Source organism: Hyperoodon ampullatus (assembly GCF_949752795.1).
Source record: "Hyperoodon ampullatus genome assembly, chromosome: 9".
In the NCBI taxonomy this organism is placed as follows: Eukaryota; Metazoa; Chordata; class Mammalia; order Artiodactyla; family Ziphiidae; genus Hyperoodon; species Hyperoodon ampullatus.
In genome coordinates this window covers 81,766,658-81,838,746 of record NC_136922.1, presented here as the reverse complement: position 1 = coordinate 81,838,746, position 72,089 = coordinate 81,766,658, and the positions used below count along the sequence as shown (strand labels likewise).

Sequence of the window (72,089 nt, the reverse complement as noted above, 5' to 3'; positions counted from 1 at the left end):
AACTGAATTCCGAAAGAAACTTCTCACTTAGCACTCTTCTAGAGAGACTATTAACTTATATTACTTAAGAAAAATATCCTGAACAATAGTTTTATCAATATAAAAGTGAATTCATAATACTTTTTCTTACAACAATCTTCTATTAAAATCAAGTGTTTTTACACTATAACTTAGTGCACTCGATTCTATAAGAGGCTTAAGTTAATGCAGGACAACCATGCGGCCTCCCAGGGATTGAATTTAATGCAAAAATAAGAGTTAGGTTACCTAGGGGTTTTGATGGAGAGCATTTCCATTGAAAACTTTTCAAAATCCCACATTTCTCACTGGGTTTTGAGAGTAGCTGAATAGCAAAAAATTATGGTTTATGCTGTCTGAGGTGGTTTTGAAGGACTGGTGTTCTACATTTCTACTTGAGGACAGACTCTGATATTTTCAAAATCAGGAAAAGAAAAGGCAACTATTATTGATGACCAAAAGAAAAGGCTTTTTGTAATTCAAAGAGTTCTGTAGCAACTACAATTAGGAACCTTGTCATAATAGGTAAGATATCAACATAATGTCCCTCAGAAGAGAAAATAAGCTATTAGAAATACAAATTTGGCAGGCCTCTTCAGTTAGGAACTATAGGAATAGAAGTTGGAGAGTGGGAAACCTAACAATTTATTTGTTGAAGAAAGAATAAGTATTATAATGGAACAACAGCAACAGGCAAATGAGAGAAACATCAGGAATTGGCCTTGGAAAGCTTATCTTCAGAAGGAAATTAAAACAGCTTTAGGAAGAGTAAAGCGATAAAAAATGAAACCTGACCTAACAGAAGAGAGTGATAGAACATATCGACAGAATAAAGCTCCTTGGGACAATGTTTTTCTATACTAAGGAAGCAAGAAGAGTACATTGCTTTCTATTTTTAGGTATGAAAATAGTTTTAATCATAGCCTTAGTTTAAATAAATATGAAGACTAGGATGAAGACCTGAACTGTTTTTGTAGTGAATTAGTTGAAGAAATGATGACTCTAGAAAGATGGACTACAAAAGTAGTTATTCCTTTAAGTCTTTGTTTCTGGTAATTTAAACATGTAAGTTATTTTTTCTTTTACTTGCATAAATATTTGCAGGAAAAACTACTTCATTAGCATGTACTACTTCTCAGAAATTTATGGAAACGAAGAAGGGAATTAAAGGCAAAATATTAGAATAAGAGACCGTAAGTCCCTTTCTTACCATATTTCCCATAGAATTAACAGATACCCAATAGTCTCTTAAGAGCAGTGATTTCTCCACCTAATGATTACATTTTAAACCCTTGACTTGCAAAAACCCCTAATATACTGTATCCTCAACAATTGTACACTGTCAATTTCTCTGTTTACTTATACTGACATGGTCCCTCTTTCCTACTCCTGCCCAACTTGCTTAGAAAACAAGATTGTTCTATACAGGTAATATCAGTGTGACAATTCATTTTCTTTATTTATCACTTGTAGCTTTGTTAATTCAAAAGAAATACAAGGCAAGAGCTTCCAGAAAAAAGTATGTTCAATTTTCCATGAGAAACTGACAAGTTTTTTGATTAAAATATACTTTGAATGGTGAATAAAATGTCCACAATGATTAGCTTCTAAGTCTTTAATGTTGCATTTTTTCAGTAGAAATATATTTAGACAGATTATTTAAATATAATATATAATTCCTGGGCAATCCAGTACTACTATTGAATGTATTTCTAGTATTCAGAGTCATTGTCACCTCCAAAATAAATTCTTGTTTTCTTTGCTTATGAGAGTGTTATGTATCAAGAGTGTCAAAGAAAAGCAAGTAAGATTAGAGAGGAAGCTGGTACCTGGCAAAAGATCTCCCAGCGAAAATTGGAGAATTTTGAAGGCTTACCTGGCTGCAGAGGGTAGCTTCAGCATTTATATCCTGATGGGTGAGAACGGAAGTCTCGGCCGTGATTCAAAAATTTTGCATTGGGAGAGCCAGGATTATTTAGAAGAAAAGGATATTGAGAACTACAAGGATCTGAAGCAGTTTCTTAGAACTCTGAACAGTCCTCCTTTAGTTCTTCCCTCCCTTCCTTTCTTTCCTCCCTTCCCTTTCATGTTTCTCTAATTCTCAGTCAACAAATATTTATTGAGAATCTGTGCTAGGCAGTGGGGGATCATGTAACTGAAAAATACACATATATGGGGTCGTATGCACATAAAAATACAGGATCCATCACCTTAGAGTCAAATGAGGAAACAAATAAATACACATCAGTTTAATTCATTTTAAGCTGTAGCGGAATTGCACGCAAGTTTCGATGTGGGAACCAAGGAGACAAGGGCACCTTACCTGGGAAATTCAGAAAAGCCTTCACAAAAGTGGTAGATACTTGACCTGGTTGTTGAAGGAGGGCTTGCCACACAGACAACCTTAGGGAAACAGGAGACAGGACACTCCAAACAGAGGGAATAAGGTGTGAGAAATGTGGCCTGTTGAAGCAACTCTAAGCACTGACGGAGTGTGAAGTGTGAGGGGTTGGGCGCAGGGGGACGAGTTACCAGAGCATGAGGCTGAATAAGGTGGGAGGGATAGATATTGAAGGGCCTTATATATCTGAGTGAGGAGCTTAAATCGTACCCTGTTAAGTAATGAGGAATCTCTGAAGAATTTTTTAGGGAGGCTAACATGATTGGCTTCTCACTTGCTTGCTGGCAAAAATGTACAGGATGAACTGGGGGCACAGCAGTGAGACTTAAAACAGGGAGACCAAGAAGGCAGTCAAGGATGGTCTGATTTGGGGCACAGGCAGAAGAGACGAAAAAGAGGTGACGATAGAGAGTGAATAGGAGGTAAAATTGACAGGCTATAGCGACTGGAGATAAGAGGACAGGGACAGTGTGAGGGATAGGAGGACAGGATGGTTTTGAGGTTTCTGACTGGAAAAGAGTACACAGCTGTGTTATTCACTAAGACAAGAAAACAGCTTAAGAAGAGAGATTTGCAACAAAGATCAATGAGTTCGAATTTTTGCACCATGCCTTTAAGGAGCTTATCAGTCGGAGCTATAGATCTAGATTAAATCCAGTGGTGCTTGGAGACCCTGAGGAAGATAAGATTGGGACTTGTATGAACCTGCATGAAAACAGGAAATTGTGAAAGGATGACACATTCTCCTTATGTGTGTCAGAACACTATAATGTGCATGCACATAGACACCATCATCATGTAGGAGCTGAGTCATCACATACCAAGTCAGTTGTGATGCTTATTAGAACTTCCCTCTTTCATCAATTCAGAGTCCTAGTCTAATTGAATATAGCGTAAACATACAAGAATTTCAGTATGAAGAGTATCCAGGTAAAAAAGAAGTACCAGTATTCTACTGTCTTTATCTTCCTACAAATCTTAAAGGAGGAAAATGGAAATGTGAGAAAGAAAATATGAAACTTAATTTTTAAACAACTTGTTCAAATTAGTTTAAAATGTTATCTTGGTCAAGGATCTTTTAGGTGCAGGTAATAGAAATGAGACAGGAGAGAAGGGGGCAGGGCACAACCATTAAAAGAATGACACAGCCACTGAGGATAAGACATAAACTGGTTGGAACCAACTAAGCCCAAGATGGTGGAAGATTAGACTTTCAGTAGACCTTGAGCCTCATTATACACTCATTGTAATACACTAGCATGCTAAATGACACACCCACAGGTGTTATGACAGTTCTGAGGCCAACCATCAAAGGCCAAAACGTGGACAGTAGCCCAGTTCATGGAAATCCCCACCCACACCCCCAAAAGAGTTGGAATTATCTTCCTACTCCTTAGCCTATGAAATTACGCAGCCCATAAAAACTAACCACTCCTTCAGCCTGGGGGCTCTCTCACCTTCTGGGATGGTCCACACTCTTATCTATGGAGTGTGTATCTCCCAGGGCTGTCTCACTTTCTGAGACGGACCCCATTCTGCCTATGGAATGAGTATCTAAGTAAACCTGCTTTCACTTTATTCTGGCTCATTCTTGAATTCTTTCCTGCACGAAGCCAAGGACTCTCATTTGGTGGCCTGTCCCAGGGACTCAGCTGAGACCCGGGATATGACCATCCTCTCGTGCCCCATTTTCTTGCAACATCTTTTGAGGAAGGTGGTCTTCTCCCCCTCCCCACTTTTCGTTTGATTATAAAAATATAGCCCACTTAGTTCTTGGGGCAGAGCCCTCTTGCCTGCCCGCCTGAATCCTTCACAAGCGTCCTATTCTAATAAATCGACTTCTTACCTATCACTTTGCCTCTCACTGAATTCCTTCTGTGCCGAGACATAAAGAACCTGAGCTTCATTAAGTCCTGAGATGAGTTGTGGTTTTCAGTTGGAAGATTGTGGGTTCAAGTTCCATCTGAGGTACAACTGGGTTCTAGTCCCACCTGAGGTGCACTTGCAGAGAGCTCTGGAATAAACCAAAAAAGAGGAACTTACATAGGACAATGGAGAATCCAGGAACAAGAACTGATACTGGGCCTCAACTAGGAAATGGAAAGCTAGCAGGGATGGAGACTTCTCTTCCTTTTATCTCCCTCTCTAGAGATCACATGATCTCACATCTTTGCTTCTTTCTTTAAGTCCGCTTCATTCCAATTTCTCTCTGTAAATTGCTTTGTTCTTCTTTCATGAACACAGCAGAAAATGGCCACCCCACATTCCTTGAATTTATATGTCCTTAGTTCATGCAATTAGCATATTTTAACATCTACAATACATGATCCCCAGATCTCAGGAAACAAATTTGTTGGCCCAGAGATTATTTAGCCCTGGTCCAACCTTCTATGGCCAGAAGGGCCTTAAACCTTAGATGTGACCTTCTAAGGGCAAGGTCACAAAATATAAATGTGGCTACCACTACTCAGGATCATGAACATCAGCTTTTGAAAAAGAATAGGTATCTATTACAGGAAAATATAGAAGAGTAAAGATGACATATGGATTCCAGTGATCAGTAAGTGATTTGAAAGCTAGCAATGAGCAGAAACTGAATGGGAAAAGTACAGCCTAAAGGAAATGATTTGAAAACATATATATATATATATATATATATATATATATATATACATACATATACTGCTACGCCCAAAGGAGATACAGGGACTGGGAACTTAGACGGCCAAATACAACCTTCTAAGGTTATTTTAGCAAATAACGGTACTTGTCCTTGAGAAATTGCTATCGAACCAATTTCTCACCCGGTCTCTGCTCGGTTCTGTATTGTAGCGGGGGGTCACCCTTACAAGATACAATTCCCAGCTTCCAAATCAGCTGATTTCCAGCTGGGTTCACTCAGTGAGAGTGCTGACCAAGCAGAGAAAAACAATTATTGGACTTTGATGAAAAGATAACTTATATCCAAGTACTATTTTACTTTAAACATGTCAGTATTGCTTTCCTTGCCCTGCTTAGGACTAGTTACTGAGGCCCTTCATTTGCAGCTTATGCTTTAGAGTTGTCACTGGTCTATTCAATGCTTTTGTAGGAATTAGCAAAAGATGTCTCCTCCGGGTGCCAGGGCACACGACTTGGCTAACAGAGTGTGAGCCAGATTTCACCTCATACAGATATAGAAATTATCATTTGGCATCCTGTGAGTGCAATGGAAAATCATGGATTTAGAAACCTTCCACTTAAAGGAACTACACTGTTGACAGTTTCTCTTGACCAGTCCGTGCACCCAGCTCCCAGCTGCTGCGAGTGCTGCCTGCTAACAGCTCACAGTTGCTCCCTTCTCCAGGGATTTGGCATTTCTTCTGGCTAATGGGAGTCAGCGCCCAAATCCCAAAGCTCCCTCTTCCCAAAGCCAATGGCTGAGTGTATAATAAGTGACACACAAAAGGCTGATCCTCTTGCCTCAACGTGACATTTCTGTGAAGTGAAATTTCATTTATGATCCAGTGCTTCATTGTCTTGGATCAGGCTAAGGCTAGAATTCATCTGACATGTCAATTGTGCAGTGATTTCCCCTTCCCTATGCAACTTCCTTCATTCCCTTGTGTTTCCTGAAGAACGTTCCTTCAATAAAGCATGTGTGCCTGAACCCGTCTCAGGTTTGGTTTCTAGGGAACCTGCTCTAATACAAGCACTAATGATGATTTTTAAAAAAAAAATCTCTAGAGGACAAATAGATTCTGGAGAAACACAGAAATAATTTAAGCAATAAGATGGGTACTCTAGGGGCTTCCCTGGTGGCACAGTGGTTGAGAGTCCGCCTGCCGATGCAGGGGACACGGGTTCGTGCCCCAGTCCGGGAAGATCCCACATGCTGCGGAGCGGCTGGGCCCGTGAGCCATGGCCACTGAGCCTGTGCGTCTGGAGCCTGTGCTCCGCAACGGGAGAGGCCACAGCAGTGAGAGGTCCGCGTACAGCAAAAAAAAAAAAAAAAAAAAAAAAAAAAAGATGGGTACTCTAATACTAAGATTTAGGGATTCGATCCTTAAATAATATGCAAAATTGTAATTATTGATGAGATGGCAAAATATTTTGTTTGGTATTGGAAACTTAAGAACTGAGAAAACAGAAGGGAAATAAGTTTTAAAACTTGTTCTACACTCTATAGGGTGTTCAGGTTACAAGTTTATGGCTGAGTAAAAAAAAGGATTCTTGAAAATCTTTTTTTGTGGGAGATCCTTTAACTTTAGTTCTATTTAGTAGCAATAGCTACCATTCAGTGAGCTACCATTAACTGCCAGGTTTTGTAGCAGGTGCTGTTATATACATTATTTTAATTTTATTCCCTACAACCACGAGATAGGTATTATCTCTATTTTACAGATGAGAAAACTGAGCTACAGTGAAGTAAGCTGACCGCTGTAGAGCTAGTCTTCACCCTAGGTCTGTCTGACTATAAGGACTGCATTATTTTCATTATATTATGCTGCCTCTCAGTGAAATTTTTAGACACATTTAATCGACAGCTGTTGCTAAATAACAAACCATATACATCAACATATTCTCTTATACTTTTCTGCCTTTTCCATTTTTAGACATGGGTGAACAAGGAGTTTGAACTAATAATTGCTAAGGTCCCTTGATTCCCAAACAAGGAATAAGGAACTTATTCTAACATGACCGCTGACTTTGGCTAAATTATTTGAGTGTTCAATGTTTTTCCTCAACTACTTAAAAAAAAAAAAAGCAACCCAATAATATTAACTTCCAGCCATGGGGAATTGAGAGGCATGACTGATTTAACAATGATCAAGTATTACGCAATCTAGTTTTGAATATAAATGATACATATTAGAGCGATAATTCCATGAAACCACAGTCACAGTCACCCATTCCTTTCTACTGAGGTAATTAAAAGTAGGATATTTATGCTCACGGGATTGTAATTCTTATCACCCCCTCTTAGAGGTAGGCTTATAATAAGGCTTACATATTCATTTTTATATCACCAAAAGGTTGTTTGTAATAATAAAAAAAATATTGTTTATATTCTCTTTTGCGCTGCCTTTTTACCCATTACTTTTTAAAAAGCTGGATGTCTTTTCCCATGGGATTGATTATATAATTTTAAGCTGGAAAGGACCTTAGCAGTCAGTAATTCATTCCTTTCATTTCACAAAGCAGTAAATGGAAGCATACAGGAGCTGAGTAACTTTACTAAGATTACATGGCTAGTTAATATCAGAACTCAGATTAGAACAGCTAATCCCTGTTTGCCCTAGCAGCTGTTTTGCCAGATGTGAACAATGAAGACATTGTCCCTACATCGTCTACACTATCTAGGCCTCAAACTGACATGAATATATCCCAGGGGGTTTTATAGTTCCCTCCCAAAAAAGCAATGGGATTCAGATACAGCCTGACATACACTACTGAGTGTCAAATGTTGGGGGAGGAAAGGGAAGGTGCTTGTTGGTGGAGGTAACTTGAATCCCCTGGACGCCCTCATGGAGGCCCGGCCATCGTAATCACCCAGAAGGCTCTTTTAAACATGAACTGATGAGGCCTACCCCCAACATTTCTGATTCAGTTTCTGATTCAACGTGGTGCCTGAGATTTTGCATTGCTGACGAGTTCCCAAGTGATGCTACTGGTCGGGGGAACCACATTTTCAGAACTACTGGTCTATCCCCGCAAGATCCTAGGGATGGCCAGTCTACTATATCTTGTTCTGGTTCTTTCTTACTCCAGTATTTGTTTCCAGAGTTGCTCTCCCAAACCAAGTCAACCTTGATTTACTGTTCTGGCAATTGCACCAAGCTAAAAACTATTATTCCCAGAAACCCATAAAACATACCCTGTATTTCTCCTCTCAGACTGGGACCCTGGACATCTACGCCTGCTCAGGAAAAAAAAAAAAAAAAATCACTTCATGCTCTGGACTTGCATTAGTTTGCTGGTCATCCAAGGTGGAGGCCACTCCTGTCTACTGCTGTTAGCCATGACCCCTCTCCCTGCTCCCCTTAGGTTGTGTGCTGATTTCTGCAGATGGCATTTTCTCTCCCAGGGCTCGCAGAATATCACATGTTTAGTACTCTGTGGCAGAGTTTGGACAAGAATCTAAGTTTCTTGACCTGATTTCAGACCATGTATAGCTATCTTTGTACCTCATGAAAAACATTCACATATTGTGCCTTGGATCAGATGTGATCACTTGATTTATAAGTATACATTTAATATTGTATAGGTTCAACATTAAGAAGATATCAAGATGAATAAGACATGCTCCCAGCTCTCAGACAGCCTTAAGACTAACAATGGAGACAGACATTTAAAAAGTAATGATAATTTCCAAATGGAAAATCTGTATATCACTGGCTCTGACAATATATTATATTAAAATGATATCACAGTTTTCATTAATGGACTAGCTAGGTAGCTATTCATAGATAAATGACATCAAAATGTATTATCTTATGGTACCAATCCATTCAACCATTACAAGCTTTCCAAGGGCAAATAGCCTAATTAATGTGGAGGGGAAAAAAAATTGTTAGTTCATATAAAAGACAAAAAATGGAATAAAAAGGACTGCTTACTTCAAAGAGACAAAGTTTTATAATTCTTTCAGGTATGTATGTTATATGCATGTAATGCAGTACACAAAATGCTATCGTATCACTTTCATAAAATTGGAAAGCAAGTACTATTTATGTTTAATATTTTATATTCTTGCTTTGTCTAAAAAGACCTCCTCTCCAGTCATCCAGTGTCCTAAAGTTCCTACTGTCTCTTGCTAACTTCTCCCCAACTAAATTAACTAGTTGCTGAGTACCTATAAAAACTCCTCCAATGTTCAGGGAGTTTCTGACCTTATGAATCTGCAGATCCCTAAAGTTGAACCTGAAATCTCAGGCTCTCTTCCAGCTAGGGCACAGCTTTGTGACTTTTCTCTAAACAGACAACTCATGGGCAACTGTGACTTCAAAGCACATAAAGAAGCAGGTGGCACAAGGAATTCATTCTGGCAAAGGTGGCAGCAGAAATATACAGCTTTTAGAAACCCGGAAGAGTTCTAGTTTCTAGTTCTCAACTTTAGCATTGGATTTATGGTGTCTCTCCAGAGATGACAACAGATCACAGTTCACTGCAGCAGTTCCAGAGTGAAACTTGGGTGTAGTTCCTAGTTGCATAGAGAATGAATCAGGAGGCCTAACATATGACCAACAGGTATTTCAGAAAGAGAAGAAAAAAACTTCAAAAAGAGAAGAAAAAGAGTGGAGAAAATGATGAGAAAGTGACACAAGAAAACTTTCCAGTACTAAAGGACATGAGTTTTTAGATAGAAAGGGCATTTGAAATACCCATTTAATACAATAAATGTTAAAAGATCCCACTGTTGGTATATCATCAAGTTTCAGAATTCCATGAGCAAACAGAAGATCCTAAAAACTTCTAGAGACAATATCCACACACAAAGGACCAGCATCAGAATAACATCATATTTGAACAGCAATGTTAAAATTAGAAATCAATGGAATAACACATTCAAATTCTGAAGGATAGTGATTTTCAATCTGAAATTCTAGACCCTGTTAAACTAACAGCCACTTGTGAGATTAGAATAAGACATCTGATGTGCAAGTTCTCAAAAATTTTACTTTTTACATATATTTGTCTAGGGAAGTCACTAATGAATACATGCTATCCAAACAAGGGAAAAACCAAGATAGTTAACATAGGATCCAAGAATCAGAGAGCCCAACACAAAAGAGGTGAAAGGAAATCCCAGACAACAGCCATGCAGTCAAGAGAGCAACAGTCTAGATTAAGTGCAGGGCCCTGGGAGACAGGTCTCTGATTAAAACAAACAAACAAAAACAACATAAGTACATCTAATAGATTCCCGATACATTTGATTATGTGGAAAAGAGTATGAGGAGGGATTTTACAGTTGTTAAAGAATACGGAAGAAATTTAACAATTAAACAAAAGAAAATTTGAAGAAATCGAGGGGAAAATAAACCCAACAAAGTAAAAGCCCTACAGGAATGTAAATATTGTAATGTAAATACCAAAAGAAACAGTTCAGAGTGGAAGATGACTCTGGGGTGTAGTAAATGGGGGTAGAGAAGGAAGCATGGAGCTTCTGGGTTATGCTGTTGTTATAAGCTTTGTAGTATCATTTTATTTTTTAAATCATGTGAATGTATCATTTTTAATAAAGCTAAAAATTGATTTTTAAAAAGTTATATGTATTTTGCAATATGTACAAATATTGAATTATGTTGTACAACTGAAATATTATATGTTAATTATATCTCAATTAAAAAAAAAAGAAAATACATAAGCCTAGATTTCAACTCTGAAATGGAAAACGAACTACTAATAAACCTGAAGAAAAGAGTAATAAAAATGAACACAAAAATTACTGAAATAGAAATAACAAACTTGATCAAAATTACAACAAAAAAGTTATATGGTAGAAGAGTCCATATCCTTCATCTCAATACTTTCAGTGAAGTAATCCATGGAGACTCATGTCATCGTCAAAACACCGTAAGTATCCAAACTGCCTACTCATCCGTAAGGTAGATTGACCTTGAGCACACTAAAATAAAGAAGCCAATGTTTGCCCTCTCTCATCTGGAAAAATCCAACTGAGAACCACTGAGTATTCATTAAAGTTAAAGAGCAGTGGAAAAGAAAAAAAAACAGTAAGCAGCATCCTGGGAACTATAACATACATATTTCAAATACTTTCTTAAATAAAGGTATGTATTAGGTATGTGGAGACCAGTGGTACTGGCCATATAGTGGTAGTAAGTATCACTGGTAATTCACTAGCACAATTAAGAATTCAGTTTTCCACTAAGACCAATAAGAAATCAGAATGGGTTGTAAATAAGCTGTCTATTTCTAAAAAAGTAAGCCCCAGAGAGGCTTGTACTCAAAATGAATTTAAAAGGGAGAGGGAGTGGAATATCGTTTGCTAGCCTACTTTTCAAGATTTTAGTTGATGAAAAATAAAACATTTAACTTGGGAGGACAAGGACAAATTCTCTTAAACATTTCTATATGCAACATTCATATAAACGTGCAGAGGTATTTTACAAGGCGAATATTCTAAACCCATGGCACTTGTAGGTTGCGTGTGGGAAGCGACATTCACCACTCCTGCAGCAGCCAGGTTTGCTGTTGTTCTGTCTCTACAACTCAGCTCCGCCATGGGAAAGCAGCAGGTCAGGAGTGGTAATTATGACTACAATGGCTGTTGAATGTCACAGATCCCCGTGTGCAGCTACCTCTACATTCCCCTACAAGGAAGGGTGTCACTCCATTTTTAAATGATTAACATTAGCAAGGGGAACAGGGTGTTTCAGAGGACTTGTAACAGTACATAAACAATGATATTTGTAAAGGAGAAAACTGGATTAACAGAGCACCAGGACAGGAGAAATTGGCAAAGTATAACAATAACGGCAGGGAATGCATCTGAAAAAAATGCCTTCGTTTCCATAAATAAGCTACCCTAATGTTTTCTGTTAAAATGAGGACTTTACCTTAAAGGATTATAGCAAAGAAAGAAGAAAATAAAAGACCTAAAATAGATTCTAAGTGAGTCAAGGAAAGTCAAATAGGAAAAATTAAACATGAATTGCCTTATTCTGAGTGATATCCATAGACATTTTAAGACAGCTTATGCATTTTATACCTACAGGAAGATAGAATCCCTACAGTCTTCTTCACCTAGCTTACAAACTTCAAGATACTTAGTTGAAGGGAAATAGAATCCCTCTTATTTCCTGGATCAAATCCAGTCTCTCAAACTGGGTAAAAAGAATTTGAGATAAGAAAATAACTTGCCAAAGAAAACAGAGAGAAAGATGTCTTGTGTTCTGCCAAATAAAGGATATGCTCTCAAGAATCAAAGGACGAAGGGGACTTGCTAAAACGTTTCAAACAAATACAGCTGGTACTGCTTGGTCTCAGGATGATCGTGGAAAAATAGAATCCTTGTATGCGTGGTAAGGCAGGAAAATCCAAATATCGCTTGTTCACATGTTCATGAGAGTAAGGAAGTCCTATTGCCAATGCAATGTCCACGCTTACATCTCCCACATTTTAAGAACAAAAAGTTGGAAAAAGCCTAAAGCAAAAACGACAATGAAGGGGTAGAAAATAAGAACTTAAGTTGCAATTTTGTGGACAAAACCGTATTTAAAATTTTGAGGAAAAGTTAAAGACATGTTTTGGGCTTGAGACAAAAGCCTATCGTCATTATAATTTCCCATCCTCATTTCTAAAGAAAAAAGAACAAGGGCAAAAGAGACAGAAAATTGCATTTAGAAATAGATAAGTTGTTGAAAATTTCCTGAAAGAAAAAAAGTCAATTAAAACATAAATAGTCTAGACTAACAACAGGTTGTGAAAGGATTGGAACCCAATAGTTGTCAGCACGGGACAGATTCTTCAACTCATAGCTACTGTCCATTCAACTATCCTCCTATAGCTTCTGTTTTCACAGTCCTTTTCCACATCTCTCTCTCGTCCATCTTCAAAATAGTTTGGTAGTCTGCAACGTTTAAAAGCTGGCATTCTGGCACAAAAATTGCTATCTTTCAGTTTTTATTAGAAATTAATATGATTCTGTCTCTAGATTGATAGTTTCAAAAAGTTTTGTAATTTCAGCATACTGGGACACATAAACCTATGTGACATAACATATAGCCTAACTAGAAATTCTGCTAACAAAGAAATTATGCTCCAAATTCACCACTATCTATCTGAAGAACTATATAGAGTCCCAAATACGAAGGACAATTTTCAAAGTAGCATGCTTAGATAAGACCAAGGTAAAAGTACACATTTCAGCTCAACGCTTGTTCCCTTAGCTAAGGGAAGGCAGAGCAGACCACAGGCAAGGATGGTCAATGACAGGACAAATAGTATTTGAGTAACCACTCTGTATCAGGTATTCTACACGTTATCTTGGTAAATTTTGTAACTTTGAAGTATGTTTAACTATGTTTATGCTACACCTTTATTAAACAGAAATTATTTTCACTTTATGGATGAGGAAACAAACTCAGAACAGCAACTTGGCCAAAGTCCATAAGGTTAGAATGACAGAATAAGAACTCCAACTTAGGCCTATCTGAAGCCTATACTTCTGCTACTATCCTGGTTCATAGGTTTGAAAATATTACGGATCTAATCTCTACTTCTCAAGAATTGGTAATGCTTTCCACTATCACTGTGGCTTTGATATATAGGAACCTCACTTTTGATACAAGAGACAAACTGATTCAGCTTCTAAGTTTATTGTTAGCTCTGAAATTCAGGGGCAACTCCTGGTTTATATTTTTACTACTGTCTTTCTAAACCTAATTATTTTACAAAAAGTCTGCCTGCTTTTTAAAAATCACTTTTTTCCCTAACATTATTAATCAAGGTTAACCTTGAAATGTCCATATTTTAAGTGAGGACTCCTAGGACTATATCATCTCATTTTCCTTTTAGATTTATTACTACTTAACTAATTTCATTAAAGGAGCTTTCATTTAAATTTTTTATATTTTTTAAGTGTATTGATAATGGTTTAGCAATCTGTTTAGTACATCCAAGATTTGTACTGGGAGCGTTCAGAAACATTAAAATCAAAGGATAGATGTCCTAAGTTTAATATAGGTAACTCTTTTGTTTTAACCGAATAGCAAGCAAACATGATGGTAAAGTTTATGCAATAAATGCTAATTCGTTTAAAGTGGAGATGCTTATTTATAATTCACAACAGTGGGTATTACTTATCATTTACATATTCCAAAACTTGGTTTTAATATAGCTGTCTAGTATTTAATTTACTGATCAAAGGGGGTTATTCTAGGTGGCTTTCAGTATTCTGAGGCATACAAAAAAAAAAAAAAAACTCCTGAGATCTATTAGTTCTAAGGATTAAATCACAATATGTATTTCCCTGGGTGACACCCCAAAATGGGCACATTCATTTTGGATAAAAAGAAAACAAAGTCTTTGGGGTTTGAGAGAAAGAAAAAGTCGAGAGGGGGGAAAAAAGAAATATTTTTCAATTCACAAAACGGGGGGGGGGGGAATGTGTGGAGGACCCTTCGAGAAAAGAGGCTGAACTGAAATGTTACAAATACATTTGTCCTACGAGACACACCAGCGGGCGGTAGAAATCTTTTCTAAGTGCATCTGCTTTCTTGGAACATCCATCAGCAAGATTTCTGTTTCAGAATTCTGGGAGAGACCTGGTCCTCCACTCCCACTCCCACTGCTGAAGTCTGGACAAACTTTGAGAAACCGTAGGCACCTGCGGCTCTGACGGAACCAGCGAGGAGCACGGGAGAGCGCGTCCCTTCTCCCATTTTCCGTCTGCAGATTCCAGACCTTTCTGACAAGCGGTGTGAATGTCCGGCTGTCGCGCCCCAGAAATGCGACCTCGTCCGCGGAGGATGACCTGGGTCTGCACTGAAGCTCCGCAAAGGTGTGCGTCCGCAGAAGAGAGACGGGCAGCTCGGCCACGGAGACCAAACACCTCCTCCCTCCAGGGCTCTACCGGCGGAAAACACCCGAAAAAGGACCCCACACACGGGAGCACACGCCTGACCCGCAGCCCCGCATCCGGCCGCCCCTCGGCCGGAAGGGGGCGTGGCCTCGATCCGGCGCGGCGAAGCCAGCCTCGGCGTGGGGGGGGGGGGTCCTCCCGGGGCCGCAGATGCGCGTTTCCGGCGCGCTCCCCCGCGTCTTGCGTCCTGTGGTCTCGCCCGTCCCCGCTGCCATGTTGGATTGTGCGGCCGCCGCCGCCGCCGCCGCTGCCGCCGCTGCCGCGGAAGGAGGGTTGGAGGAGGAGTTGGGAGTTTAGCGCAGTCGCCGGAGTGCGAAGACAACGAGCCTCCGGCCAGATCCTGGCCCGGCCGGAGCTGAGAGCTTCCTTTTCTCAGCGCGGCCCGCCGTCGACTCCTCCTTCCCGTGGCCTCCTCCCCGCGCCGGCGGAGCTGCGAGATGCTGCGCCTCTGATTACCCTCCTCCCGCCCCTGTCACCGAGAAAGGGGACGAGCGCTCGCCCACTCGCTGTAGGAGACGGCCCTGGCCTCCCTACCCCGCCGGCGAAACCATGAGCTCCGGCCAGCAACAGCCGCCGCCGCCGCGGAGGGTCACCAACGTGGGGTCCCTGCTGCTCACCCCGCAGGAGAACGAGTCCCTCTTCACCTTCCTGGGCAAGAAATGTGTGGTCAGTGGCCGAGACCCGCGTCGCCGCCCCCGACCTTATCTCACGGGCCCGGGCTGGAGGGCCGGGAAGTGGGAGTGGGGAAGGAGGCGGGAGCGGCGCGGGGGGGCGGTGGTACTGCCGGCCAGGCCTCCTGTCGGCCCCGGCCCCGCGTCGGCCCTCCGGCCCGGCTTCCTGGGTGCGGGCCGGCGCGGCCGGACGCCGCTTCCCGGACCTGCCCGGGGAGCACGCAGGGAAGTGTCACCTCCACAGGCCTGCCCTGGAGCCCTGCTCGGTCGGACCCGGGTCCGTGCCTTTGCTGCTGACTCAGACTTTACTGTCAGGCCTCACGGGGATTTTCTTCTTGCCCGAGCTGCTTGATCTTAGTAACTGGGCCCCTGGACTGGCCCTCGCTTCTCCTTCTACAGCCGATCTGGGGGCGCCTTTCTTCACAATGCCAGAGGTTTCAGGAGTGGGTCGGTCGGGGATCGAGGCCCAAATATGAATGAATCGGACCATAAGGTGGTTTTTTAACCTCCTTTGAGGCTCTCAGGAGGGAATGAAGTCGAGTGCGTCTGTTCAGAACGAGGGCAGGAAATGCTACTGCTCCCCATTGCAGAGAAACGAGGTTTATTTCTCCAGCGGTCTCGCCCGGGCCTGGTTTTTCTCTCCTCTCCACTGTTTTTTGGTTTTGGGGTTTTTTGTTTTGTTTTGTTTTCTTTCTTTCTTTCCATTGGTGGGAGATGTTGCTCTCCCACCCCAAGCGCAGAGGAACCGCAGTCTCCAGCAGTTCTTGGCCTTTGGGGGTCTGAGAATGGTTCTTAGGTTGGTGCAGTGCGGCCTGGTCCAAGCCCCGATGGCCGGTTGGGAGCGAGCAGCTCTGCTGTGGGAAGGGGAATGTGTGTTGTTGACGGAAGCGTTCATTACACGGGCTGCTGGCACTTCTGCGGGTGGGGAGGTTCTGCTCTGCGGGGTAGGCCTCGTTAGGCTGCATCTTACTGCGCTGGCTGGGTTGAACTGTGGTTGAGTTTGTTGGAACGCTGTTTGGGTCCCTTCCTCCCCCCTTTACTGCTTAACACCTGCGGAGTATATGCCACTGGAACCCGGGAAGCACCGAGGGAAATGCCAACAGGGCTGTACCTTTTACAGCTTTTCTTAGTAGTGCTAAGTGTGTCAAACCAGACTCCACCTGCCTGTTTGAGAAGTTAGGATTAGACAGGTTCTGGGAAGTTACCAGATTGTTAACTTTCTAGGAGTTTACCCTTTGTATCCTGTGCCATCCAGTAGGAGATTGAATCATTACATTCAGTTCAGATGTGTTTCAGATTTCAGAAGTTAGACCTGATTAGAAGAATAAAATGAGGGGGGTGGCTTAAAATGAGAACGGGGGGAAACAACGGTAAGGGCACTCAGGTCCTTTACTCCCCACACACACTTTTTAAACCAATGAGAAAACTGAGCCAGTGAGCCCGAAGTCACCCAGCAATTTAGTAATGTAACCAGAACTAGAAAACCAGGACTCCTGATGCCTACTCCGTTGTAGTTTCCACTACATCATGTTGTTTTAGAAGAGTTTTTTTCTTACTTGTTATTGACTTATTTAAAAGTGGTATGAAAGGAATAATAACTTCTGTTTTTCATCAGAAACTGGTATAATTAAAGTGTAAGACTTAAAGCAGCACTAATTTTTGAATATTTTCAACTTGGGAAAATCTTCAGTACTTTAAAAGTGACATTATTTAAAGTTTGCGGGTTTACCACTTTTGTTGTGTAATCTGTATCAGAAAGCAAGTAGTTGTACCGTGTGTTACCTACCAGACACATTAACTTTAAGCAGGAAGGACATGACATTTATACCCAAGTATACTGACTAATTGCTCTGTGCTTACCTGTCATGTTTACTGGTTTCAAAAAAATGACTGATGTGGAAGAATACAGCGATAGATAGAGAATGAATTTCTGTCATTTAAAACCACACTGTTGTAGTTACCTGCTCTTGTGGTGTGAAATGGTTGCGGAGATTAACTTTAATATTTGACGTCTCCAATTATTACAGAGTAAAGAATGATATGTTAAATTTCTGGAACAATCTTTTTTTTCTTCCTTTGCTGACTATGCAGTTTTTTGTACAATACTGAAATACATTGTCTCATTAAAAAAAAAAATGAAGCAATGAGATATATAGGTCAGACCAAATTTGTTTAGCAAGATGTATTCAGAACTCTATCTAAGAATTCAGGAAATGAAACAGGAGTAGTTGTAGTCCCAGCTTTCAAGGAGTTTCATTCCTTCTTTCACTCAACAAATATGTATTGAGTAACTAAATGTTGAGGTCAAAATCAGGGTTGATGCCTACACTAAGGGAGCTTACTATATCTAAAAAGAGAAACAAATGTGTAAACTGATGACTATGTCAATACTTCAGAGCGATGTGCAAGAGGCTGCATGTCACAATGGAAAATCCTGTATCCTGGCTTTGTAATCAGCAGATCAGGGTTTAAACTCATATGGTCACTTTGGACAAGTTTCTTAAGTCCCCTGTCCTAGCATTGGTTTTCTCTTTTCTAAAATAGGAATACTGTCTCTTGGGGTGGTTGTGTGGGTTAGAAGGACTGTATGTGTGGATGCTATTATTTGCGGTACGCGGGCCTCTCACTGTTGTGGCCTCTCCCATTGCGGAGCACAGGCTCTGGATTCGCAGGCTCAGCAGCCATGGCTCACGGGTCCAGCCGCTCTGCAGCATGTGGGATCCTCCCGGACCGGGGCACGAACCCGTGTCCCCTGCATCGGCAGGCGGACTCTCAACCACTGCGCCACCAGGGAAGCCCGATGCTATTATTTTTATAAAGGTTTAGGAGATCAGAAGAGAGGATGAGTAAATGCTTTTTAGAATGGTCAGTAGCTGAACATTTAAGATTAGTAGGTATAGTCGTCATCGGGTGCTCAAGTCCCTTGCAGTCAGCCCTCCATGTCCAGAGATTTGGAGGGCCGACTACCCCCCAGGTTGATGAGAGGTATGAAACAGCTTGGGAAGTCAGGGGACCTCCTAATAGCATGTTATGGAGCAAGAAGGGGTCTCAAGTTTAGGTATGCATTGGAATCATTGGGGAGATTATTACAAATGCATATGGCTAGGCCAAATTCCTAGATAATATTCAAATTCATTGGGTCTGAGGCATAACTTGGACGTTTCTATTTTTAGCAACAATAATAGAAGTCTTCAACTTATATCACAGTTTGAGAACCACTGCAAAAATCCACTGTTTTCTAATAGGGTAATCCTGAAGCACATTGGAAATGTTAATAGGTTTTCCCTCAATCTTTGGTCCATAAACTCTTTCAGGACAGCATTTCTCTAACCCCTTCAGGTAACAATGTGTATTTCATAGGTGTAAGAGATGCAGTTGAGGAAGTATTGCACTAGTTAGTGGGGTACCACAAGATCAGATTTGACTTTTAGAAAGTTTGGGGAGAAAGGTGGAGGCACTCTATTATAGAAGGTGGATTGAGGGTTGTGAGATTGGAGGCAAAGGAGATCAGATACATGTTTACAATCATCTGCATGAAATATGATGAGGGTGTGAATTAAAGCAGTGCTAGTGGGATAAAGGAGCAAAAGACCCCAATAGGATTTCATCCCCCTTAGGTAGAGGGCATGAAGGAAGGGAACTGGGGAAAAGGCAGGTATAAAACCACCAGCAGAAAAAGTATGGAGAAACATGCATGTGTCACTAGATGTAAATATGCCTAGATGTTAATGAAACTCTAGGTTACTGATTGTTTTCATGGAGGAGGTGAATTTTCAGTAAAGCTATAGTTTTACCACAGTTTTTTTTTTTTTTTTTTTGCATACGCGGGCCTCTCACTGTTGTGGCCTTTCCCGTTGTGGAGCACAGGCTCTGGACGCGCAGGCTCAGCGGCCATGGCTCACGGGCCTAGCCGCTCCGCGGCATGTGGGATCTTCCTGGACCGGGGCACGAACCCGTGTCCCCTGCATCAGCAGGCGGACTCTCAACCACTGCGCCACCAGGGAAGCCCTTACCACAGTTTTTAAAAATAGATTTTGAAAAAGTTGAGGGTTCATTTAAAGTTATATGTAAATATGGAAATATATGTTATGTAATTTTGCATAAAGTTAATAGTTCTGTTGCAATTTATTAGCTGGTGGTATTTTCTTAGAACAATAATTAAGAAGGGTTAAAAACAAGATTACTAGGTCTAGTTTTGTAGCTAGTTCTGTTGCCTTTCATGTGTGTGATTTAACTTATTTTCTGTAAAGAGTATATCCATCTTGCCAAGAAAAGAGTATATCCATCTTGCCAAAAAATATATATATACGTTCCTGAACAAGTAAGAAATTAAGGATTGGGAGAAAACAAAACCTTATACTATCCCTCTGGTCCAGATGGATTGGGGTTAGAAATGTTGAGTATTACCATTCCCTGCATACTCACTTGGTTTGTTTCAGGATTTAGTGATATTTAAGAAGGCATTTTTATTAACTAAGTTTAATTTTTATTTTCTTTAGTTCTTCAGCACTTGTTTTAACTTGCTTAAAGTCTTTAGTTTTTTGTTTGTTTTCTCACCCTATATATAATTCTGGGAGATTAGACCTTATGCCTACATAGTCTTCTATAATTTTTATAATAACCAGCATACAGATCACTGAATACTTACTGATTGCATAATCATAATAGCTAACTTGTTTACTCCTTAGGAGTTCATTCAGCATTTCTCATTGCTTGATCAGGTTGTTAAAACCTTCAGTTTCTAATACAGATGTTATCTGGACTTCAGTCTTCATTTATTAGGAGAATGAAGTGGTTTAATTCTTCTGCTGAACTAATGTAGTTGGTAGCAGTAGCTGTCCAACATTTGTTTCTGTTCTAAATTCTTAAATAGGTTTAGGGAGAGAGGTGCCTAAGAGGGATCATTGTCTTGATGAAGCCCTAAATTGAGGCAGTCCGAAAGGGAAGTTAGTGCTGGGAATGTATTCCACCTTGGGTGACATGTAAGGAGAAAAAAAGGTAAAAATTCACAGGATTTGGAATAGACAAAGACATGAAGGCAACCTAGGCTAGTGAAGAGGAAAAAGGTGAGTACAAAAGTGAGTGTCATATGGGGTGAACTATAAGCACAGGAGATTTAGAAGAATCCAGCAGATCTGGGTTTATATATCCTTTTTTTTATTATTCTTAGCTCTATAGTATAGTCATATTTCTTAACAAGTGTGAGCCTTAGTGCCTAGATTTGTAAAATGGACTTAGTCAAGGATTTCAGAGAATAATGCAATTATGTGTGTAAAGCAGTTAGAACGCTGGCCACTTACAAAGTGTTCTGGGAGTTGGAGAAGCACGTGAAAGAATGTTGTCATTAATACTATTCACTACTTGGTTTAGATTTCTTGTTACTGGCAGGGAGGTTTTAAAGTAAAATCTTGAACTGTATATTGTATTTGTTTTGATTTAGGTAAATTCTAACATTTTGGCTTAAAGTCAGTACATTATAGAGTATGTAAATTAAGAGTTAAGCAGCAGCTGGAACAGACCTCTTTGGGGAATTTCTGGGCAGCCTAAGCCCCTCTGGCTGCTGACTGGAAAGGAAAAAAGGGGTACTGGTATAAGAGTTAGGAGTTCCTGGATTTTAGTCCATGCTCGCCACCAATTAATTGTGAATGTGAACAAGTATCCACCTTCCTGAACCTCACTTTCCTGGTCTGAAAAGGAGTGGTTGGACAGATAACACCACAGTCTCTCCACCTTTAATGCTCTACCACTCTAAATGTTCTAGTTGCCAGGGGCTCTAGCAGGGAAAGAACAGAGCTTCTGTTAACCTTGGCATATGTGTGTTTTGCTCAGTGGAGACAAAGATAGTATATATCTAAGTGCAAGGTAAATAATCTACAGTCATTTCACTGCAGATTCCCATTTCTAACTCACCTTTTTCTTAGCATCATAATTTGATAGATATCTTACTGTAGAAAGACCAGGGTAAACAATTAAAAAGCATTAGTAATAGAATAATCAGCTCTCAACTAACTTTGAATTATTATTATTAATTATTCTAATTACAAGGAATTTTTGGCTTATTATAAGTATGCCTTTTAATTAAGATGGAGTTATTTTAAAGAGTTCCTCTTTTGTTAACCAGTTCCATCTAGAACCTCATTTCTTACATGAAACTTTATTAGTGATATGATAGTTTGGTGTTACCTTTTATTGCTTATTATCTAAGGTTAAAAATAAGGTTGTTGGGTTTTTTTAAAGTTTTTAGTTTTAAGTGTTAGACTCAGTAGTTATAGTGAACTGACTTCATTATTTTAGAATGATTAAAAGTTGAGGTTTAGAAGAGCAGATGGAGTTCAGCTCCATTATAAATTATTCTGTCTGAGAGTCATAGCTTTGATCCAATAGATAAGAACTCAGCATTATTAATAGAGTTCACTTTCATTGTAAAGGTCTGGAAGCAAAACAAGTTTATACACTCTTCTCCAGAGTAATATAATATATATTGTTAACTGTAAATAAAATTCTTATTGGTGTATAACTGAACAATCTAGTATTTTTTAAAGTATTGTTTACTAATTAGAAGACATTTGGCATATTTAACTATATTCATAAATGTAGTGTAACAAAAATGTATTGTTTTTCTTTATTGTATCTATCAGTATTCTTGGAAATAGAGGATTACATCACTATAGTGTTAATATAAGAGAGTGGAATTATTAGAAAACATTAGTTTCCCTTTGGAGTTAATGTGTTGTAAAGGACTTTATGACCCTTTATTTATTTAGAAAAGCATCTTTTAAAAAATTAATTATTTAATTATTTATTTATTTGGCTGCGCCGGGGCTTAGTTGCAGCATGCGGGATTTTCAGTTGCGGCATGCGGAATCTAGTTCCCTGACCGGGATGGAACCCGGGCCCCCTGTACGGAGCATGGCGTCTTAACCACTGGACCACCAGGGAAGTCCCTATTACCCTTTTTTTTTTTTTTAAAGAAACCAAATAACTGGTGTAATGTTGAAGAGGTGAATCTAGAAAAACTCCGTTTAGAAAATAAAATCAAATGAAAGATTTGTAGTAACTTCATATTTCAATGACTATCTGTTAGTTTAATTGTCCTCTGTGTCCTCGGTTCCTCTGCCATGATGATTTGGCTTTTTAACTTATTTTTTACTTGACCTGAAGATTACTATAGAAATCTGCCTCTATAAAAGGAGTACTCATTAAAGACCAGATAAATTGAAACAAAAGGGAAATGTGAAAGACATCTGGGAATATAAAATGCTGTTAAAAATATGAGGAGATCGAAACTATCATCAGACAAATGCACAGTAACTTTAGGACAATGAAATATTTTAAAGCTTAATTTTAAAGTTAAACTTTCATATTAAACTTGGAGAAGCTAAAACTATCTAGTGTTTTTAAGTATTAAAATAGAGGTGAAGTTGTTTATCATTTTTTTTTTTTGGTTCCAAAATAAAAAGTTTTAAGTGAGATTCTCCCTCCAGTAAGGTGAATACTTTTGTTGCCATAAAAATACCAGAGGATACCTAAATACCTAAGAAACATTCATAGTAGTAAAGGAGCTTATTGATTTGTATGCAGTGCATGAAGCTAATCAAATGGTTTCCTCTCTTCTTATTAATAAAATATAGCCATGATCAAGAATTGAGGATTTGCTGAGTACATAACACCTTCCCGGTATCTTGGACTACATGGAAAGGGTAGGGAAGATTTAGTCCTTACCCCTCAGTTGTTCACTAAGTAGCCAGGGAAGACAAAATATGCATGTAAAGATAGTTTTACAAGCCAGCATATAATAAAGTTTTGAATAATAGAGAGGAGAGATAGGTGTAAAACTGTGGGTTTTAATACATCATTGTGGGGTTTGAGCATGAGAACCTTCAATGGTCTACAGAATTTATGTCAGAACAAGGAATTAGCCCTGTTCAAGTGTAGGGAAATGTGAGAGCAACTTAGGAGTAGAAAATTTTCATGGAGTGTTCGGCAATACTGAATAGACTGACTTGGCTAGAACTGAGAATGGTATTTGCTTGAGGAGATAGTGAATGATAAGTTCGAAAGATAAATCGAGGCCAGATTTTAGAAGACCTTGAGCGTCAAACCTAGGGATTTAGCTTTAGTCCCTAAGTAGGGAGAAGTCACAAAGATTTTGATTCAAAAAATGTCAAGATAGGAAGGATCTAGGAATGGGGAAAACTGGAAATTATTATTCATAATAAGAATAATTAACACTTTAAAGTTTACTAAACAGTTTTTTATTCATTATCTTAGCAGACCAGACCTGGCCTGGCTAAGGAACCCGAATCGTAGCAGCATCCGGTACAGAAAAAGGATTATGAAGGATAGTAAATCCTTGGCCTTTGCTCTCATGGCAGACACCACTTATCACTCACAGCATTTTTTCCTACTTTGTCCTACACACAGCCACTACCAATCAGTCCAAGTTCACAGTTGATGAAATCTAGTTGCCATTCCAAGGCTCTATTCTAGAAACATTGTGAAGAAAAAAATGTCAATATTTGGTTGTCTCTGTGAATTCAAGATGACAACAGAACCTCCTTGTGGAAATGGCTAAATAGTAGAAATTGTAGGATTAGAGCTGTTGGAATCCTTTGTACAGTGTTGGTTATCGAGGCCTTAGGAGTGGAGTTAGATCATGAAGGTGTCAGTGCATGTGAAGATTACAGAGGGAGGCAGTCTAGTCCATATTTGACTTGACCAACATTTGAAAAGGATGGATTTCAGTGAGGAGTTGAAGGGGGGAAAAGATGTTCTCTTTAAATTACCAGAAAAGTGGTATTCTGCAACTTAACTTTTTCACTTGTATTGTATATATTTCAAACATTTCCATGTTCATTTGTATCTGTTGCATCCTTTTCATTACTACATCCTACATTTTATGTATTTCTTATAGCTTATTAACCTCTAATAGTTTCCTAGGGCTAGTTTAACAAGGTACCACAAACTGTGTGGCTTAAAAAACAAATTTAATCTCTCTCATTTCTAGAGGCTGGAAGTCCAAAATCAAGGTGTTGGTAGGGTTGGTTCCTTTTGGCGGCACTGAAAGAGAATCTGTCCCATGCATCTCCTAGCTTCTGGCATCTGCTGACCATCCTTTTTTTTTTTTTTTTTTTTTTTTTTTTTTTTTTTTGTGGTATGCGGGCCTCTCACTGTTGTGGCCTCTCCCGTTGCGGAGCACAGGCTCCGGATGCGCAGGCTCAGCAGCCATGGCTCACGGGCCCAGCCGCTCCGCGGCATATGGGATCCTCCCAGACCGGGGCACGAACCCGTATCCCCTGCATCGGCAGGCGGACTCTCAACCACTGCGCCACCAGGGAGGCCCTGACCATCCTTGATATTCTTCGGCTTATAGATTTATCACTCCAGTCTCTACCTATGTAATCATCACAGGATGTTCTCTACTTGTCTGTTTCTCTGTCTTCTTTTTGTATAAGGACACCAGTCATTGGACTAGTGTCAACCCTAATGACCTCATCTTAACTTGGTTACATCTGCAAAGAATCTTTTTCGATATATGGTCACATTCACAGATACAGGGGTTAGGACTTAAGTATATTTTTTAGGGAGACACAATTCAACCCATAACGATGGGTATTTTTATAAACAGTGCTGTAATGAACATTCAAATACCTATTTCTATGTATCCTTTCCAAGTATTTCTATAGAGTAAATTCAAAGCAGTGAAGTCAGAAAGCATGAGTATTAAAAAATAGTAATAGATACTGCTGAATTGTCTTACAAAACAGGTGTTACCAAACTCTGTGTGGTCACATCAACACTGGAATTTAAAAATCTTTTTTTGCTTCTGACAGTTTCACTGGTCAAAAAAATCTCATTGTTTGATTTGTAGTTTTTAGTGAAGTTAAATATTTTTTCATGTCTGTTGGTCATTTATATTTCTTCTGTGAAATGCCTATTCTTGTCTTTAGACCATTTTTCTATTGGGTTGTTTTTTCTTAGTGACTTAAAGAGCTCTTTAGGGATAGTAATTTTACAGTATTTTTTTGGCAGTTCATATTTTATTTTTCAACAAGTATTTTTGGTCATTGCATAAGTTTTAAATTTTGTGTAGTTAAATATGATAGTCTTTCTAGTATATCAAGTTCTTATTTAATACTATCCTAGTTGAGAACTGCAAAAATATTTACTCACATTTTCCTAGTACTTCTTTTTTTTTTTTTTATTTTTATTTTTATTTTTTTTTATTAGTTTCTGCTTTATAACAAAGTGAATCAGTCATACATATACATCTGTTCCCACATCCCCTCCCTCATGCATCTCCCTCCCTCCCACCCTCCCCATCCCACCCCTCCAGGCGGTCACAAAGCACCGAGCTGATCTCCCTGTGCTCTGCGGCTGCTTCCCACTATCTATCTACCTTACGTTTGGTAGTGTATATATGTCCATGTCTCTCTTTCCCTTTGTCACAGCTTACCCTTCCCCTTCCCCATATCCTCAAGTCCATTCTCAAGTAGGTCTGTGTCTTTATTCCCGTTTTACCCCTAGGTTCTTCATGACATTTTTTTTTTTTTTAATTCCATATATATGTGTTAGCATACGGTATTTGTCTTTCTCTTTCTGACTTACTTCACTCTGTATGACAGACTCTAGGTCTATCCACCTCATTACAAATAGCTCAGTTTCGTTTCTTTTTATGGCTGAGTAATATTCCATTGTATATATGTGCCACATCTTCTTTATCCATTCATTTCCTAGTACTTCTGTGGTCTTACTTTGTACGTGTTATCTTTGATCTTTCTGGAAGTGACTTTGGAAAACAAAGGTAGTAGAAAGCCAGTGCTACCTTTTTACAAACGATGTCATTTATTGAGCAATTGATTTTCTCCCATCTATTTGAAACGCTGTCTTACCAGATGTACTTAGATCCATTTCTACATTCTCTTATTTTTTTTGTTTATTTCTTTGCCAGTATACCAAATTTTTAATTAGTGTAGCTTTATAATTATGACATAGTTTGATTAAAGTCCCTCATTACTCTCCTTTTCAATATTTTCTAGCTATTTTTATATGCCTATGCTTAGTATTTCTTCAAGACTTTACCTCCCACCCCATCTCCCACCAAAAGAATATTTGCTTTAAAATAGCATTGGATTTGTAGATTAATTTAACAAAAATTGACATAGTGGGGATTTCCATTGGCAAGCAAATCTGTTTTATTTGCCACTTGTCTTATTTCCTTCTGTAGTTATATAGTTTTCATATCATCCGTACTAGCCATTAATTTTTTTTTTTTTTAGGTACAAAAGTGATACCCATTTATACTCATTGTTTAGACACACATACACACACACCACACATATACACACACACACGCAGTCTGCACTATATGGGGTTAAAAGGTAAAACAGCCCTTTACACCTCTCATCCCCTAATACAATTAGGCCCCATAGAAAGCTCTTGAGGTTTTGATGTGTCTCTTTCCCTTACTTTTTATTTGTATGTATGTATATGAATACGTATCTCTGCATTTTACCTGAAAGGGGTCATATTCTGGGCAGATTATATTATGTACATATAGATTTACCTCATGCTTTTTTTAACATTTTTATTATGGAAACTTTTAAACATATACAAAGTAAAATAGGATAATGAATCTACGTGGACGTATCGCTGAGCTTTAGTGATAAAGCTAAAGTGACTGGCCAACTCATGGCCAGTCTTGTTTGCTTTATATCGCTACCCACTTTTGCCTTTCCTGTATTATTTGGAAGTAAATAGTGGGTAAGGTTTTTTTTGTCCTAATCAGTCTGGCTAGAGGTTTGTTAATTTTATTGATTTTTTTAACAGATTTAAGTTTAACTGATTTCTGTTGTTTTTCTTGTTTTCTATTTTATTGTTTTCTGTTCTGATATTTATTATTTCCTTTTGCTTACATTGGGTTTAAATTGCTTTTCTTTTTTAAGGTGGTAACTACTCAGGTAATTGATTTGAGACCTTTTTCTTTTTCTAATGTAGAGATTTAGTGCTATACATTTTCTTGTAAATACTGCTTTACTGGCATCCCACATATTGGACATGTTGTATTTTATTTTTCATTTAAATACTTCCTAATTTTCCTTTTCATTTCTTTGACCCACAGGTTTTCTAGAAGTATGCAATTTAGTGTCCAAAGATTTAGGGATTTTCCAGATGTCTTTCTGTTACTGATTTCTAACTTAATTCTATTATGTTAGAAAATACATGGATCCTTTTTTTTTTTTTTTTTGGCCTCTCACCGCTGTGGCCTCTCCCATCGCGGAGCACAGGCTCCGGACGCGCAGGCCCAGCGGCCACGGCCCACGGGCCCAGCCGCTCCGCGGCACACGGGATCCTCCCAGCGGACTCCCAACCACTGCGCCACCAGGGAAGCCCTACATGGATCCTTTTTATTGATAAGAATATGGTCTAAATTGGCGTTGCACATGCCTTTGAAAATAATGTGTATTCCACTGTTGTGTGGAGTGTTCAGCAAATGTTAATTATATCAAGATGGTCCGTAGTGTAGTTTAAGTTGTCTCTCTCCTTACTGATTTTCTGTCTACTTGCTCTATCAATTTTTTGAGAGAAAGGCATTAAGTTCTTCCACTGTTATTACGAATTTGTTTCACTTTGCAGTTCTATCAGTTTCTCTTCACTTGTTTTGAACCTGTTTATCATGTGCATAAACATTTACAACAGTTATGTCCTGTTGAAGAGTTGACCGTCATGAAATGACCCCCTTTGTCCCTGATATACTTTGCTCTGAAATCAACTTTGTTATTAATAAAGCTACTGAAGCTTTCTTTTGATTGGTGTCATAATGTTTTTTTGCATTCTTTTATTTTTAATATCTTTGAGTCTTTATACTTAAAATGGGTTTCATATAGGCAGCACATAGTTAGGTCTTGCTTTTTAAGCCCAGTCTGGTAGTATTTACTTCGGGTGTTTAGGCCATTTACATTTAATTAGATGATTATTGATATGATTGGGTTTAAATCTACCATCTTGCTACTTGTTTTCTGTTTGTCTCACATTTTCTTTGTTCCTTTCCTCCTCCTCTTTCTGGCTTTCTTTAGATTGGGTTAGTATTTTTAAATTTTCCTTTAACCTCCTTTTCTGGTTTATTGGTTGTAACTATTTTGTTTCTGTAGTTGCTTTAGGGCTTACAGTATATAACTTATTACAGTCTACTTGCAAAGGCTATTATATCACTTCACATTTAGTATAAGAACTTTACAATAGTACAGTTCCATTTCTTCCCTTCAAGCCATTATGCTATATTGTTGCCATACATTTTACCTTTAAATTCCTTGATACATTGTTATTTTGCCATAATGATTCAAGTATCTCTTAAGGAGATTTGATGGTAAGGAAAAAAAATTCTTGTATTTATCCACTTGTTATCATTTCTGTTGCCTTTAATTCCTTTGTCTAGATCCAGACTTCTCTCTGCTATCAGTTTTCTTCAGAGTATTTTTTCCTTTCCCTCCCTCCCTCCCTTCCTTCCTTCCTTTTCTTTCTTTTCTTTCTTTCTTTCTTTTTTTTCCCCCCCTTAAACATCTCTTGTAGTACAGGTCTGCTGCTGGTAAATTCTTTCAGCTTTGTATCTCTGAAAAAGTCTATATTTTGCCCTGAATCTTGAAAGATATTTTCTCTGGATATATAATTCTAGATTGATAGTTTTTTTGTTTTTTGGTTTTTTTCTTTCTGTAAAGATGTTGCTCCAGTATCTTCTGGTTTGCAGTTACTGCTGACAGGAAATTTGCTGTTGTCCTTTTCTTTAATCTTCTGTATACAACATGTCTTTTTTCTCTGATTACTTCTCAGATTTTTCTCTTTATTACTGGTTTTAAGGACTCTGATTATGATGTGCTTTGCTCTAGTTTTCTTATTGTTTCTTATGTTGGGATTTCTTAAACTTCTTGGATATGTGAGTTTATAGTAAGTATATATCAAGGTTGGAAATTTTTCAGTCTTTTTTTTCCCCAGATATCCACCCCCCCAAAAAAAAGTTTGACTTCAAAAAAGCTAGACACATATAGACTGCTTGAAGTTGTCCTAGACTTCACTACTGTACAGCTCTTTTTTTTTCTTTCTGTCTTATTCTCTCGCTGTTTTAGATAGTAGCTAGTGCTATGTCTTTAAAGTCACTAATCTTTTATCTACAATGTCTAATCTGCCATTAATACCATTTAGATGTTAGTTTTTTCATCTCAGATGTTATAGTTTTCATCTCTGGGGTTTAATTTGGATTTAAAAAAGTATATTCTGAGTTTCTACTTAACATGTTCTGTCTTTGCTCTAGCATGGCAAGAGCTTTTTCACATGCTTGGTAACTTTTTTATTGGATACCAGATATTGTGACATTTATCTTTGAATTTTTAATGGTAAGGTGTTATTTTTTATTTTCCATCAAAGTATTCTGCATTTGCTAGTTGCTGTATTTTAAGAGCAGCCTCCCGCCTCCTTTTGCAATAATAACTAATTAAATATATCTGAAGATATTAATTTTTTTTTAAGTTCTCATCATTGAAAAAAATTTTCAATTAATATTCATGTAGTTGCTCTCTTCTTTGCTCCCGTTTCCTCAATTATCTGATTATTCTTGGCTGTGGTCCAAATTTATGTTTGAAGGTCTGATTTCTAATATAAATAGTTAGCTTGTATTTTTTTTTTATTAATAGACTTTATTTTTTCAGCTGGTTTAATTTACAGAAAAATTGTGTGGAAAGTATAGAGGGTTTACATTACCCTGTCTCCCTCTCCCCACCCCCACTTTCCCCTATTATGAATACCTTGCATTAGTATGATACATTTGTTAAAATTGATGAACCAATATTGATGCATTGTTACTAGCTAAAGTCCATAGTTTACACTAGGTTTAAGTCTGTACAGATCTATAGGTTTTGGTTTTCACAAATGCATGTCATATACCCACCATTGCAGTATCACACAGAATAGTTTCACTGCCCTAAAAATACCCTCTCCTCCACCTATTTATCCCTCCTCTCTCCTGCTGAAACCCTAGGGTCTGTTGATATTTTACCTTCTTTATAGTTTTGCCTTTTCCAGAATGTCATAGTTGGAACCATGCAGTAGGTGGTATTTACAGACTGGTTTCTTTCACTCAGCAATATGCATCTAAGATTCCTCCATGCCTGTATGTGGCTTGATATCTTGTTACTTTTTATTGATGAAAAATATTTCATTTTAGTGTTGATATACCACAGTTTATTTATCCATTCACCTATTAAAAGAAATCGCAATTTCTTCAATGTTTGGCAGTTATGAATAAAGCTGCTATAAACATTCATTTGCTGGTTTATGCATGGACGTAAGTTTACAGTTGATTTTGGTAAATATCTAGGAGCATGATTGCGGCGTCATATGGGAAACCTGTGTTTAACTTTGTAAGAAACTGACAAACTGTCTTCCAAACTGGCTGTTGCATTTTGTATTCCTACCAGGGATAAATGAGAGTTCCTGTTGTTGTTACACATTCTCATCAGCATTTGGTGTTAGCAGTATTTTGGATTTTAGTTATTCTAATAGGTTTATCGTCATAGCTCATCATTTTAATTAGCAAGTCCTAATGCCATGTGATGTTGAGTATCTTTTTGTATGCTTACTTGCCATCTGTGTATCTTCTTTGGTGAGGTGTCTGTTCAGTCTTTTTGCCCAAGTTTTAGTTGGATTGTTCATTTCTTCTTATTGAGTTTTAAGAGTTCTTTGCCTATTTTGGATATACATCCTTTATCATATATGCATTTTGTATATATTTTTACTTAGTCTGTGGCTTTTCACTCATTTATCAGTTTCTTTTGCAGAGCAGAAGTTTTAATTTTAATGAAGCCCAATTTATCAGTTTTCTCTTTGACAGGTTGTGCTTTTGCTCTTGTTCCTAAAAAGTCATCATGAAACCCAAGGTCATGTACATTTTCTCCTATGTTATCTTTTAGAAGTTATTTAGATTCACACTTGACAATTAAATCTGTGATCAACTGAGAACTCATTTTTGTGAAATGTGTAAGATCAGTATCTAGATTTTTTGTTGTTTTTGTAAGTGGATGTCCATATTTCAGAAAGATTATCCTTTCTCCACGGAATTGTTTTTGCTCCTTTGTCAAAGATCAGTTGGATGTGTTTGTGTGGGTCTACTTCTGGACTCTGATGTTATTAATTTGTGTCTTATCTCTTTTTTGTCTTTTGATTTCTTTCCTCCTGTTTTCAATTGCATTGATTTCTGCTATAAATTTTATTTTTCTTCTTTTCTTTTGCTTACTTTGGATTTAATTTGCTCTTCATTTTCTAGTTTCCCAAAGTAGATGCTTAGGTTATTGATTTTAGATCTTTTTTTCTTTTCTCATACATGCATTCAGTGCTATAAATCTCCCTCTAAGCACTGCTTTTGCTGCATCCCACAGAATTTGGTAAGCCATGTTTTCATTTTCGTTTAGTTCGAAATATTTTAAAGTTTCTCTTGAGACTTCATTGATCCATGTGTTATTTAAAAGTATATTTAATCCCCAAATGTTTTGAAAATTTCCAGCTGTCTTTCTTATACTGATTCCTACATTGTAGTTTGAGAACAGACAACAATGTATGAATTCCTTGTTGTTGTGTTTTATGGCCCAGAATGTGGTCTGTCTTGATGATTATTCCACGTAAGTTTGAGAAGAATGTGTGTTCTACTGTTGAAATATTCTATAAATGTGAACCAGATCCAGATGGATGGGACTGAGTATTCTCTAAAAGATGAGCACTGTCTGTTTTTTAGGTTCACTTGAAAACCACGACATTGTTTGTTTATTTAACTGAATGTACTGGAAATTATTTCCTGCTTCTGTGCTCATCTTACTGGCCTTGACATGCTTTGAAAATTAGTGGGGAAAGTACATTCTTATTTTTAAAAACATGTTTTGACTTTGGTATGCTTTTTTTTGTCCCCAAACCCTTGCTCACTCCCCTTTTCTGTGGGTGGAGGTTGTGGTGGAAGCAAATTCCTGTGTTTTGTGGCATTTAAAATATTAGGAATGGGGTTGCATTGACTGAAGTTTTTCACTATGTCATGTAGATTTTTTTTTGGTCAATGAAGTGCCAAGAAGAGAACTGTTGTCATCTAAAAATAATTTAAATAGCACAGATTAGCAGTTTCTACCTTTTTGAAAAAGTATTTTAAATAATTTTGATAATGTAGCAATAATTAATATGATTCTAAGAAAGAATCCTTTCACTTTTCACCTTTCTCACTTTATTTCATCCAGTGAATGAGTGCATACTGCATTTTAAGTACTGTGCTAGGGCTGAGGGTACATACATGGCCCTTGTCTTTAGAGGTTGAACAGTTTATTGGTGAAGCATACCTCACATAGGAATCTATAACAAGTCATTCAGTGATAAGTGCTTCATTGGATGTGTAAATGAAATGTTATGGCTTAAGGAAAAAGGAATATATTGGCTACCAGAGGATCCCATGGAATCCAAAACAGAATTGAACAATAAAGTTTCAGGAACAGCAGGAGGCTGGGAAGCTCTGAGAACAACAGGAGTCAGTGGAACTTCTCTCAACTCCATTCATCTCTTCCCTGAACTCCTCAGTCCTATGACTCAGTTTGGAATTCTAAATTCTGGGGAGAGAATCTAAACTGACTGAGCTGTAGCACCTGTGCTTGTCCCTGGGGAGAGACAGCAGGTCTCTAACAATTAGAAGTATTGGGGGTGGGGGACAGGCAGGACCTGCAAGGTAAGTTTATCATATATATAAAAGCTAGTGAAAATCCTACCAAGATACAGTACATGATTATTTATTTGGTCTCTCACTGACCTAAACCTTCTTTAGGTGCCATTATTAAAAATGTTTACTCTCTACTATACTGGTGTACTTTTTTAGTCACAACTTTGATCCTAGATTTGCAGACGGTAAAGGTGTAAGAGTGTCTTTCATGTTTTTGGAAGCTTGGGGTTTTTCCTGGTTCTCTATTTTCATTGACCAACTTGCTGAAAACTGAGGAATGCTGGAACTCCAGTTACTAGTTTTTATAAGTTGGTAGTAGAGCTGTTCTTATTATATAAAATCCTCACATCTTCCCCACTCTCCTGCCCCTGCTACCCACAAGTTCTTGATCTATTAAATGGTAAAGTTCTTTTAAAAGAAAAACTAGTATGATATACCTTTTAAATACAGTCAGTTTCCTACTCCTTTGTAGGGGTTGCAGTCTAACATCTAGTTATGCATGGTCATTCGATTTCAGTAATAATAACCAGAGTTAGAAATGTTGGCTCATGCATTTAGAATAAAAATTGCCTTTTGAAACTAGCAACATTGAGCTCTCTGAGGAAGTATATAAAGCTTGTTTTATTGAGTAAATTTATTTTTCAAATTACTGACTAGATCATTATTAATGTTTTACACTACAGTTTTAAGTCTCTGAAATTGTAATAAAGTGTAAATCTTTTTTTTTTAAATAGGTGCATGGAAGCTTGTACATATCTTTTTTTAAAAATATAATTTATTTATTTATTTTTGGCTGTGTTGGGTCTTCATTTCTGCACGGGCTTTCTCTAGTTGTGGCGAGCGGGGGCTACTCTTTGTTGCGGTGCATGGGCTTCTCATTGTGGTGGCTTCTCTTGTTGTGGAGTACAGGCTCTAGGCATGCAGGCTTCAGTAGTTGTGGCTCACGGGCTCTAGAGCACAGGCTCAGTAGTTGTGGCTCATGGGCTTAGTTGCTTCACGACATGTGGGATCTTCCCGGACCAGAGCTCGAACCCGTGTCCCCTGCATTGGCAGGCAGGTTCTTAACCACTGCGCCACCAGGGAAGCCCTATAAAGTGTAAATCGTAAAAACAACTTCAGAACCGTTCTTTCCTATCTGCAATCCCCACCCCCCTTTTTGCCTATCTAATTCTTATGCATAATGTATGGGGGAGTCTCAGATGTTGTACTTAAAGTCCTTAAGTTAGATTGTACATTGAATTTAAATTGTTATTTACTCTTAGATTAACCTTCTCTTTGCATGTCCTTCCCCAGCTTGATTGTACATATGAAAGTCAAGCAAATTAAATGTGCTTATATATATAATATGTATGCACATTCCTGTGATTGTCTTTAAAAGTTTGGATAATTATGAATTGCTGCATATATAATAACAAATATGGGAGATAGAGCCAACTGTATTTTAAACTTGCTTATCTTGATTAGTCATGTTTAAGAGTTCAGAAAACTCAAAGGGAAAGTTTGTGAAAGAAATCATAGACTTTGACCTTCATTACAGACATAGGCTATCTCCCTGTACTAGCCAAAGTTTGCTTTTCTCTTTATAGCTTTAGACACTGTAGTATGTTATTTTCATCAACGTTCACTTCTAATTCTTTTTAAGGGGAAGGCTTTTAAAAGCTACTAGAAATACTTCCTTGGTTATAGTTTTCTAAATCAGAAAGATGATGTTTTTATTTTTCTCAGACTTATACCACGATATGACATGAATAGATCTTTTGTTTTTCTTTTGTGTGTGTATTTTTCAAATCAATATTTAATTTTTTGAAATGGTTTAAAATTAAGTGTATGAAAAGTTTCTCTTTCATCCTATCCTACATTTATTTGCCCGGTCCTTCCTTGCCTGACACAAAACCCATGCACACACAAAAAACCCCTAAAGAGCTGGCAACTGTTACTAGCTTTCTGTGTCTTTTTCCAGATGGTTTTATGCATATTTAGGCAATGCAAATTATTTATTCTTGCTTCTGCTATTGCACACAAATGTTAGCATACTATACCCTTCATTTTATATCTTGCTTTTTTCTCACATAACAATGTATCTCGAAGGTCTTTCTTTATCATGAGTTGAAGAGCCTCTTTATTTTTTTTTTTTTAAGCAGCTGTATAGTATCCCATTGTATAGCTGAATTGTGCCTTATTTAATAAACTGAGTGGGTATTTTTCTTGATGATCTAGAAAATTCCAGTTGCCTGAGTAATTTTGGATAATTTTAAGGTTCTGAAGGTTTGAATTAATAAATGTAAGATTTGAATTATTTTAATAGTTTTGATGGAAGTCTTTCTAAAATGAGTTACTCCTTTACTCTGGTTTAAATAGACCGAACTGAACTTATTATAACGCCTATATGATAAGGTAGGTCATCTGTGTGAACATTTTGGGTACCATATATTTTACTGTGTTGTATTTCCTTGCCCCAAAGTCTGTTGTTACTGTAGGACGCAAATTATCTAATCATCTTATGAATTTATTCATCTTGACCATGGTAATACTTTTTAGGGTTATTGCCAATCAGTTATAGCTTTTCTTTTACACTGTATATTATATTATCTTTGATTGTGTAATATTTCTCATCCCTCTTAATTACTAAAAACTTTTCTCTCTGTTTTATAAACTTATTACTGTTCCACGTAGGCAAGATTGTTTGAGTAATGCTTGCCTATATTTTTTGAGTACATGGGCTAGACTGCAGAGGATTTATGGCAACTCTGCTGTCAAGGAAACATTCCATTAGGCTTCCTTCTAGGAGAGTTGTTCTTAGTATCTGTGAGTACTAATGGGGAAACCCCTGTACTAGCTACATCAGAGATTGTAATTTTTCCTGTTCCAGGCTTTTTTTTTTTTTTTTCCAAACGAACTTTAAGTTTCTCAGCATGTTTGCTTCTTGTTGACTTTTAATTCTGTATTTCATTTTATTCTTTAGTATTTCCAGTCCACTAAAAAATATTTAACCCACTCATTTGTGTAGTTTGAAAGGATCTAATTACCTAACCAGTCCATTGACATTTTTGAAGAGTCTTCTTTGTTAAGGCCTAGTGAAAAGAGGCACTGCTTTCTCCCTCTAATTTTTGAGGGCTGAAGCTGACCAAAGTATTTTGTTAGGCAAGCTCATGTTGCATATCCTCATAAGTAGTAGGCTATAATAGTAGGTTAAGTGTTAACACTTAAGGTGTCCCATAGATGACCTCTGAACTGAGATTTGAAAGATGAATAGAGTTAGCCAGGTAAAAGGAGGGTGAGATGCAGGGTGTTTTGCCTTTGGGAGCATGGAATGGAAATGGAAGATCAGGGTATGAGAAACGATAATGAGTTAGACAAAGACAATCCCGTGTGTCTCCAATATGCAGTGTGATAGATGAGAATGAGGCTGTACATGCATTCCTTTTTGTGATTGGGCATAAATTATTTCCCCCATCATTTAGCTAATATCCTGCATTGATGAGACCACATCTAAATATCATCTACTTCATTTTACCAGACTGATAAGGAATCCATAAATCAGGTCAGATGATGAATGATCAAAATAAATTTTAGCTGGAAAGGAGATGACCTGAGAAATAGGGTTGTGGGGACATATCTCTAGGGAAGTGAATGTTCTTGCCGCTACACAGGAGTTAGTATGCTGTAATTAGTGAGGACAGTACACACCTCCACTTTTATATTGCTGTAGCTACAGTACCTAGCACTGTGCCTGTCACATAGCAATCGCTCAACAGGTGTTTAAATGGATAATTAAAGATTAAAATACCTATGAGTGGTAATTGCTAGGAAAACAGGTTTAGGTTACGTATTAATAATTTTCTAACTGAGCTGCTCCATGATGAGATAGTTTTTTCCCTCAAGTTGTAAGCTCCTCATTACAGCAGGCGTTCAAGCAAATGCTATTTAATCATCTATTAGGAATGTTATATGAAGGATTTGACTATAAAAGCATCCCCTCCCTCCTGCCCACCCCCAAAAAACATAACCATTGGCCTTTCCAGCCTGTTTTATTCAGTGGTTTTTTTTTAAGTTGCTTAGCCCGTTTTCTTAGTGGGTAAGGTCATTGTATGTTAAAAAATAACTGTTAAATTTGGTTTGGCAAAAGGAATATATTGGCTTAGATAGTTCATTTCCTTTAGATTCAGAATTTTGTTGCTCTAATTGATGCATCATTTTCTCACTCCAGGTATGGCTGATCCAGGTTTTGTAGTCTGAAGCTTATTCAGTTTGGAGAGGCTGTCTTTAAGAAAAAGAATCCAAAAACTAAATACAAAAATGAATGGTTATTTAGTATGAGAAAGGATCACAACAAATAAAAAATACCATAAACATTACAAAATTCAGAAAAATAGCTTCTTACTGTTATAACTTATTTCTGCTACTACTGACTGATACATCTCCTTAATACCTTTTTCTGTGTTTGTTTGTGCTTGTTTGTTTGTTTTTTTTGCGGTATGCGGGCCTCTCACTGTTGTGGCCTCTCCCGTTGCGGAGCACAGGCTCCAGACGCGCAGGCTCAGCGGCCATGGCTCACGGGCCCAGCCGCTCCGCGGCATGTGGGATCTTCCTGGACCGGGGCACGAACCCGTGTCCCCTGCATCGGCCGGCGGACTCCCAACCACTACGCCACCAGGGAAGCCCCGTTAATACTTTTTATCTACTGTTTTTGGCCACATATTTATCAATCGCCTCTTTACATGACAACAATCTTATATTTTCTATAGAGAGAATCTTTCCTCTTGTCCAAGGCTTGGCAAACTATGGCCTCTATACCAAATCCAGCCTGCTTGAGTTTGTAAATAAAATTTTATTGGAACACAAGCATCTCCAAATTATCTGTGTCTGGGTTTGCACACTACAGTGTAGAGTGGAAAAAGACCACCAAATGGCCCACAAAGCCTAAAATATTAACTGTCTGGCACTTTCCAAAAAATGATTCCTGCTTAGTATGTTTGATCAAAATTTATTGTTTCTTATTATTTATTGATAGTTGTAAAGCTGAAAGAAATTTTTTGAAAGCAGTTACAGGTAATGGCACATCTCTAATTTCCTTCACTTTGCTTAGAGGATGCTTCTTGCCTTGGGAAAACTCCACCTCTTTGATCTCAGTTGGCTGGACCGCTGCCCCCTCCCCCAGAAATGTCCTTGAAGTTTGGTCATAGTATTCCACCCCCAGCAGGGAGCTGGACGGCACTTATTCAGATCCTTCTGCTTAGAGTTAAAGGTTGGGTCTGCGTGGATCATGTGGTCCAAGAGGGACAGGTTATTTCTGGGGCTGGGCAAATGTTGGGATAAGGCATCATTGGTGGAAATACCAAGATCACCCCCAGGGATAGCTGGAGAGGATCCCCTGGGAATGAGAGGGGTTGCTGCTACTTCATGTGTCCTCAAAGGAGAATAAGCCAAGCCTTATAAGGGACTTTTCCAAGTAAAGGACCTGAAACTTAAACTTAATTGACTTCATGGTAAATCTACCTGTGTCCTCAGAGCATAGAATGTATATCTGTTTGAAGTTTTTCTTTTCACAAAGATCCTTTTCTCTCAGGCACTAGCAATCTTCTATTTCCCATCACCTTCACCACCGCCAGCCTCTCCCTTCCCTCCCCCAAAATAAGGTAAGAATCTTAAACCAAATGGGATCAGTAGAGAAATAAAATTGTATTAAGGGTATATTTTTCTTAGAGAATCATTTAGATGGGATAGGGCAAAAATATGACAATATAGGAACTAGATGAATCAATGAGTATGGTGTACAGTGAATAGAAAATGAGCAGCTAATTGGAAAATGCACCCAGAGCTGACCAATATATGACCTTTGGCAAATAAAGTGACCTCATCTATAAAATGAGGGGATTGTTTGTCATCAGAGAGCTTGGGTCTCGGCTGGTAACGTTAAACTTTGGTTAGCTGAGGTGAGCATCCTAGGGAACCCCTTCCCACCTTCATTCCCTGAAAACCTAATCCTAAACTTCAGGTTTTACCATAAGCCAACTGACCTTGCAAGAGAGAAGCAGACAAAGGGAAGAGGCAACAAGAGAAGAAAAACTCCTTTTAAGCAGGTCCACTTAAGCTGCAGGGAAGGGAGAAGCAGAAGAGACCAAGCCACCCCAAACAGCTTCTAAAACTCCCCTAGCACTTTCCCGTGGTAGGGTCTTTGTTGATGTGTCTACCTAGAATGCTGTTTCCTCTCCACTTCCCCCCAACTCTTTGCTCACCTGACTCATCCCTTTTCATCCTTCAAGTACAGTGTCACTTTAGGGAAGCCTTTCTATGCTCAGTAGGCTGTACACACTCCTTGCATACTGGATTTTTCCTTTATAGCATTTGTAATAGTTATTAATGTCTGTCTGCCCATTAGAACTCATGTTTCACGAGGACGGTGTCTGTCTAATTCATTTTTGTGTTTGACCCCACTTTGATTCCTCCCCACCCCCGTTGATCAGTCCTGTGTTCATAGTAGGTGCTCAGTAAACATTTGATGAATGAATACATCCAGTACCAGTTTTCTTAAATAGCTAATAAGACCTAAAAGACTACTTGTGCTTGGTCCTAAGGCAGTAGCTGCTTTTATACGGCTCCTTTTTCCTCACTGTTGGGATTCTGCTTTTTACTTACTGCTTTTGTGCTCCTCCTCTTCCAGTCCTCCAGCTTTGCTTTTTTAAAATTACTACTTGTGGAGCCTTCTGTCTTTGATGTATTCTTTTTCAATCTCTACCTTTTCTATTGTTTTTTTTTTCTTTCTTTTTCTGGTTATTTCTCATTGTGGACATTACCAGGTAATAAAAATCTCTTCTTTCCAAAGTGAGTTATTTGTTTTCTTTTTCTGGATAATTTTTACTGGTACTCACCACTTATGAATCTTGTTTCTGTTTTTTAAATGGGTGGTTTCTGTATTGGGTTTTTAGGTTGCCATGTAACTGAGGTGGTGTTATAATTTAATTATTTAGGAAATTGCTCTTTGAGATCACTGTATAATTAAGTAATTATAAGAATTCAAATTTTTTACAGTTAAATTTTTTTTAATTGAGGAATAACCAAACTCCTTATCTTTCTTTACTTTTAAAACTTCATTTATGTTTCATATTAAAATTTCATGTTCAGGATAATAATGGGACATTTCATGTGAGTGTGTCATCAGAGTATCTAGGAACATATTTAAAGCTTAGTTTTTATGTATTAAGAAAACTTAGGATGGATTTTCCCAGATTCGTTTTTAGGAACTTGGGGCCACACATGCACGTAAAAAAAGCCGAAGTCTTACGCGCAGGCTCAGCGGCCGTGGCTCACGGGCCCAGCTTTTCCGCGGCATGTGGGATCTTCCCGGACCGGGGCACGAACCCGTGTCCCCTGCATCGGCAGGCGGACTCTCAACCACTGCGCCACCAGGGAAGCCCCAGCCAAATACTTGACTGGTGCAGTCAGCCCCAGAGAGGTGGACATGCCCTGCTGAAGGACAGTGGGAGGGATTCACATCCCAGAATTCATCCTCCATTTTATTTCTGCCCTTGACAATGAAAGTTCTGAGGACGGATGTGCTATTTATTGCAGTAACTCAGTACTGAAATACCAGGAATGTGTGAGATAGGGCAGGTTCTGTTTCTACAAAAATTGATAGAGTACTTTTTCCCCCTTTTAATTAACAAATTTTAACCCTAGCATTATTGAGCTAATAAGAAATAGATTTCCTTTCCTAAGCACTTGTCCTTAGGTTGTTTTTCAAGAATACCTTCTTGATTATGAAAGACAAAAAGTAATAGAGTTGATTAGCTATAATTACTTTAAAGGAATGGAAGGAATGTTTTTAAAAACTTAATTAAGCCACTGTCAATCTAGAGTTCTAGGGATAGTCACTGTTGTTATTATTTCTGGCATTTGTATATTAAATGTTATGCTATTCTTGCATTTACTATAATTGTTCTGAATTAGTCAGAAAAGGCTTTTATAAGGTGTTATAGTATATAATTTTCAGACTTTTGACAGGTTAAGATAAGAAGGAATGAAATAGGCACACTTAGACTGACAATAACATTGTAGCAAATTTTTGAAAATCCTATTACTGAAAATTTCCGGTTAGTTGAGTTCTTTAGTATTAAAAGTTTATGAATTGTTTATAATGCCAAACATGTTTGTGTGGAAAATTATAACATTGTTTCCAGGGTCTTTATTTCTTAAAAGCAGATGTTTTAGATTTTGTTTTAAATTTATGTAAATGTTTAAATGGGATTTGGGGGGTTTTGTTGTTGTTGTTATTAAGTTCACATATACATCCAGACAGTGTTTTACATTGTTAATATTTGGTTCTTTTGACAAGGGGATTTCCATAATGGAATTTCATACTCTATTTAATAGCACATTTTTTTTCTTTTGCAAGCTGTAACTTCTTATTTTCTAGTTAAAAAGTAAAGTAAGATTCTTAGAACTTTTTCTTGGTATCTAGTTTACTAATTGCTTTTCTTTTTAGAAATGACTGCAGTTTGACAGCACCATACTAAAAAGGGCTGTAATTTATATGAATTTTCCTTGGCAAACAAATTTTCTCATCTGATGTTTTAATTTTTCAGCTTGGTCTTTAACATCTTTGTATAATGTATGCAAAATCCATTTTTCTGATGGTTTCAGTGCTAGGGGTTTAGGGTCAGGGAGCCTGTGGAGGTATTATGCTGAGACTGTGCACCTGCAGCACACTGGTATGTTCTGAGCAGGCCAAAGGCACACCCACATTCTTCAATCTACTTTTTTAAAACCCACTGTCCTAGTTTCTAAGCTATCTTCATAATTTTTAAAATGGCTTTTGTGGAACTTTTCCTGCTGTTCCTGTTCATGACCGTCTGTGAAATTCAAAGATGAGTTTGGTCTGCAAAAGTTAAAAACAGCATCGATCACTGTTATCTGGGAAAGAAAGTTCTTCTGAAATTCTGATCTCCAGCAGTACACTGATCTTACATTTCTGACTTTATTATTATTAGAAAAGACTTGCGTGTAGAATAGGTCTTTGGAATTCTCTTGTCAAAGGAGAGCATTCCCCAGGCATAGTTAAGTAACCCAAAACAGTGTCATCTCCAAATCTTAATGTAGTCTGTTTTTTATTACAGTGCCCAGTATTCATTGAACTGATGTACCAAATTACTTAATTGTCTCCTATTTCTGGTTATTTAAAAAACCATAATTAATATATTTCATATAACTATTTTGGTTTTTATAGTTATATTAAAAAATACAACTTTTGGTTTTATTTTAAATTGTTTCCTTAATTTCTAATTTAGGAGTGAGATTGCTGGATCAGAAAAAATTATCATTTTTAGAAGATTTGTAAGTGATGTACCAGTAATGGGTGTATTACTCTTACAGAAACTGGGTTTGAATAGTTAACATTCTAGATTATAATATACAGGAAACTTAAATTAGAGTTAAATGAAAGTTTCCACTGGTTCGTGATATAGTCATGAGGGAGGTGGCAGCGTGGTGTACTGGAAAACCCTAATGCACGTTCTAAGGTGTCCATTTTATGTAATGAATTAGCTTCTTTACTGTGCATCTAGAAGAGTACTAGTTAGGTATATCCTTGGGAAAATCGGGACAGTCGTCACTCATATCACTTTCTGTATCTTCAGTATAGCTTTCAAGCTGTATGGCCAGGTGCAGTTCACTTTAAATCTTTTTTTCCCCTCAGTTTTATCATCTTTAAAAAAGGAGATGTTTGGGCTTCCCTGGTGGCGTAGTGGTTAAGAATCTACCTTCCAGTGCAGGGGACACAGTTTCGAGCCCTGGTCCAGAAAGATCCCACATGCCGCGGAGCAGCTAAGCCCATGCGCCACAACTACTGAGGCTGTGCTCTAGAGCCCGCGAGACACAACTACTGAGCCCGTGCTCTAGAGCCCACGAGCCACAACTACTGAAGCCCGCGCGCCCAAAACTCGTGCTCCGCAGCAAGAGAAGCCACCGCAATGAGAAGCCAGCGCACCACAGCAAAGAGTAGCCCCTGCTCACTGCAACTAGAGAAAGCCTGCACACAGCAACGAAGACGCAACACAGCCAAAAATTAATTAATTCATTAATTAATTTTTAAAAAAGAGATGTTAGAATTTATCTTCCAATATGATAATATGTTCAAAGTCTCCAGCACTGTAATTAGTAAACATAAATCTTGCTTGCAGGTTTGATTTAGTCTTTACTTAAGGGGTTAACTGCTTTATGGAAGTCAGACTTTACTGATACTACTACTTTGTTAATCAAATGTTCATTTTATTGGAAAGCAGTATATAGTACAGGGAGTAAGAATACAGGATCTAAAGTCACAAATTGCCTGGATTAGAATTTCCAACTCTGCCACTCAGCTGTGTGATATTGGGCAAATTATTTATCCTCTTTAACCTTGGGTTTTTCAAACATGAAGTGAGGTTGTAATAGTAATAACAATTGAGTTATATTGGGTTGACCAAAAGGTTCATTTGGTTTTTTCCATAAGATGGCTCTAGTAAGCACTTAGTTGTCTTTAACTTCATTGCAAACAATTTTGTTAGATTATATATGACAGCTGTCATATCAGTGTGCATTTAGAAAAAGACTTATCAAAATTGGTGAATTTTTGTGTAGCCATTTTAATATTGAAGATGGAAGAAAAAAGCAACATTTTCAGCATATCATGCTTTATTATTTCAAGAAAGGTAAAAACACAACTGAAATGCAAAAAAAATTTGTGCAGCATATGGAGAAGGTGCTGTGACTGATTGAACGTGTCAAAAGTGGTTTGCAAAGTTTCGTGCTGGAGATTTCACACAGGATGATGCTCCATGGTCAGGTAGACCAGTTGAAGTTGATAGTGATCAAATCGAGACATTAATTGAGAACAATCAGTGTTATACCACGCGGGAGATAGCTGACATACTCAAAATATCCAAATCAAGTGTTGAAAATCATTTGCACCAGCTTGGTTTATTTTCATCGCTTTGATGTTTGGGTTCCACATAAGTTAAGCGGAAAAAAACCTTGACCATATTTCCACATGCGATTCTCTATTTAAACGTAATGAAAACATTCCGTTTTTAAAACAAATTTTGATGAGCAATGAAAAGTGTGTATTGTACAATAATGTGGAGCAGAAGAGATCATGGGGCAAGCGAAGTAAACCACCACCAACCACACCAAAGGCCAGCCTTCATCCAGAGAAGGTGATGTGTGTATATGGTGGGATTGGAAGGGAGTTCTCTATTATGAGCTCCTTCCGGAAAACCAAATGATTAATTCCAATAAGTACTGCTCCCAATTAGACCAACTGAAAGCAGCACTAGACGAAAAGCGTCCAGAATTAGTCAACAGAAAATACATAATCTTCCATCAGGATAATGCAAGACTGCATGTTTCTTTGATGACCAGGCAAAAACTGTTACAGCTTGGCTGGGAAGTTCTGATTCATCCGCGGTATTCACCAGACATTGCATCTTCAGATTTCCATTTATTTTGGTCTTTACAAAATTCTTTTAATGGAAAAAAATTCACTTCCCTGGAAGACTGTAAAAGGCACCTGGAACAGTTCTCTGCTCAAAAAGGTGATAAGTTTTGGAAAGATGGAATAAAAGGATGAATATGTTGTTCAATAAAGTTCTTGGTGAAAATGAAAAATGTGTCTTTTATTTTTGCTTAAAAACCGAAGGCACTTTTTGGCCAACCCAATATTTAAAAGTGCTTATTAGCACATTCCTTACACATTTTAAGCTTCAGTAAATGTTAGCTTTCAATAATTATTTTTAGTATAGTTATTACTACATAAGAAATTACTTCAAAAAGTAGTTTAAAATAACAATAAATGTTTATTTCTTCAGGTCCAGAATTTAGGAGCAGGTTGGCAGGGGGTCCTGGTTCAGTGCCTCTCATGAGATTGCAGTCAAGGTGTTAGCAGAAGCTATGGTTATCCTAGTGTTACTTTGAACCTAATGGCTATAAATTTTATATTTTGCAGACTATGTCTTCAGCAGTGGTACAGTTATATGCAGCAGATCGGAACTGTATGTGGTCAAAGAAGTGCAGTGGCGTTGCTTGTCTTGTTAAGGACAATCCACAGAGATCTTATTTTTTAAGAATATTTGATATCAAGGTGAGTTTTATTTTGCTTCCACTTAAACTGTAGGTGATTAGGTTTTCTACCTCAATTGTAATTTATAATAGTATAGATTTGTTTATCCTGTATGTAATATTTATATTCTACTTAAATTAATACTAGAAGAGTGAAGCTTGGTTTTAGATATTGAACTATGGGCACTGTGACCAAATTGGGAATACATTCTAAACCAGAACATGAATAGTTCCCCATTTTATCTGTCTGCACATTAAAGGTTTTGTTGGTTTGTCTGTTTTTATTCCTTTGGTTCTTGGGCTTTTCCCACATTCTCTCCTTTTCTAATGATACTCTTTTTATCCCATCCTGTCCATTACAGACTAATGTATATAGTTCTTTCAGAGAACTACAAAAGTATATTTAGCCTGGTGTGTACTTACTTACTTCGGCCTGGGTTTAAAGCATTATACAATATCTATAATAATGTATTTGCTACCCATTTTATGTTGTTTGTCAACATAGGTGTGTTCCGATTTTCACAGCTTTGTATCCCTCACTCTTAAACATAAATCCACCTTGTCTTAGACTGGATGCCCTTTGTCAGGAATTCATCTCTGATAATCACTGTAAAAATAATTTTTTGGCTGAGATGAAGTCTCCATTTATCTTTTAAAATCTTTTCTGTGGGTAAGACTCCTTGCTTAATATTCATATGTGGCTCTAAGTATAATGGGATTGTAGTTACAGAAAAATAAAACTGAATTTGAACTCCTGGATGATACTTATGGTTAGACAGATTGTATTCAAACTGTTTTACCTCTCTGGGCTCCGGCTTACTTATTTGTAAAATGGGATAACCATCTGGATCTGTTGCAGAGTATTTCCCTGAGATTAAATGAGATTTAAGTTACTGCACTTTGTACATTAGAAATTTGTAACATCCCCTTCTCCATACCCCAAGACAGCTGAGAGATGTGGCATACTCCTGTTACTAACAGTAGCTTACTTACTATGGCAGTGATTCTGGGGGATGGGGAACACATGCATAGTTTGAAAGACACTCCTAAGTCCTTTGATATATTTATTTCTCACCACCTAGGAGAAGCACTGTTTAGAAATCAAATGTACATATAACTCCACTGAGAAGAAAAGGATTCTATTATAATGGTCATAACATGTGTACAACATTTTAAAATACTTTAAAATTGTGGTCTATGTAGAACCTTGCATTTCAGAATAGGGCAATGATTATATTTCTCTAACCATTCATCTCCAATTATAGGTAGCCATTGCTAAATACTTGCAATTAGCCACCTTTGGTATTAAGGTTAATTATATTTCTTGTACTACAGCTATCAATATGACAATCACCGTGGATCCCTTAACCATAGTTTAATTTAACCTTGGTGCACTTTAATCCTCAGTCTCCTTCTGCACGTGATTGATACTGTTTATACCAATGTTTAATTAGGAGACCACTCTGCAAAACTTAGGAATTCAAAGATTGTTAATGAGCAGTACAGAGAAGGCTTATTTTACCCTCCCAGCATCTACAGAATTGAGGAAAAGAATGAAATCCTTCTGTAATATTTGATAGCATACAGTCTAAGTACTGCTGATGGAACTCTGCATTGATAATCAGTGCATGTATAAAAGTATCCTACCCCTTCTGTCTAACATTGATGATCTAGTAAGTGTTTGGTTATGTATTTGACCACGTAACTATATTTGGAAATGCTTGGCTAATGAGATTGTATCTTAGCATACTGAATTCAACTCACTTGATATGTAGTTTTTATGAAAGAAACATTATCCAGTATTTACTGTTACTAAATTATGTGATATGATACTTAAGTATTATACATATGTGGTCTGTGTGTATGTAAAAGCTAGTATTAATATAAACAGTTTCTTTAATATGAGTCATCTGCTTTTTTTTTTTTTTAATTGGCTGCATTGGGTCTTCGTTGCTGCGTGCGGGCTTTCTCTAGTTGCAGCGAGTGGGAGCTACTCTTCGTTGTGGCTCATGGGCTTCTCATTGCCCTGGCTTCTCTTGTTGTGGAGCATGGGCTCTAGGCACGCGGGCTTCAGTAGTTGCAGCATGCAGGTTCAGTAGTTGCAGCACGCAGGCCTCAGAGCGCACGGCCTTCAGTAGTTGTGGTGCGTGGGCTCAGTAGTTGTGGCTCGCGGGCTCTAGAGCACAGGCTCAGTAGTTGTGGTGCACGGGCTTAGTTGTTCCACGGCATGTGGGATCTTCCTGGACCAGGGACCGAACCCACGTTCCCTGCATTGGCAGGTGGATTCTTAACCACTGTGCCACCAGGGAAGGCCCGTCTGCTTTGTTTTTATTTGTGTTTTTTTTTTTTCCTAAAGGTTTTCTTATTGGTAGTTCTTACTTTATCTTTTACTTTTTTCTAGGATGGGAAACTATTGTGGGAACAAGAGCTATACAATAACTTTGTATATAATAGTCCTAGAGGATATTTTCATACCTTTGCCGGAGATGTAAGTCATATTTTCTTTATTGCCCTGTTTAAAGTAATTACTGTTACATTTGTCTATGGAAAGTATTTATGAGCTTTTTGTGTAAACATTGTATAAGATATAAAGAATTATTTTACTTTTAAAAGCCTCCATATTATGGCTTAGTAGGAAGCAATGGCTAAGATTTTAAGGGAAAAAGGTTTCAAAGAGTACTGTAAATGTAATTTGGTATGTAGAAAAGAGGTTTGTTTTTCATCTTCTCTGTCTTCAGTCAGATAGTTTTACCTCTGTGTGACTTTGGACAAGTAGTTTAACCTCTCTTGAGTTTTAGTTTTCTTATCTATAAAAGTGAAACCACTAATCCATGGTAACTTTTAAAAATTGAAGATTATATTGTGAATTATTTTGTGAAAGAATAGTTTATGATCTAGAAGAGTACTAAAATACAATAAGGAGGGGAAAAAACAGAATTTTAAAAATTTATTGCCTGTACTTAGGGACAATGTTAGAAGGATTTTTATACCACATACTCACAGGACTTGTCTGAGTGACTGGATTATGGGTGACTTTAATTTTTTTTGTTTTCATATTTGTATTTCCTAAATTTTCTACAATAAAAGGTTGGATTTGATGATATGTCCATCTTTCAAAAAGTATTTTCTTCCTTTTTTGTTATTTTTCCCATTTTTCTGGATTGTATATAAATATATATACATATATAAAAGTGTGGACTAAATGCCATAATAATGCAGGGTGTTTCCACACTTTTAATAATTTACATGAATTAAGGTTATAATTTAAGTAATACCTGAAAAACATAGATAGAGTTGATCTGCATTTGATCAATGTTTCCAGCATTTGCCTTTTCAAATCCAAATGTTTATAGAGCTCTTTTGAAGGATCAAATTCTATTTACTATTTTGTTTTTTTAATTGAAGATGAAGTATTCAGTTTAACATTTGAGTGTCTACTGTGATAGGTAACCTCTCTAATAGTACTCTTTTACTCTACCTTCTCTGTGCTTTTTGCCTTCTTAAGTTATTCAGGTCATAAAGTAAGTTCTTGCCTGCTAATAAAATGAAGCTTTTCTTCTTCAGAGTGTACTTCTATTGGTTATTAATTTTTTTGTTAAGTAAAGCTAGATTTGTGGTTTTTGTTGTTTACCTTTTTTGATGAAAATATTTCAGACCTGTCAAGTTGCCCTTAATTTTGCCAATGAAGAAGAAGCAAAAAAATTTCGAAAAGCAGTTACAGACTTGTTGGGCCGTCGACAAAGGAAATCTGGTAAACTTTTTTTTAAAAAATTCCTTTAAACAGGAGCTGGCTATGGCTCATGGGGCAGATCTGGCCTGCCATCTGTTTTTGTAAATAAAGTTTTATTGAAAAACAGCTATGCTTGTTGGTTTACATATTGTCTTTGGCTGCTTTTTTTCCACAACACAGTTGTCTAGTTATGACAAAGACTATGTGACGCATATCTGGCCCTTTACAAAAAAACAGGTTGCTAATCCTTACTGTACAAGAAATACTATTTTTATTGAGAGCTGATTTTTTTCAGATTTATTAAATAACTCATTCCAATAACCTTTTCTGTTGATAACATTTTACATATACTGACTCTTAAATTTGCATTTTTATGACATTATTTGTAACTTACATTTACAAAAATATTTTATAGTTTGTGAACAAATACTTTAGGCAAGCCTAGAAGCAAATAAGCAAAGTTGCAAACAAGATCTGTAAACATTGCCTTGTCTCTATTTTGTCCCTAATGTTGTATATTGTAAAATTATAAGGAACTTAGTTTAATGCATGAGACTTTAATACATATAAGACAATTAGAAAATGATGCAGGATAGTGTAAAGCTTTAAATTCATTGATGTAGAACTATTTGACAGCTGTCACATACCAGGCCTTTCTGTTGTAACGTGGGAGAAGGGTGATTAGGAAAGGTGAACCTCTCCAAAATCTTCTTCTTAAGCAGATCACTTTTAGGAGAAATAACATATGGAAGTTGAGATCAGCAAATAAATCCCCTTAAAACTAACCATGCCCATATATTCCTTGAAAAGTCTGTACATCCAAGTATACATGTTACCCCAGTCTGAAAATCACTGTATTCAAGGATGTGCTTTACCAATAGGAAGGAATAACTCATGAAAAAGGAAGGCACTGGATCCTGAAAACAGAAATGTAAACATGTGTGTTACATTTTATATATGTTTATTGTTATTTTAATGGGTTTCCGAGAGGAAGGTAATGTAAAAATGAAAATAAAATGAACTAAGTTGTTGCCTCACTTACTGCCATCTTATATATCCCCCTCGTAATGAGTGAATAGGAGAATTATTAGGAGCCTATTGTTTTTTGTTACTTCTTTTTGGGGCCAAGGGTGTTTACCACTTGATTCCATGCTGTGGAAGAATTTAATTCTGTGGAATAATTCACGGTTCAGTTCTTATTTCAATGACATGTTGTGGTGCCAGGCCAGGGACTCCCTGGGACTTCTTTTAGTCAAACTGTGTGACATTTTCAATTAAAAAAAAAAAAGTAAAAAATACTTCTTAAAATATAGAATAATTGACTTTTGAAATAGGTAGGTCACTTGAAGGTGTCTTTTAACTGGTATGGGAATTCTGTTTTATACAGTTCCTAAGCTTTTAGGCACAGTGTTTTCAGAAGCAGAAAGATCACAACGTATGGGAGACAGCTGATTCATTGTTGGGTAGCCCCTTCGTGCTAAGTCAGCCTTCAGCCTCGCCTCTCTTTAACTGAGATGCATGGGGTCCAACTTTTGGAGCAACAAAAAATTAGTGTTTTCTTTTCCTTCCATTAGCCATTTAATGTTGGAAGCCATCGACCATGCCCTCCTTAGGCCTACACTTCTTTAGCTTAACCAGTTCCAGTTTCTTATTCCTCACATGATATGATTTATAGACTCATCATACTGTATAACTTACAGACTCATCATACTGTATTCAGAGCACTATATACTGTGCTCTGAATGCCCTGTACATTTTTATGTCTTCTTCAAATGATCCAGATTTGAGAAAATGGTCCAGCTCACATATGATGTCCAGATTTGAACACAGTAATCCAACAGTAGTATGACTAGTACTGTGATACTAAAAACGTCCCCTAATATGATTAAACACTGTTCTGCTAATGTTTCTAGCAAATACATCACACCATCAACTCCCATTCTTCTTAGTTCAACCAAACCTTCTCTTTTTTTCATAAGAATGCCTCTCAAGTCAGGATAGTGTCAGGTTTCTAAGTAATTGCTTTTTAGAACTTATACTCTGAACTTTACATTATCTCAGCATATTTCCATATTTGTGTCACTGCCAATTTAAGAAGTATTTCCTCTATGGATGCAGAGGTAACATCACCTTGGAAATTGGAGATTTGACATTCATTGACATTAGATAGGACGTGCTTACATCAAATGTTTCAGAAAATTACTTCATCAGACCACCAGATGGAGTAATACATTTATATTTCCCATTGCCAGGATTTTCAACTTGTCCCTCAATTAAATCCTATTAATTTTAGGATTGTGGCTGTTTATAAACTAAATATTTTATTATATTATTATTTATGGGTATTTGTCTTATAATTTTGGAAATTTTTATATTAGAAAAATCTGTGGAAATTATATTTGTTGAAAAATTTTCAACCAGTTTTGAACTTTCTTGAAACCAAAATTGTGTCAAACCTGGTATGTAAGAGTATGAATGCAAAGGGTTAATAGAAGTTCTCCTGGTATTACTCCTACTTAATTAGCTATAGCTTCTAGGTATTATTTTGGTCTGCCCTATAGCTCAGGCATCTCTAGGTATTTTCATTACCTTTATGCTTTCATTCAGTCCCATAGCTTTGAACACTGTCTATATACTGCTGACTCCCAAAGTTTTATCTCTCCTGTTGACCTCGCCCCTGACTTTCAGACTTGTGTGCTCCAGTTGGGTGTCAGAATAGCCTTCAAACCTAGTATGTGTGAGCAGAACACTTGACCCATGTTCCCCAAGCCCCAGTTAGACCTGCTCCTCCTCCTCTCCTAGCCTTCCCCATCCCAGTAAAAGGCATTGGCTCCACCTTGTCAGTCTGGCTCACAATGGTTCTTCATAAACCCTACCAGTGAGTCCCATTTTCTCTATCTTCAAAAACAAGTCCTGGGTCTGTTTCTCACCACCTCTGTTGCTACCACCCTAATCCAAGCTACCATTGTCTGTCACCTGGACCACCCTAATCTCGTCTCCCTGCTGTCACGTATGCCCCCTAGTAGCTCTTTCCCACATAGTAACCAGGCAAAACTTTTAAAAACATAGATTGGATCATGTCACTTCCCCTATTCAAAAACCTATAAGAGCTTCCTATCATATGTAGAACACAATCTATATTCCTTAACCCATGACCTGTGGGACCCTACACGCTCCAGTTCCCTGGTTCTCCTCTGACTTCTCTTCTTCCACTCTTCCGTTGGCTCACTGCAGTCCAGTATTATGGTGTCCCTTCATGCTATTCCCTCCTGAGGGCCTTTCACTATGTTGTTCCCTTTCTTGCTTTATTCAAATGTCTGCTCAAATGTCAGTTCCTCAGAGAAACTTGTTAACCACTTATATATGGACGTAGGAATAAGACAGTTTAGATGAGTTGATTTTTTTATGTTGATTTTTGTATTGCATATGTCTAATAATATTCCTTTAATTTATTTCCTAACAGAGAAAAGACGAGACCCTCCAAACGGTAAGCTCTTTGGTAATTATTGATCAAAAAGATTTTAGATTATAATTTAATCCTTGTGGAAACATGTATCATACATTAATACCTAGTATTTAATATCTACGATTAAATACTGTAGTTTATTGTGTTCTTGTTTTAAAATAAATAACAGATGGGACTTAGAAATGTACTATTCTTTGGCTTTTTTCTAGGATGAGGGAAGACTGTATAGGGTGAATATCACTATTACTTATATCTTAATTTCTTATTCACAGTTGTTTAAGTTTAGAAATCGTACAACCTGGTCTTCATGTCTTCCTTAAAAGTGGTAAATTTTATCTAGCATATTTGTTCAGTTCCTACTTTCATGTTAGTCTTTTTTTTTCTTATTTCAAAAGATTATTTCACACTGGGAATATAAAACTAGCCCCTTTCAGAATGAACACTTAACTATTCTGGTGTGTTTAAACAAATAGTAGCTGTGCTTACTGTGCTGGTGCGTTTAGAACACATAGTAACTGTACATAATTCTCCTTAATTTGCTAATGAATACTTGAAGTAATGTGGATTCATTTGTTTAAAAAATATATATTTATACCAAAGAATAAAAGCAGAATACGAAGGTCCCAGATCTCTAGGGCATAGAGTCTCATCCCTGGGGAGAGAGGATCCGTGGATTTCATCAGATTGAAATGGGACCCCTGACCCTATGATAGTAAAGAACCATTGCTCCAGGAGCCTTCGTTATAATGGGGAATATAGCTGCTGCTTTTTAAAGGCATCTCAAATTCTCTCATCAGAATTTAGAATGATTATTCAGGGAAACACTTAATATAGTACAGAGTCCTTAATATATGACAACTGTTAGTGGTTGTTGGGTATTTTTTCTTTTAAACCAATACATTGCCTTCTGATTTTGTCCTTAAATTTGTTTTCCTGATACAAAAACATGAACCAAATATTGCTGTATTAAATTTTGGTTTACTTACTTTAGTATAATTAAAAAAAAATCTGACTATACCTTCAGTAGTGCTTACCATGTGCCAAGTGTTGTATACTTTGACTTTCTCTTTTAAATGGAAATTTTTAATACGTTATAGGGCTGCTTGGAGATAAATGAAGTAAAGTGTTTAGCATGGTGCTTAATCAGTATAGTTATCATGATGAAGACAGTGAGAGTGATAATAATAGCAGCTACTATTTAGTGATCACTTACTACCTGCCAGGCAGTGTCCAGAAACCATATGAAGTAGCTGCTATTATCCCTACTTCAGATGAGTAAACAGGCACAAATAGGTAACTTGCTCAGGGTCACAAAACTAGGAAAGTGGAGCAAGATTCAGTCTCAAGTGTTCTAACTCAAGAGCCTGCTCCCTTAACCACTGTGCTGTGTCAAGATGATTTTGAAGGAGAAACTGAGACCTGGAGAGAGTAAATAACATGCCTTGAGGTATGCAGCTAGTATGTCACAGAAACAAAGGAAGCAGAAGCAGCTGAGCCAGAAGTCCTTCATCCGTGAACCTTTAATGTGGCGTTAGAATTTTTTCCCCTTGTTCTGTGCTCAATATTTTAATGTCTTTTTAAATTTATTAAACTATTTGGCATTCTGTGAGCATATATTAAATACCAGTGCAGAAGGCTTCCTAGTGGTAGCATCTTTGGGGAAAGTAACCTGAGATTTTAAAGTGTAGATGTTGTACAAATAATATAATTAAAGTTAAGGATGTAAATACTTCATGTTTTTTTAAAATTTAATCTTTTCAATACATATAAAATATATTTTTGAAAAGGCACCTAATCTATAATAGAATTTGGCTATTCTTTATGTGACAATGGTGTCTTACAATTTTATTACCCATAGTAAGAGAGATACTCATAATTAAATGCAGTTTCTTTCTCTAAGTTTGTTCTTGGTTTTAAATCTTTAGATCTAAAGTTTTAACCCTTTGATACAGTGGTCCCAAACTTTTTTTCATTAAATGAGAGTTTAAAAAAAGGGCATTGTTAAAATGCGAAATTATACAGCATGTCTTGACAATATTTGCATACTTATATATTTTTAAAATATACATAAAATAATTATTAATAGAAGTTTTAATATTTTCTCCTGCTGTGCAGTCGGTTGCCTTGCTCTCCTCATGGTGTGGAGACCACTATTTTGCAGGTGGCATATTACTTTTTTGCATTTGCTGCACTGCCACTAGGTGGCAGTGGACACCTTACCTGCCTAGCAGTGTCCATACAGGAGCTTTGTCCCAGATCCTCATTTAGAAGATCAGTTTAGCAAACCTTTTCAACTTGTACCTACTGAAAGGACACTTTATGTAGAAGTAACATATATTCCTGAAATACAATTCAGTGTCTTCCTCATTAACTCCTAATCCATATATTTTTCTTTTTTTTCTTTATTGGTCAGTCTCACCTTTTAGCTTAGATGCTTTCCAATGATTTGTTCTCAGCTTCATGACTGCTTGACATTAGAGGCCTCTAGGCCCCCTATTTCTCAACTATTTTACCTTGGTGAGAGCTCTCTACTTTTTATGTAATTAAGGGGAGGACTTTAGTTTGTTCTTTTAGTTTTAAAATTAACTAGAAATGCTGTTCAGTGAGAATATTAAAAAATCTTTTCTCTGACAGTTGTCCTTAATCAGAAGAAGGTAATTTGTCATTTGACTGCTTTTTGAAAAAGAAGGGAAACAGTCCCCTTTATTATCTATTTACTTAGTACATATTCTCAGAATGAGTGTAATTTCGGAAATGGAATAATTAAACTTCACTAGATATGATTTGAGTACTTCCGTTACCATATCTTTCATAAACTTTATTAAAAAATGACTCTGTGCCTTATACAACTTATCACTTTTTTGGTCTGTCACTTTTGAAACAAATATTTAATTGGGCTTTAGAACATTATTTTAAATTTATTTCCTAACATCTTCAAACTGTAAAGTAAATGACTCTTGTCAACAGAAATATCCAAATACCTAATCTCTTAAATGTGTAAAAAGCCTTTTTTCTAAATTTTGAAAGTTATTTGTATTTCTTGAATGATGAACTGTTGGACTGCAAACTAAGAGAACTGATAAATTGGTAAAGAAATAAAATACAACATTTGTAAAGTTAGCATTATCAATCACCTTGTCATTTAACTTTTGTGAAAAAAGTTATAATAGTTAATAGAAAGAGTAGTGGAGTAGGAACCAAGATAGCAGAGTCCACCTTTCCCTTTGTCACTAATTGTGTGACTTTAGACAGGTCACCTGACTCTTCTTGTACTTAGTTTTTATCTATAAAATGAAAGATTTAGAAAAGCTCTCTAATTTCCCAGCTAATATCAATTTTCTGTACATCTCTATAATCTCGATTTTTCTGTGTAGACTTAATTAAATAATGTTTTAACCATTACTAATGAAGTTCATGTGTAAGGACACTAAGGACCTAATGCCACAGCTTTATGAACTGCTTGGTGGATGCATAACAATATATCCACACCTGATTTTGGGGTAGAGAGAGGAGGGGAAACTTTGGTATTCATTCTGCATATCACTTATATTTTATTCCTGTCCTCTTCATCCTTGAGCTTTCTTCAGAGATGGCTGAGTTATTTTCTCTAATGAGTTATAAATCAGGCTTATAAGAACCTTAACTTTATTGTTTCCCAGAAAAGAATTTACTGGTTTGGATAATTTAAACTATTAACCTTACCAACTCTATACCATTTACGACATCCATAGTATAAGTGGTTACTTTTATGTAAACTGAAGTAGCATCAAAATGTTTTTATTTTTGTTTTTTTCCTAAAAACTAATTATAATTTTTAAATTTTTGTTTTCATTTTTTTGGCATGCCACATGGCTCGAGGAATCTTAGTTCCCTGACCAGGGATCGAACCCGGGCCCCCTGCAGTGGAAGCGTAGAGTTCTAACCACTGCACCGCCAGGGAATTCCCAAATTTTTTGTTATTTTTTAATGGTGAATCTGGTTATTCCTTCATTATTACTATTTGGACACCTATTTCAGGAAGGATGACATGTATAAAGAGAGTGCCTAACTCTGACTTACCTAAATCTGTCTTAAGGAAGTTCTTAAATGTTATTAAGTGTACAGATAGGAGAGTAATAATTTGCAACATCTTAATTTGGACGGTGTTGCTGATGATGATTAGTAATGATAAACTATAAGAGGAGAAAAAGCAGAAAGGGAAGAATGAGAAGTGAAAACATATCACTAGATTAAGTCTATGAAGATATTAGTATCACCCCAATTCAACCCTCTAACGCTCAAATTCTGGATATTTTTAATAAGTCCCTTATTTTGTGAAACTGCAGTGAATTCTGAAATCTTGAATCTGAACCAATTTGAAAATCCAGTTCTTTATCTACTATTTAATAAGCCTTCTATATTGCTTAACTAACCTTTAACTTTTGATCCAATTATTTTCAGATTATTCCTTGACACTGAATCAGCTTTAAAAGGTTTTATCCGTATTGTTCACTAGCTTCCTTTTTTCCAAGAAGAATTTTTATTTCTTGCCAATATGAGCAACTTCCCATGGAATTTTGTGTGAAATTATAAATAGAACTTTAGACATATACATATTATACTTACATAATTAGACTTTGAATATTAAGGGAAAATAGCTGAATTTTGCACCTCTTTCAAAATTGTTTGATAAAGTGGCAGATGGCATTTATAATTTTATTTTAACTCTATTTCATCTTTAATAGTAGAGTTGAGGGAGAGAAAATTAGTTATATATAATTTCCCATATAGGTAAATATTTTATTTCAGACAACTTTTATGAATAGGATGCATTTAAGGTTTTCAGCACAATTGAAGAATTATAGTCAAGTTGGCATTTAGTGATCACTCAATATACATTAGCCTGTAATGTCTTGGGATTTCCGTCTGCCATTCTATGCTTGTGTTGGGGATTCCACAGACCACCCCTCCAGTTGGTGATTCATTAGGGCTCACAGGACTGAGCACATAGTGGTACTCATGGCAAAGATTTATTACAGTGAAAGGATATAAAACAAAAATTAACAAAAGGGAAAGACATATGGGGTTAAGTCTGAGGGAAACTACACACAAGCTTCCAAGAGTATTCTCTCATTGGTCACAGGGGATATGCTTAATGTCTCCAGCAATGAATTGTTGCAACACACATGAACTGTTGCCTAAAGGAAAAGCTCAGTGCTTAGGGTTTATTGGCGGCTAGTCACGTGGCATCTTCTGTCTAGGACATACCAAAATTCTAGACTCCCAGAAGGAAAGCAAGTATTCAGCATAAACCACACTGTTAGCACAAATAGTTGAGACACAATGAGCCCATCTTATCAGGGGATAATGGGAACCCTCTTGAAATCCTAGATCCTAGATGCCAGCTAAGGGCCAACCTTGCAAAGCAGGGCTTTCTAAAGATAGCAGTCTCAGGCCTGCTATGTTGACTGTTTCTCTGCACAGTAGTGATTATATTTTATACAGTATTTTAAAAGTCGTCATTAATATAATCATCTCAGAGGAATTTGGTCTAATAGGAAGTTATGTCAGAGAATCATATGTTAAAACAGGATCTCTAAGGAACATGTGTTGCCCTTTGGTTAAATTTTTTAAGGAATTTTTAAGATGAATATATTTCGTTCAGACTCTCATACTTTTAAGACCAAAATACTTTTGTGAATTATAAAACAAATTTTTGTGTGCTACGTTTAGTGTCATTCCTGAAGATGCTATTAATAATACCTGAAGATGCCTGAGATCTTTTTACTGTTGATCCCTTGCGGAAGATGGAATGTTTTGAGAATTTTTCTATTTTAAATTTTTGAGCTCTGTACTTCTGCTAGCCAAAGTGTATGTATAATAATGGGGAGAATACTACTAGACTTAAGTATGACAGTTTTGGAAAAAAATGGTAGTAATATTTGTATTAAGTTTTTTTTCATCATAGACTAATAAAGTTGAAATAAAGAAGTAAGGCTAGACTTCTTTACTATATTTAAAACAAAGTAGATGCTTCTTTTACTCTTCCTATGTAATATATGCCACTTTACCAGTGAGTAATGTGTTGGATGTGAGGCTGTTATAGTCAAGATATGATGGATCAGATCAATTAAATTTAAATTCTTGTTGAAAATTTATATTCATGAGATTTAATGTTATAAAAAGAGTTTGCTTTGAAATAATGTATCTATGCTAATTTGTTTAAGAATTTATTATAGTTGAGGTCTATCCCGATGGGGCTTTTTCTGTGAATCTACATCGTTGGAAACGCCTCATAGATTAACTGTGTGGTTTCCTTTACTCATAGAACTACCTGTTAGATCTGTGGGAAAGAACTACAGACAGAGCTGCCAAGTAAACTATGAAAAACCTAACAAACTTTTTATCTTAGGTATTGGCATATCCCAGTGATCTGTACTGTTCTAGGATGTGATGGCTTAGGAGTGAATATGATTTGAACCTAATACATTTTTAGAGGGTGTCAAATTCAGAACCAGGCAGATCCATCTCCTGACCCTAAACATGGTCCTAAAGTAAATTGCTTGAGGAAATTGGATCCCAAAGATTACAGGTGGGGAATTTTGAAGTGTGTCCATATTTCATTGGAGATCAAAGAAGCCTAACTAAAAGAATTGTGGGCTGACTCACATGGTAACTTCTTTTTGAAAGGGCTGTTTTATCTTAAAGATTATGAGTTTGGAGGAACTAAGGTGATTGGCAGTGGAAAGAATCAGAACGTGTGAAATTCCTTAAAAATTTATTGACTTAAATAACTTTGTGTTACACATAATAAAAAAAAAAAAACCCTTTACACTTTGTGCGGAAAGTCAGCATATATTTTTGGCTCGAAGTGTCTCTAATGTTTTCTGTGGAGGGAATAATAACATTTATCAGTTATAGTTCTGATGTGCCTTAGACATGAAAAATTGGGGGGGGCAGTGGCTGCTCACATTATGAAATTCTTTTGCCCTTGCTCTGTTTTGGGCATATGCGTCTTGCTTTGCTTTCTCTTCCTTTTGCTTTTTCACTTCAGGTAACTGATGGTATAATCTGTAAGAAATTTATATGGAATTAAAGACAGACACTTAAAAAAAAATTTATTATAGACTTTGGAAATTTAGGAATTTTTGAAATTATAAAAAATTAACATGCAGGTTTAAAATTTAAATTATAGTAATGAAGTGGTCCTACCTCAGGAAAAAAATTATAAATTATGATTGTAATAATTGTTATCTTAAATTATATCCCTTTTATATTATTTCGACTTTATTTGCAGGTCCTAATCTACCCATGGCAACAGTTGACATAAAAAATCCAGAAATTACAACAAATAGATTTTATGGTCCACAAGTCAACAACATCTCCCATACCAAAGAAAAGAAAAAAGGAAAAGCTAAAAAGAAGAGATTAACTAAGGCAGATATTGGAACGCCAAGCAATTTCCAGTAAGACAGTTCTTTTATTATTATGATCTTTACTTTTGATTTACTCATTTCTGCTCTTGATTTTTTAAATTGTTAGAAAGTTTGGTTTGCTTTTTGGGAGAACCCTTATATTTATCACTTGCATACCTTTTTAGCTATAAATTTTGTTTGAGTTTTTTAAAGGCTATTGCCCAATAGACATTTTATTAATCTTAGTTTATTTACTTTTCCACCCATGAGAAAAGAAAAATTAGAGCTGTTTTTTCAACTAATTGTTGGACATGAAAATGAAATCTCACTTTTCCCTATAAATGATATTTGAAAATTGCCTAAAGGCATTGTCCTAATCTGTTTGGGCTGCTAACAGAATACAATAGACTGGGTAGCTTATAAACAACAGAAATTTTTTTTTTTTTTTTTTTTTTTTTTTTTTTTTTTTTTTTTTTTTTTGCGGTACGCGGGCCTCTCACTGTTGTGGCCTCTCCCGTTGCGGAGCACAGGCTTCGGACATGCAGGCTCAGCAGCCATGGCTCACGGGCCCAGCCGCTCCGTGGCATGTGGGATCTTCCCGGACTGGGGCACGAACCCGTGTCCCCTGCATCGGCAGGCGGACTCTCAACCACTGCGCCACCAGGGAAACCCTAAACAACAGAAATTTATTTCTCACAGTTCTGGAGGCTGTGAGAAAGGAAGAGGCAGGCAAGATTCTGTGTCTTGTGAGGTCCCACTTCTTGGTTCATAGACAGCCATCTTCTCACTGTGTCCTCACATGTTGGAAGAGAGCGAGAGAGCTCTCCAGGACCTCTTTCTTAAGGGCACCAATCCCATTCTTGGGGAATCCACTCTCATGACCTCCCCAAATCCTCATCTCCAAGAACTATCACATTGGGGATTAGGTCTCAAGATAGGAATTTTCGGAAGACACACTCAGTCTATAGTAGGCATCAAACCTTTGGTATTTATTTGACATATTTCAAGCATTCTCTTATCCATTATTTCATTACTTCATTACAAAACTCCTGTCCTCTCATACATATAATGCTTGTGTTCTTATGCTAGTTTGTCAGTTAAGGAAATGGATACTCAGAAAGATTGTGCAAAAATGTTACGGCTCAATTAGTAGCAGAGCCTGGGTTAGAATCCTGGTTTCTTGACTACTTGTACAGTTTTTCCCTGAATATGGTTATGTCTATGAGAACTATTAGTTCAGGCCAAAAATTCACTGAGTGGATTGGATTTCATATATATTAGGTTTTTAATGCCATTTATGCATTTTATTTTTCTATATTTTTCTATCTACTGCTTTAGGCACATTGGACATGTTGGTTGGGATCCGAATACTGGCTTTGATGTAAGTGTCTTTTCAAGCCATAAGCATTATTATTCTAAATATGTGGGAATGTCATGGCCTATCTTTAGACTTTTATTCTTATTCATTTTTGTTAACTCTAGTGTTTATTGGAATGTGCTTGTATTTATGTTCATATTCCACTGAGGTTTTAAATCATAGATTGTTCTATCATTGATGGCCAAGTCTCTAAAGAGAAAGTTTTTTTTAACTCCTTGGCTTTATCTGCTATAATGTAAAAACTCTATGTTTTGAAAGCCAAGAGAAGAAAATTATTTCTGCAAAGTGATCATTCGAGGGGAATATATGCCAAATTACTGGAAAGTACTATAATCAAATTCTGAATATCCAGTTGTTAAAATTATCTAGATCTTTTTATTCTACTGTTCTTTTTGGCAATTTCATCATTCATTAATTTATAGCATTGTGAGCAAAATAGTTGAAACTTGGTTACCTAAGTCACGTATTTAACATTTGGCAGATAATCAGGGTTTGGAAAAATTATTTTGAAAAGAAATATTATTTGTGATTGGGGTCAAAAATTATTTTGGTTATTTTTGTTAGAACTACAATGTTAACACCACAATGTTTTTGAGTGCCTCTTTGTGTTGGGCACTGTACAGGGTGCTTGGGTCATAAAGAGGTCCTTGACCTCAAATTTTCAAATGATTTACTTTTTTTGTGGTTATTTGTGATTATACCTAAATCTTATTTAGGACAAGGTGGAATAGTAGGTGAGCATTAGAGATGTCTGAGTCATGAAAGGATTAGTAAAAATTTAAATGAGAATGCCTTCTTTTTAAAGGTAGGGAACAAAGAGATGAGATAAAATATAAAACCTATTCTTTGTTATCTTTTCTATTTTTTGTAAGACAGTTTAGTTAGCATATAAGCTAACTATATTAAAAATTTATAAACATAAAAAAATAATTTCATAAAGGGCATAGATATGAGAATAATATTTCAACTTGCTATTGTAAAAAATTTGACATAGGTTTTATAGTTAGCAGTTATTTTGTCTGTTGTAGCTGAATAATTTGGATCCAGAATTGAAGAATCTTTTTGATCTGTGTGGAATCTCAGAGGCACAACTTAAAGACAGAGAAACATCAAAAGTTATATATGACTTCATTGAAAAAACAGGAGGTGTTGAAGCTGTTAAAAATGAACTACGAAGGCAAGGTAACTTTTATTTCTATTCAGGCATTCTGATCTATTTTTTCTTTTGAATCTTTTGAGGTCAGTTTCATGGATGACAGCTACATACATTCATGTGAACCTTCCTTAAGCAGAATGTTCAAATTTATGGAGAACTAGTTTGGCCCGGTGTACTGTGTTTTACATTATTTCAGTATAATTGAAAAACTTGTCAAGGCTTTACTTATTATTAAAAAGTCTTATATTAAATTAATGAAAATTCATACAAAATCTTCTGGCTATTTGTTTTAGAATAAAAAATAATAGTTACATAATATTTCACTTACTGAATCTTAGAGACCACTATCAATGTTGTTTTTATTACAATTCAGAAGTAGTAATTTAAATATAATCATGAATTCTGTAATGTATAATAAGCATTTTCAGAATATAAATAATGAAAAATCTATTTATTTTGAAATACATTTTTTTTCTTGGCTAAAGTATAAAATTTGTCATTCGGTACCTGAGAGCACAAACGACTTGCAACCTTTCAAGATCTGATATTTTATTTAAATCACCTTGTTTTTTGGTCATATCTTAATAATTATCACAATAAAATGCAAATACAGTTAATTCTGAGTTTTCTAATATGACAGTTATCTCTTTGCCACCTTATTCATTTGGGGTTACTTTTCTTCTTCCTAGTTTTTGCATACTCATGGTAGATAGTGTAGCAAAACAAAAGCTCCAGTTAATCATAGCATTCTTCTGAAGAATTTAACTCATTTTCAATTAGGTATTTGACTTACCTGTATCTTTTTCACTGCTGATGTTCATTCATTCACTCATTCATATATTCAGTAAACATTGTTATGTCAGCACTGGTCTCTACTCAGGATATTTAGATATAAAGGGTACGGTTTCTGCCCTCAGAAATCTTAGTCTGGTGTGACAACAGGTATGTAAACAAGTATACAGTCATAATTACTGTTGTGGAAACACAATGCTAGTTCCACTGAAACTAGAGTGATGCTAATTTATCTTATTTCATGAAAAGATTACATTTACAAATTCTTTGGATTTTTAATAAAAACATCTGGGGCACAGCAACATTATTGTTTTTTAATGCTGCCAGAATGAGTTGTAGTTACAGTTAGTATACAGATGATGGAAGGTCTTGAGGACCCCTAGTTTGTTCCTTGACTCTCTTTTTCTCCACTGTTACCACTCACCTTCACCTTATACCAAAATATTTTCAGGGTCTCTCTGAGTTCTCTGAATTTATAAGTTTATAAATACTCTTGACATTTATTAGTCCATACTGCTGCCCTCTCACCTGAATATCTGTAACTGAGGGTTGTCTGTATTAACTTGATTGAGTTTGTTTTTTAAACTTTATTATTACTGATTTTTATTCTAATTGCTTTTAAAACATCAAATTAGGCAAGGTCTTTCCTCAATTAAATTACCTAAAACAAAAAAAATTCACAGGCATTACAAAAACCATGCTTTGGGAACTTATACTCAAGATTCATATACTCAAGAATCTAACTCCCAGTTTGAAACTTTTTAGACAACCAAGATTGATTTTATAGAAGGTACATTTTGTTAGAGGAAGAATAAAAAGACAGATTAATGATTTTTATTAAGGAGATGTTTTCTAGGCAAAACATATAGTGTGGTCAGAAGTATGAAAAAAATTAGAGACAGAAGCTTATGAAGTTGTCATAAAAATATATTTTGTAAAACTTGAATCAAATCTCTTGAAATGTATTTTGCAAAATCAGGTAATCAAATTTGTAATAAGTAGGAGACCTTGTGATTTCCAGTGTATCTTTTTGTGTGTGTGTCTTTGCAATTGTTTGAAGTCCGTTAATTTCTAATAATCTGTTCTTAGGTCCACCACAGTGGAGTGGTATGTATAGGGGATGTTATTTGTCCCAGTGTACTAAATTATGCATGTGTTTATTTTCAAAGAAGCTAGAACTCATTTATCCTGCCTCCAAATCTAACATCCAGTAAGGTTTTCTGCCTTCTATTCAAACTAATGTTTGGGGCTTTGTAACTAATGTTACATAGATGCTAAAGTAAAAAAGGAAGTTTATTTCTATATGAGTCAGAGCTCATATTTCATCTGTAATTTAGATAATTTTTTTGAAATTCTGTGGATTACCTCTTAACAGCACCACTGTTTTTATTATTACTTAATATACTTATTTTTAGTGATTGCTTTTCACATTTGGCATTATTTCAATAACCTACATAAAATATACTTACATTTTTACATTAATTTGGGGCAGTGGGGAGGACTAAATAAACATAAGCAAACACGTAGTTATAAATGACTACTCAGAGAGTTGTTAGTATTCCCATAAATTTAAATTTGTGTTGAATAATACTTGCCTGGTTTGCTTAATCTTGATGAGAGTGCATGAGAGTAGTTTCCTGAATTCTATAAAACTACATTTCTTTTAGATATTAGTTATATTATTTTACAATATCTGCTTATAATTCCCTTAAATAAATATCTAGAGTTATCTACCAATTACTCTTAATATTAATTTGATCTGAAATAATATCTGAAAGTTAAGTATATCAACTTTTCTTTATAGTGCAGCATCAAGACGAGGTTTTTTCCATAAGCCTCAGTCTTTCTTCTTTTCTAACTAAGCTTTGATAGTAAGAACAGTTTTATTTGTTGTAACTTTTGTGTCATGCTTTTTACTTTATGTATTTATTAAATATCTAAGAACTATCACTGTCATTCTGATTCTGGTGTTTGTGTGACTCAGTTTTGAAAATCTGTAGGCCGCCAGACTTTCTCACAGTGGTGTGTGATCTGCTCAGCAGACATTTTTGTGCATATGAACCTAACTAACGTGCCGTCTCTCCTCTCCTCCTGTTTTAATTCTTTCACATTTTTACCTTGGGATATGGCATATCTTTTGCTTACTTTCCTTTTTTTATGTAGGCATAATACAGATTGTAAAAATAGAAAGTTCATAATAGATGTTTTCCTCATGAAAATATAGAGATGTTTCCACTCACTTTTCAGATAATAGAAATGCTAAACTTGTGCTGTACCCAAACTTGGTGCAGTTGATAATTTATTCACTATCAATTAAGGCTCTCCCTTTGCCTGAACAATAATTTACTGTCTCTTTGAATGGGTATTAGCTGAATCCCAAATTATTCCAATAAATGTGCTTATTCCCAGTTCAAAAGAACTTTAAATCTGTCTATTGAAGAGATACATCATTGTACGTAGAAAAGATTATGGTTCCAGAGTCCTTGGTGAAACCACAGGAAATGATGGACTAATACCTTTTGTAGTAGAATAGAGTGGGTCCTTTTCCTCTTGATTAACAAACAACTAAATCATAAAAATGCTAGTTCAGACAACATTGTTTTTTGAAATGTAAACCTCAGCTGATTAAAATGAAATCTTTGTATCTGCTTGAAGGATTTGATGTACTATCTTATTCAGGGAGTGTACATAATATACATATGCCATATCCTCTTGGTTTTACCCTGTTATTACAAATTATGTTAGGAAAAGAATTTGGTTTTAGCAAGTTTAAATCTCCTTGCCTTGGATCTGGTGAGAGAAAATTGGGTGAGCCTTAGCTGCAACACCCAGATCTCCAGTATGCCTTGAGTGTAAATCATAGGAACTTCCCTCAGTGATGGCCTGTATCCAAGTAGGATGACTCTCCTGTTTGCAGCTATATATTATTTCCAGTTTTAAAAGTTTCTATGCCAGGAGACAATACCCTTGTGAGCTTTGGCCTTTCTGTATATTTCATCTAATGTTTATGACTATATTTGATAGCATATTTTAGAGTGTATTTCCCATGATTGTCCCAAATAAAATCAGAAGATAATGTTTGATTTCCTTTGAACTGAGGGGGGCTTTTTCTTCTCTGGTATCATTGCATTATTGAGCATCTGAGTCTATTATTATTTGAAATTAAGGTAGGTATTTTTATTATATAGATTGTAGAAATATCCATCAATAATATATTAGTTTGTACCAGTAAATACAAATAGCTGTTATGGATTTTAGGATTTCTTTATTCCTAAAAATAGTTATTTTTTCTAGTCACTCTTTAAATGAACGGAGAAATAATGAAGTTCATTATTATATGTTTATGTATGCTGTTGGTAAAATCATGTCTCTAGAAATGTAATAAATTTTGTACTTTGAATTTCTCTATTTTAGCTTACATTTTCCCTTAAGTAAAATAAGAATGTGTATGTCATTACTACCAGGATAATGTTAATATTTTATTAATAACTTTAATTTTACAGTGTTTAGAAATTCTGAGTTAATTTGTTAATGTCTCCTGAATAAGTAGTTGAACATTTCAGCTGAGCAACCAGCCTCCCTTAATGCCATCACTGGAATTGCTGACCATCTTTTATTAATGTAGTACAATATATACAATATATACATGATATATTATATATCACTATAATATATATTTATTACATAACTTGTATTATATATTATATGTTCTATACATGTAAAAATGTAGGACATTATAAATTACAGGTGTAAGTTAGGTGACAAAGATTTACATTGTCAAAGAAAAAGTATTTGAGTTTAGCTCAGATTAACTTGAATAAATTCTAATAGATTATACTACATTAGCTATTTAATTCTGAATGTAAATTAATTTTATAAAACAACTAAATATACTTGATTCTTTAAAGAGGGAAGGTATCCATTAATTTTTATGAAAATGTAAAATGTTGCTTATTGCCCAAAATGTTTGATACCATTGTTATAGTTTTATTATTATTACATAAAAATGTGTTTATTCCTTTACCTTGAGAAGTGGTGCTGATTCCCAAAAACTAAATTCTGCTGTTTTAGCTAATATTTTTTCAAGATAGACCAGGAAGGCGATCTTCAGGCCGAGTAGTTCCAGAGTTGTAACATATCATCTGCGCCCAGATATCTTTGTAAAGTAACATACAAAGATGAGGTCTCTTTTTTCCCCCTCATATTGGTTTTTTTTAATACATGTTGAAATGAGCCGCTTTTTCAGTATCATGTTTGCTGGGGGAAAAGCATGCTTTTCTTTTTTTGTTTTCATTTCAGCACCACCACCTCCACCACCGTCCCGGGGAGGGCCGCCTCCTCCCCCGCCGCCTCCGCACAGCTCGGGCCCTCCTCCCCCTCCTGCCCGGGGAAGAGGGGCTCCTCCCCCGCCCCCTTCAAGAGCTCCCTCGGCTGCGCCGCCACCGCCGCCTCCGTCCAGGCCAGGTGTTGGGGTGCCTCCGCCACCGCCAAACAGGATGTACCCCCCTCCTCCTCCAGCCCTTCCCTCCTCAGCGCCTTCCGGGCCGCCGCCACCTCCTCCGCCAATGTCGGTGGCGGGGCCGGCGGCACCGCCCCCGCCGCCTCCACCTCCCCCGCCGCCGGGGCCGCCACCTCCCCCCGGCCTCCCTTCCGATGGTGACCATCAGGTTCCAACTTCTGCAGGAAGCAAAGCAGCTCTTTTAGATCAAATCAGAGAGGGTGCTCAGCTAAAAAAAGTGGAACAGAACAGTCGACCGGTGTCCTGCTCTGGAAGGGATGCGCTTTTAGACCAGATACGGCAGGGTATTCAGCTGAAATCTGTAAGTAATCTGTACCTTTCGGTTTAGACTGCCTGTCTTAATGGAATTTTAAGCAATTACAAGACACCTTTGAAAAAATTTTGTTTTTACTTTTTCTCTTGGTGTGTGTTTTTCTAACCCTTACATACCCTAAAATGCATAAGTTTATACCTTTACCTGTGTGGTCCATACTTCTGTATCAAATATCACCCCAGAAAGTTCCCTCATGCCTCTCCCTTCTCAGAAAGGATCACTGACCTGATTTCTATCACCATAGGTTTAGTTTGCCTATTCTGGAACTTCATATAAAGAATATTGCACTGTGTTTGCAATCTGTCGTTCTAGACTTTTAAATAATTTTAATTTAAAGAAAAATCTTTATTAAACTATACAGAAATAAAAATAGCCCTGTTGAAACCAATTGTAATCATTTTGGCAAAGTCAAACCATTAACTTTATGAAAACTAAACCATATTTTAAAGTTTCTGTGTCTGAAATTTAGATTAGTAGAGAATCAGACTCCACAGAAAATTCAAAGAGTTCTAATTAGAATTTCTATAGTGACAGATAATTTTGGATTCTCTGAATTGGTTGAGGTCATCGTTTAATCTTCCAGAGCAGAGGTTGGCAAACTTTTTTCTTTAAAGGAGCAGATAGTAAACATTTTAGGCTTGCAGGCCATATGGTATCTATTACAGCTGCTCAACTCTGCTATTATACCACAAAAGCAGCAGCCATAGGCAGCACATAAGTGAATGGGCATGATTGTGTTCTATAAAGCCTTATTTATGGACACTGAAATTTGAATTTCAAATAATTTGCACATATCACAGATATTCTTCTTTTGTTTTCTTTCAACCGTTTAAAAATGTGTAAAAATCATTCTTAGCTTTTAAAAAGTTATACAAAAACAGGGGACAGGCTAGATTTGGTCCATGGCAGTAGTTTCCTGACCCCTGACCTAGAGCCTAACCTGCCTGACATTCACATGCTTCCTCTGGGCCTTTATGTGTGGTCTCTCAGTTCCAGGAGGAACATTTGCTCTGCAGGGCTTCAGGCAGGTTATGGATGGTAGATTTTTCTATGCAGTAAATGGAGCTGAAAGGAGATTTTAATTGAAAATTACTTTGCAATGTGTAGAGAATTATGATAACTTTATAAATCTCAGAAGCTTTAGCTAGGAAGAGAATGATGGCTAGGGAACACAGCTAATCGAATGAAAGCATTTAAACGTTAACCTAGCACAGATCTTAGATCAGCCTGTGAACAATGACCTCTGCTCCCTCTCCCCATTTAGTTCAGACTACAGGTTTCTCAGGAGCAGTTGAAGAACTTTGAATAGTTGTTGGTGGGGAGAATTATTGTCAAAATGACCACAGCCCAGGTGAATAGCAGATTTTAATGGGGTCATATACTTTAGAATTTCAAATACATAAGTTGACCCTTGGACAGCAATGGGAGTTAGGGGTGCCAGCCCCCTGAGCAGTCAAATCTGTGTATAACTTTTGACTCCCCAGAACTTAATTACTGATGGCCTACTGTTGACTGGAAGCATTACCAATAAACAGCTAATTTAACACATAATTTGTATATGTACTGTATACTGTATTCTTACAACAAAGTAAGCTAGAGAAGGGAAATGTTATTAAGAAAATCATAAGGAAGAGAAAATACATTTAGAGTACTGAACTGTATTTATCGATGCTGTAAGTTTACATCATCTGTTTACAAGATGAATAATCTGTCTGTTAGTACCTACATCAATTTGGTCAATATTGTCTTATTTATAATACAAACACTGTAGATGTTATATGTAATACTAACAGTAGACATCAAAAATGAAAAGAATGTGAGAAATTTATATTTATTTACAGGTATAATAATTCATGCAGTGATAACAGAGGCAGCCATATGATTGCTTTATGGTAGCCTAGCATATTCGATATGGTTGCTTCACAGTAGCTAGCCTATATACTAGTGAATGAATCGTTATAAAATTTTTATGGCATATGTTAGTACAGTCATATTCATAATACTGTATTGGGAACATTGTTATTTTTTTTTCAAAAACCAGTTGCCTGTGAAGGTAGGCAGATACGCAGTTTTTCCAGTTACGAGAGAGAGGGGCATACTGTATGGTAATGTAGTTCTTCAAAAGCAAAGTTGTAAAACAGTAAGAAAACTAACACAGTATTAATTTTATATTAAATATCCCTCACCTTACGCCTATGTAAGGAGCGGCTATCCACTTCAACTCTTACACACAGTGTTCTACATGATGAATACTTAGGTGATGATGATTATGACACAAAAATATTTCATACGGTTCTTGCCGTATAGTTATTAGATTTTCACACAGACACATACACAACAGATAAATTTATTAACTGTACAGCATGATGATTACTATTCATTAAGTGGAAGTAGGTCATCGTAAAGGGCTTCATCCTTGTTGTTGTCACGTTGAGTAGGCTGAAGAGGAGGAGGAAGAGGAGGTGTTGGTCTTTCTTGCTGTCTCAGGAGTGGCCTCAGTGGAAGAGGTGGAGGGAGGGGTAAGGGGAGGCAGGAGAGGCAGGCAGGCACACTAATTTTATAGAACTATATCATACTGGGTTGGCCAAAGAGTTTGTTCAGTTTTTCCCGTAAGGTGGCTCTAGTAGCGCTTTAGTTGTCTTTAACTTCATTCGAAACAATTTTATTAGATTGTATTGTGACAGCTGTCATATCAGCGTGCATTAAAAAAAATAAAACTTACCAAAAATTGATGAATTTTTGTGTAGCCGTTTTAATATTGAAAATGGAAGAAAAACATTTTCAGCATATTATGCATTATTATTTCAAGAAAGGTAAAAACGCAGCCGAAACGTAAAAAAAGACTTGTGCAGAATATGGAAAAGGTGCTGTGACTGATCGAACGTGTCAAAAGTGGTTTGCGAAGTTTCGTGCTGGAGATTTCATGCTGGATGATGCTCCATGGTCAGGGAGACCAATTGAAGTTGATAGCGATCAAATCAAGACATTAATTGAGAACAATCAGTGTTATACCACGCTTGAGATGGCCAACATACTCAAAATATCCAAATCAAGCGTTGAAAATCATTTGCACCAGCTTGGTTTATGTTCATCGCTTTGATGTTTGGGTTCAACGTAAGTTAAGCGAAAAAAACCTTGACCATATTTCCACATGCAATTCTCTACTGAAACATAATGAAAACATTCCGTTTTTCAAACAAATTGTGATGGGCAATGAAAAGTGGATACTGTACAATAATGTGGAATGGAAGAGATTGTGGGGCAAGCGAAATGAACCACCACCAACCACACCAAAGGCCAGTCTTCATCCAGAGAAGGTGATGTTGTGTATATGGTGGGATTGGAAGGGAGTCCTCTATTATGAGCTCCTTCCGGAAAACCAAACAATTAATTCCAGCAAGTACTGCTCCCAATTAGACCAACTGAAATCAGCCCTTGACGAAAGCATCTGGAATTAAGTCAACAGAAAACGCATCATCTTCCATCAGGATAATGCAAGACTGCATGTTTCTTTGATGACTAGGCAAAAACTGTTACAGCTTGGCTGGGAAGTTGTGATTCATCCTCCATATTCACCAGACTTTGCACCTTCGGATTTCCATTTATTTCGGTCTTCACAGAATTTTTTTAATGAAAAAAATTGCAATTCCCTGGAAGACTATAAAGGGCACTTGGGACAGTTCTTTGCTCAAAAAGATAAAAAGTTTTTAGAAGATGGAATTATGATGTTGCCTGAAAAGTGGCAGAAGATAGTGGAACAAAAGGGTGACTACACTGTTCACTAAAGTGCTTGGTGAAAATGAAAAATGTGTCTTATTTTTACTTGAAAACCAAAGGA

At 36.8% G+C, this 72,089-nt stretch overlaps 1 protein-coding gene across 1 annotated transcript; it reads left to right on the top strand.

Moving 5' to 3' along the window:
* Positions 1–15,498: 15,498 nt before the first annotated feature.
* On the top strand, positions 15,499–68,266 carry WASL (WASP like actin nucleation promoting factor; the record flags this gene model as incomplete). The annotated part of the gene is made up of 9 exons (XM_079711843.1): positions 15,499–15,674; positions 45,391–45,525; positions 47,905–47,991; positions 49,158–49,254; positions 52,697–52,720; positions 59,976–60,144; positions 61,432–61,474; positions 62,500–62,653; positions 67,719–68,266. Exons 1-9 carry the CDS (start codon positions 15,558–15,560, stop codon positions 68,264–68,266), a joined length of 1,374 nt encoding a protein of 457 aa, XP_079567969.1. The 5' UTR covers positions 15,499–15,557.
* Between the last annotated feature and the right edge of the window lie 3,823 nt (positions 68,267–72,089).